Source organism: Pleurodeles waltl, chromosome 4_2 (genome assembly GCF_031143425.1).
Source record: "Pleurodeles waltl isolate 20211129_DDA chromosome 4_2, aPleWal1.hap1.20221129, whole genome shotgun sequence".
Taxonomy (NCBI): Eukaryota; Metazoa; Chordata; class Amphibia; order Caudata; family Salamandridae; genus Pleurodeles; species Pleurodeles waltl.
Genome location: NC_090443.1, coordinates 234119066 through 234191154, shown reverse-complemented (window position 1 = coordinate 234191154; position 72089 = coordinate 234119066).

The window sequence follows — 72089 nt, the reverse complement described above, 5'->3', positions numbered from 1 at the left end:
GCACCTAGGGAAACCTACCAAACCTGTGCATTTTTTTAAACTAGAGACCTAGGGGAATCCAAGATGGGGTGACTTGTGGGGCTCTGACCAGGTTCTATTACCCAGAATCCTTTGCAAACCTCAAAATTTGGCTAAAAAAACACATTTTCCTCACATTTTGGTGACAAAAAGTTCTGGAATCAGAGAGAAGCCACAAATTTCCTTTCACCCAGCATTCCTCCAAGTCTCCCGATAAAAATGATACCTCACTTGTGTGGGTAGGCCTAGCACCCGTGACACGAAATGCCCCAAAACGCAACGTGGACACATCACATTTTTTGAAAGAAAACAGAGGTGTTTTTTGCAAAGTGCCTACCTGTAGATTTTGGCCTCTAGCTCAGCCAGCACCTAGGAAAACCTACCAAACCTTTGCATTTCTGAAAACTAGAGAAGTAGGGGAATCCAAGATGGGGTGACTTGTGGGGCTCTGATCAGGTTCTGTTACCCAGAATCCTTTGCAAACCTCAAAATTTGGCTAAAAAAACACATTTTCCTCACATTTTGGTGACAGAAAGTTCTGGAATCAGAGAGGAGCCACAAATTTCCTTACACCCAGCGTTCCCCCAAGTCTCCTGATCAAAATGGTACCTCACTTGTGTGGGTAGGCCTAGCGCCCGCGACAGGAAATGCCCCAAAACGCAACATGCACACATCACATTTTTTTAAAGAAAACAGAGGTGTTTTTTGCAAAGTGCCTACCTGTATATTTTGGCCTCTAGCTCAGCCGGCACCTAGGGAATCCTACCAAACCTGTGCATTTCTGAAAACTAGAGAAGTAGGGGAATCCAAGATAGGGTGACTTGTGGGGCTCTGATCAGGTTCTGTTACCCAGAATCCTTTGCAAACCTCAAAATTTGGCTAAAAAAACACATTTTCCTCACATTTTGGTGACAGAAAGTTCTGGAATCGGAGAGGAGCCACAAATTTCCTTCAACCCAGCGTTCCTCCAAGTCTCCCGATAAAAATGATACCTCACTTGTGTGGGTAGGCCTAGCGCCCGGGGCAGGAAATGCCCCAAAACGCAACGTGGACACATCACATTTTTTGAAAGAAAACAGAGGTGTTTTTTGCAAAGTGCCTACCTGTAGATTTTGGCCTCTAGCTCAGCCGGCACCTAGGGAAACCTACCAAACCTGTGCATTTTTTTAAACTAGAGACCTAGGGGAATCCAAGATGGGGTGACTTGTGGGGCTCTGACCAGGTTCTGTTACCCAGAATCCTTTGCAAACCTCAAAATTTGGCTAAAAAAACACATTTTCCTCACATTTTGGTGACAAAAAGTTCTGGAATCAGAGAGAAGCCACAAATTTCCTTTCACCCAGCATTCCTCCAAGTCTCCCGATAAAAATGATACCTCACTTGTGTGGGTAGGCCTAGCACCCGTGACACGAAATGCCCCAAAACGCAACGTGGACACATCACATTTTTTGAAAGAAAACAGAGGTGTTTTTTGCAAAGTGCCTACCTGTAGATTTTGGCCTCTAGCTCAGCCAGCACCTAGGAAAACCTACCAAACCTGTGCATTTCTGAAAACTAGAGACCTAGGGGAATCCAAGATGGGGTGACTTGTGGGGCTCTGACCAGGTTCTGTTACCCAGAATCCTTTGCAAACCTCAAAATTTGGCTAAAAAAACACATTCTCCTCACATTTTGGTGACAGAAAGTTCTGGAATCAGAGAGGAGCCACAAATTTCCTTACACCCAGCGTTCCCCCAAGTCTCCTGATAAAAATGGTACCTCACTTGTGTGGGTAGGCCTAGCGCCCGCGACAGGAAATGCCCCAAAACCCAACATGCACACATCACATTTTTTTAAAGAAAACAGAGGTGTTTTTTGCAAAGTGCCTACCTGTATATTTTGGCCTCTAGCTCAGCCGGCACCTAGGGAATCCTACCAAACCTGTGCATTTCTGAAAACTAGAGAAGTAGGGGAATCCAAGATAGGGTGACTTGTGGGGCTCTGATTAGGTTCTGTTACCCAGAATCCTTTGCAAACCTCAAAATTTGGCTAAAAAAACACATTTTCCTCACATTTTGGTGACAGAAAGTTCTGGAATCGGAGAGGAGCCACAAATTTCCTTCAACCCAGCGTTCCTCCAAGTCTCCCGATAAAAATGATACCTCACTTGTGTGGGTAGGCCTAGCGCCCGGGGCAGGAAATGCCCCAAAACGCAACGTGGACACATCACATTTTTTGAAAGAAAACAGAGGTGTTTTTTGCAAAGTGCCTACCTGTAGATTTTGGCCTCTAGCTCAGCCAGCACCTAGGAAAACCTACCAAACCTGTGCATTTCTGAAAACTAGAGACCTAGGGGAATCCAAGATGGGGTGACTTGTGGGGCTCTGACCAGGTTCTGTTACCCAGAATCCTTTGCAAACCTCAAAATTTGGCTAAAAAAACACATTTTCCTCACATTTTGGTGACAAAAAGTTCTGGAATCAGAGAGAAGCCACAAATTTCCTTTCACCCAGCTTTCCTCCAAGTCTCCCGATAAAAATGATTCCTCACTTGTGTGGGTAGGCCTAGCACCCGTGACACGAAATGCCCCAAAACGCAACGTGGACACATCACATTTTTTGAAAGAAAACAGAGGTGTTTTTTGCAAAGTGCCTACCTGTAGATTTTGGCCTCTAGCTCAGCCAGCACCTAGGAAAACCTACCAAACCTGTGCATTTTTGAAAACTAGAGACCTAGGGGAATCCAAGATGGGGTGACTTGTGGGGCTCTGACCAGGTTCTGTTACCCAGAATCCTTTGCAAACCTCAAAATTTGGCTAAAAAAACACATTTTCCTCACATTTTGGTGACAGAAAGTTCTGGAATCGGAGAGGAGCCACAAATTTCCTTCAACCCAGCGTTCCTCCAAGTCTCCCGATAAAAATGATACCTCACTTGTGTGGGTAGGCCTAGCGCCCGGGGCAGGAAATGCCCCAAAACGCAACGTGGACACATCACATTTTTTGAAAGAAAACAGAGGTGTTTTTTGCAAAGTGCCTACCTGTAGATTTTGGCCTCTAGCTCAGCCGGCACCTAGGGAAACCTACCAAACCTGTGCATTTTTTTAAACTAGAGACCTAGGGGAATCCAAGATGGGGTGACTTGTGGGGCTCTGACCAGGTTCTGTTACCCAGAATCCTTTGCAAACCTCAAAATTTGGCTAAAAAAACACATTTTCCTCACATTTTGGTGACAAAAAGTTCTGGAATCAGAGAGAAGCCACAAATTTCCTTTCACCCAGCATTCCTCCAAGTCTCCCGATAAAAATGATACCTCACTTGTGTGGGTAGGCCTAGCACCCGTGACACGAAATGCCCCAAAACGCAACGTGGACACATCACATTTTTTGAAAGAAAACAGAGGTGTTTTTTGCAAAGTGCCTACCTGTAGATTTTGGCCTCTAGCTCAGCCAGCACCTAGGAAAACCTACCAAACCTGTGCATTTCTGAAAACTAGAGACCTAGGGGAATCCAAGATGGGGTGACTTGTGGGGCTCTGACCAGGTTCTGTTACCCAGAATCCTTTGCAAACCTCAAAATTTGGCTAAAAAAACACATTCTCCTCACATTTTGGTGACAGAAAGTTCTGGAATCAGAGAGGAGCCACAAATTTCCTTACACCCAGCGTTCCCCCAAGTCTCCTGATAAAAATGGTACCTCACTTGTGTGGGTAGGCCTAGCGCCCGCGACAGGAAATGCCCCAAAACCCAACATGCACACATCACATTTTTTTAAAGAAAACAGAGGTGTTTTTTGCAAAGTGCCTACCTGTATATTTTGGCCTCTAGCTCAGCCGGCACCTAGGGAATCCTACCAAACCTGTGCATTTCTGAAAACTAGAGAAGTAGGGGAATCCAAGATAGGGTGACTTGTGGGGCTCTGATTAGGTTCTGTTACCCAGAATCCTTTGCAAACCTCAAAATTTGGCTAAAAAAACACATTTTCCTCACATTTTGGTGACAGAAAGTTCTGGAATCGGAGAGGAGCCACAAATTTCCTTCAACCCAGCGTTCCTCCAAGTCTCCCGATAAAAATGATACCTCACTTGTGTGGGTAGGCCTAGCGCCCGGGGCAGGAAATGCCCCAAAACGCAACGTGGACACATCACATTTTTTGAAAGAAAACAGAGGTGTTTTTTGCAAAGTGCCTACCTGTAGATTTTGGCCTCTAGCTCAGCCGGCACCTAGGGAAACCTACCAAACCTGTGCATTTTTTTAAACTAGAGACCTAGGGGAATCCAAGATGGGGTGACTTGTGGGGCTCTGACCAGGTTCTGTTACCCAGAATCCTTTGCAAACCTCAAAATTTGGCTAAAAAAACACATTTTCCTCACATTTTGGTGACAAAAAGTTCTGGAATCAGAGAGAAGCCACAAATTTCCTTTCACCCAGCATTCCTCCAAGTCTCCCGATAAAAATGATACCTCACTTGTGTGGGTAGGCCTAGCACCCGTGACACGAAATGCCCCAAAACGCAACGTGGACACATCACATTTTTTGAAAGAAAACAGAGGTGTTTTTTGCAAAGTGCCTACCTGTAGATTTTGGCCTCTAGCTCAGCCAGCACCTAGGAAAACCTACCAAACCTGTGCATTTCTGAAAACTAGAGACCTAGGGGAATCCAAGATGGGGTGACTTGTGGGGCTCTGACCAGGTTCTGTTACCCAGAATCCTTTGCAAACCTCAAAATTTGGCTAAAAAAACACATTTTCCTCACATTTTGGTGACAAAAAGTTCTGGAATCAGAGAGAAGCCACAAATTTCCTTTCACCCAGCTTTCCTCCAAGTCTCCCGATAAAAATGATACCTCACTTGTGTGGGTAGGCCTAGCACCCGTGACACGAAATGCCCCAAAACGCAACGTGGACACATCACATTTTTTGAAAGAAAACAGAGGTGTTTTTTGCAAAGTGCCTACCTGTAGATTTTGGCCTCTAGCTCAGCCAGCACCTAGGAAAACCTACCAAACCTGTGCATTTTTGAAAACTAGAGACCTAGGGGAATCCAAGATGGGGTGACTTGTGGGGCTCTGACCAGGTTCTGTTACCCAGAATCCTTTGCAAACCTCAAAATTTGGCTAAAAAAACACATTTTCCTCACATTTTGGTGACAAAAAGTTCTGGAATCAGAGAGAAGCCACAAATTTCCTTTCACCCAGCTTTCCTCCAAGTCTCCCGATAAAAATGATACCTCACTTGTGTGGGTAGGCCTAGCACCCGTGACACGAAATGCCCCAAAACGCAACATGGACACATCACATTTTTTGAAAGAAAACAGAGGTGTTTTTTGCAAAGTGCCTACCTGTAGATTTTGGCCTCTAGCTCAGCCAGCACCTAGGAAAACCTACCAAACCTGTGCATTTTTGAAAACTAGAGACCTAGGGGAATCCAAGATGGGGTGACTTGTGGGGCTCTGACCAGGTTCTGTTACCCAGAATCCTTTGCAAACCTCAAAATTTGGCTTAAAAAAACACATTTTCCTCACATTTTGGTGACAGAAAGTTCTGGAATCAGAGAGGAGCCACAAATTTCCTACCACCCAACGTTCCCCCAAGTCTCCCAATAAAAATGATACCTCACTTGTGTGGGTAGGCCTAGCACCCGCGACAAAAAATGCCCCAAAACGCAACGTGCACACATCACATTTTTTTAAAGAAAACAGAAGTGTTTTTTGCAAAGTGCCTACCTGTAGATTTTGTCCTCTAGCTCATCCGGCACCTAGGGAAACCTACCAAACCTGTGCATTTCTGAAAACTAGAGAAGTAGGGGAATCCAAGATGGGGTGACTTGTGGGGCTCTGATCAGGTTCTGTTACCCAGAATCCTTTGCAAACCTCAAAATTTGGCTAAAAAAACACATTCTCCTCACATTTTGGTGACAGAAAGTTCTGGAATCAGAGAGGAGCCACAAATTTCCTTACACCCAGCGTTCCCCCAAGTCTCCTGATCAAAATGGTACCTCACTTGTGTGGGTAGGCCTAGCGCCCGCGACAGGAAATGCCCCAAAACCCAACATGCTCACATCACATTTTTTTAAAGAAAACAGAGGTGTTTTTTGCAAAGTGCCTACCTGTATATTTTGGCCTCTAGCTCAGCCGGCACCTAGGGAATCCTACCAAACCTGTGCATTTCTGAAAACTAGAGAAGTAGGGGAATCCAAGATAGGGTGACTTGTGGGGCTCTGATCAGGTTCTGTTACCCAGAATCCTTTGCAAACCTCAAAATTTGGCTAAAAAAACACATTTTCCTCACATTTTGGTGACAGAAAGTTCTGGAATCGGAGAGGAGCCACAAATTTCCTTCAACCCAGCGTTCCTCCAAGTCTCCCGATAAAAATGATACCTCACTTGTGTGGGTAGGCCTAGCGCCCGGGGCAGGAAATGCCCCAAAACGCAACGTGGACACATCACATTTTTTGAAAGAAAACAGAGGTGTTTTTTGCAAAGTGCCTACCTGTAGATTTTGGCCTCTAGCTCAGCCGGCACCTAGGGAAACCTACCAAACCTGTGCATTTTTTTAAACTAGAGACCTAGGGGAATCCAAGATGGGGTGACTTGTGGGGCTCTGACCTGGTTCTGTTACCCAGAATCCTTTGCAAACCTCAAAATTTGGCTAAAAAAACACATTTTCCTCACATTTTGGTGACAAAAAGTTCTGGAATCAGAGAGAAGCCACAAATTTCCTTTCACCCAGCTTTCCTCCAAGTCTCCCGATAAAAATGATACCTCACTTGTGTGGGTAGGCCTAGCACCCGTGACACGAAATGCCCCAAAACGCAACGTGGACACATCAAATTTTTTGAAAGAAAACAGAGGTGTTTTTTGCAAAGTGCCTACCTGTAGATTTTGGCCTCTAGCTCAGCCAGCACCTAGGAAAACCTACCAAACCTGTGCATTTCTGAAAACTAGAGACCTAGGGGAATCCAAGATGGGGTGACTTGTGGGGCTCTGACCAGGTTCTGTTACCCAGAATCCTTTGCAAACCTCAAAATTTGGCTAAAAAAACACATTTTCCTCACATTTTGGTGACAAAAAGTTCTGGAATCAGAGAGAAGCCACATATTTCCTTTCACCCAGCTTTCCTCCAAGTCTCCCGATAAAAATGATACCTCACTTGTGTGGGTAGGCCTAGCACCCGTGACACGAAATGCCCCAAAACGCAACGTGGACACATCACATTTTTTTAAAGAAAACAGAGGTGTTTTTTGCAAAGTGCCTACCTGTAGATTTTGGCCTCTAGCTCAGCCAGCACCTAGGAAAACCTACCAAACCTGTGCATTTTTGAAAACTAGAGACCTAGGGGAATCCAAGATGGGGTGACCTGTGGGGCTCTGACCAGGTTCTGTTACCCAGAATCCTTTGCAAACCTCAAAATTTGGCTTAAAAAAACACATTTTCCTCACATTTTGGTGACAGAAAGTTCTGGAATCAGAGAGGAGCCACATATTTCCTTCCACCCAGCGTTCCCCCAAGTCTCCCAATAAAAATGATACCTCACTTGTGTGGGTAGGCCTAGCACCCGCGACAAAAAATGCCCCAAAACGCAACGTGCACACATCACATTTTTTTAAAGAAAACAGAAGTGTTTTTTGCAAAGTGCCTACCTGTAGATTTTGTCCTCTAGCTCATCCGGCACCTAGGGAAACCTACCAAACCTGTGCATTTCTGAAAACTAGAGAAGTAGGGGAATCCAAGATGGGGTGACTTGTGGGGCTCTGATCAGGTTCTGTTACCCAGAATCCTTTGCAAACCTCAAAATTTGGCTAAAAAAACACATTCCCCTCACATTTTGGTGACAGAAAGTTCTGGAATCAGAGAGGAGCCACAAATTTCCTTACACCCAGCGTTCCCCCAAGTCTCCTGATAAAAATGGTACCTCACTTGTGTGGGTAGGCCTAGCGCCCGCGACAGGAAATGCCCCAAAACGCAACATGCACACATCACATTTTTTTAAAGAAAACAGAGGTGTTTTTTGCAAAGTGCCTACCTGTATATTTTGGCCTCTAGCTCAGCCGGCACCTAGGGAATCCTACCAAACCTGTGCATTTCTGAAAACTAGAGAAGTAGGGGAATCCAAGATAGGGTGACTTGTGGGGCTCTGGTCAGGTTCTGTTACCCAGAATCCTTTGCAAACCTCAAAATTTGGCTAAAAAAACACATTTTCCTCACATTTTGGTGACAGAAAGTTCTGGAATCGGAGAGGAGCCACAAATTTCCTTCAACCCAGCGTTCCTCCAAGTCTCCCGATAAAAATGATAGCTCACTTGTGTGGGTAGGCCTAGCGCCCGGGGCAGGAAATGCCCCAAAACGCAACGTGGACACATCACATTTTTTTAAAGAAAACAGAGGTGTTTTTTGCAAAGTGCCTACCTGTAGATTTTGGCCTCTAGCTCAGCCGGCACCTAGGGAAACCTACCAAACCTGTGCATTTTTTTAAACTAGAGACCTAGGGGAATCCAAGATGGGGTGACTTGTGGGGCTCTGACCAGGTTCTGTTACCCAGAATCCTTTGCAAACCTCAAAATTTGGCTAAAAAAACACATTTTCCTCACATTTTGGTGACAAAAAGTTCTGGAATCAGAGAGAAGCCACAAATTTCCTTTCACCCAGCATTCCTCCAAGTCTCCCGATAAAAATGATACCTCACTTGTGTGGGTAGGCCTAGCACCCGTGACACGAAATGCCCCAAAACGCAACGTGGACACATCACATTTTTTGAAAGAAAACAGAGGTGTTTTTTGCAAAGTGCCTACCTGTAGATTTTGGCCTCTAGCTCAGCCAGCACCTAGGAAAACCTACCAAACCTGTGCATTTTTGAAAACTAGAGACCTAGGGGAATCCAAGATGGGGTGACTTGTGGGGCTCTGACCAGGTTCTGTTACCCAGAATCCTTTGCAAACCTCAAAATTTGGCTAAAAAAACACATTTTCCTCACATTTTGGTGACAAAAAGTTCTGGAATCAGAGAGAAGCCACAAATTTCCTTTCACCCAGCTTTCCTCCAAGTCTCCCGATAAAAATGATACCTCACTTGTGTGGGTAGGCCTAGCACCCGTGACACGAAATGCCCCAAAACGCAACGTGGACACATCACATTTTTTTAAAGAAAACAGAGGTGTTTTTTGCAAAGTGCCTACCTGTAGATTTTGGCCTCTAGCTCAGCCAGCACCTAGGAAAACCTACCAAACCTGTGCATTTTTGAAAACTAGAGACCTAGGGGAATCCAAGATGGGGTGACTTGTGGGGCTCTGACCAGGTTCTGTTACCCAGAATCCTTTGCAAACCTCAAAATTTGGCTTAAAAAAACACATTTTCCTCACATTTTGGTGACAGAAAGTTCTGGAATCAGAGAGGAGCCACAAATTTCCTTCCACCCAGCGTTCCCCCAAGTCTCCCAATAAAAATGATACCTCACTTGTGTGGGTAGGCCTAGCACCCGCGACAAAAAATGCCCCAAAACGCAACGTGCACACATCACATTTTTTTAAAGAAAACAGAAGTGTTTTTTGCAAAGTGCCTACCTGTAGATTTTGTCCTCTAGCTCATCCGGCACCTAGGGAAACCTACCAAACCTGTGCATTTCTGAAAACTAGAGAAGTAGGGGAATCCAAGATGGGGTGACTTGTGGGGCTCTGATCAGGTTCTGTTACCCAGAATCCTTTGCAAACCTCAAAATTTGGCTAAAAAAACACATTCTCCTCACATTTTGGTGACAGAAAGTTCTGGAATCAGAGAGGAGCCACAAATTTCCTTACACCCAGCGTTCCCCCAAGTCTCCTGATAAAAATGGTACCTCACTTTTGTGGGTAGGCCTAGCGCCCGCGACAGGAAATGCCCCAAAACCCAACATGCTCACATCACATTTTTTTAAAGAAAACAGAGGTGTTTTTTGCAAAGTGCCTACCTGTATATTTTGGCCTCTAGCTCAGCCGGCACCTAGGGAATCCTAACAAACCTGTGCATTTCTGAAAACTAGAGAAGTAGGGGAATCCAAGATAGGGTGACTTGTGGGGCTCTGATCAGGTTCTGTTACCCAGAATCCTTTGCAAACCTCAAAATTTGGCTAAAAAAACACATTTTCCTCACATTTTGGTGACAGAAAGTTCTGGAATCGGAGAGGAGCCACAAATTTCCTTCAACCCAGCGTTCCTCCAAGTCTCCCGATAAAAATGATACCTCACTTGTGTGGGTAGGCCTAGCGCCCGGGGCAGGAAATGCCCCAAAACGCAACGTGGACACATCACATTTTTTGAAAGAAAACAGAGGTGTTTTTTGCAAAGTGCCTACCTGTAGATTTTGGCCTCTAGCTCAGCCGGCACCTAGGGAAACCTACCAAACCTGTGCATTTTTTTAAACTAGAGACCTAGGGGAATCCAAGATGGGGTGACTTGTGGGGCTCTGACCAGGTTCTGTTACCCAGAATCCTTTGCAAACCTCAAAATTTGGCTAAAAAAACACATTTTCCTCACATTTTGGTGACAAAAAGTTCTGGAATCAGAGAGAAGCCACAAATTTCCTTTCACCCAGCATTCCTCCAAGTCTCCCGATAAAAATGATACCTCACTTGTGTGGGTAGGCCTAGCACCCGTGACACGAAATGCCCCAAAACGCAACGTGGACACATCAAATTTTTTGAAAGAAAACAGAGGTGTTTTTTGCAAAGTGCCTACCTGTAGATTTTGGCCTCTAGCTCAGCCAGCACCTAGGAAAACCTACCAAACCTGTGCATTTCTGAAAACTAGAGACCTAGGGGAATACAAGATGGGGTGACTTGTGGGGCTCTGACCAGGTTCTGTTACCCAGAATCCTTTGCAAACCTCAAAATTTGGCTAAAAAAACACATTTTCCTCACATTTTGGTGACAAAAAGTTCTGGAATCAGAGAGAAGCCACAAATTTCCTTTCACCCAGCTTTCCTCCAAGTCTCCCGATAAAAATGATACCTCACTTGTGTGGGTAGGCCTAGCACCCGTGACACGAAATGCCCCAAAACGCAACGTGGACACATCACATTTTTTTAAAGAAAACAGAGGTGTTTTTTGCAAAGTGCCTACCTGTAGATTTTGGCCTCTAGCTCAGCCAGCACCTAGGAAAACCTACCAAACCTGTGCATTTTTGAAAACTAGAGACCTAGGGGAATCCAAGATGGGGTGACTTGTGGGGCTCTGACCAGGTTCTGTTACCCAGAATCCTTTGCAAACCTCAAAATTTGGCTTAAAAAAACACATTTTCCTCACATTTTGGTGACAGAAAGTTCTGGAATCAGAGAGGAGCCACATATTTCCTTCCACCCAGCGTTCCCCCAAGTCTCCCAATAAAAATGATACCTCACTTGTGTGGGTAGGCCTAGCACCCGCGACAAAAAATGCCCCAAAACGCAACGTGCACACATCACATTTTTTTAAAGAAAACAGAAGTGTTTTTTGCAAAGTGCCTACCTGTAGATTTTGTCCTCTAGCTCATCCGGCACCTAGGGAAACCTACCAAACCTGTGCATTTCTGAAAACTAGAGAAGTAGGGGAATCCAAGATGGGGTGACTTGTGGGGCTCTGATCAGGTTCTGTTACCCAGAATCCTTTGCAAACCTCAAAATTTGGCTAAAAAAACACATTCTCCTCACATTTTGGTGACAGAAAGTTCTGGAATCAGAGAGGAGCCACAAATTTCCTTACACCCAGCGTTCCCCCAAGTCTCCTGATAAAAATGGTACCTCACTTGTGTGGGTAGGCCTAGCGCCCGCGACAGGAAATACCCCAAAACGCAACATGCACACATCACATTTTTTTAAAGAAAACAGAGGTGTTTTTTGCAAAGTGCCTACCTGTATTTTTTGGCCTCTAGCTCAGCCGGCACCTAGGGAATCCTACCAAACCTGTGCATTTCTGAAAACTAGAGAAGTAGGGGAATCCAAGATAGGGTGACTTGTGGGGCTCTGATCAGGTTCTGTTACCCAGAATCCTTTGCAAACCTCAAAATTTGGCAAAAAAAAACACATTTTCCTCACATTTTGGTGACAGAAAGTTCTGGAATCGGAGAGGAGCCACAAATTTCCTTCAACCCAGCGTTCCTCCAAGTCTCCCGATAAAAATGATACCTCACTTGTGTGGGTAGGCCTAGCGCCCGGGGCAGGAAATGCCCCAAAACGCAACGTGGACACATCACATTTTTTTAAAGAAAACAGAGGTGTTTTTTGCAAAGTGCCTACCTGTAGATTTTGGCCTCTAGCTCAGCCGGCACCTAGGGAAACCTACCAAACCTGTGCATTTTTTTAAACTAGAGACCTAGGGGAATCCAAGATGGGGTGACTTGTGGGGCTCTGACCAGGTTCTGTTACCCAGAATCCTTTGCAAACCTCAAAATTTGGCTAAAAAAACACATTTTCCTCACATTTTGGTGACAAAAAGTTCTGGAATCAGAGAGAAGCCACAAATTTCCTTTCACCCAGCATTCCTCCAAGTCTCCCGATAAAAATGATACCTCACTTGTGTGGGTAGGCCTAGCACCCGTGACACGAAATGCCCCAAAACGCAACGTGGACACATCACATTTTTTGAAAGAAAACAGAGGTGTTTTTTGCAAAGTGCCTACCTGTAGATTTTGGCCTCTAGCTCAGCCAGCACCTAGGAAAACCTACCAAACCTGTGCATTTTTGAAAACTAGAGACCTAGGGGAATCCAAGATGGGGTGACTTGTGGGGCTCTGACCACGTTCTGTTACCCAGAATCCTTTGCAAACCTCAAAATTTGGCTAAAAAAACACATTTTCCTCACATTTTGGTGACAGAAAGTTCTGGAATCAGAGAGGAGCCACAAATTTCCTTCCACCCAGCGTTCCCCCAAGTCTCCCAATAAAAATGATACCTCACTTGTGTGGGTAGGCCTAGCACCCGCGACAAAAAATGCCCCAAAACGCAACGTGCACACATCACATTTTTTTAAAGAAAACAGAAGTGTTTTTTGCAAAGTGCCTACCTGTAGATTTTGTCCTCTAGCTCATCCGGCACCTAGGGAAACCTACCAAACCTTTGCATTTCTGAAAACTAGAGAAGTAGGGGAATCCAAGATGGGGTGACTTGTGGGGCTCTGATCAGGTTCTGTTACCCAGAATCCTTTGCAAACCTCAAAATTTGGCTAAAAAAACACATTTTCCTCACATTTTGGTGACAGAAAGTTCTGGAATCAGAGAGGAGCCACAAATTTCCTTACACCCAGCGTTCCCCCAAGTCTCCTGATCAAAATGGTACCTCACTTGTGTGGGTAGGCCTAGCGCCCGCGACAGGAAATGCCCCAAAACGCAACATGCACACATCACATTTTTTTAAAGAAAACAGAGGTGTTTTTTGCAAAGTGCCTACCTGTATATTTTGGCCTCTAGCTCAGCCGGCACCTAGGGAATCCTACCAAACCTGTGCATTTCTGAAAACTAGAGAAGTAGGGGAATCCAAGATAGGGTGACTTGTGGGGCTCTGATCAGGTTCTGTTACCCAGAATCCTTTGCAAACCTCAAAATTTGGCTAAAAAAACACATTTTCCTCACATTTTGGTGACAGAAAGTTCTGGAATCGGAGAGGAGCCACAAATTTCCTTCAACCCAGCGTTCCTCCAAGTCTCCCGATAAAAATGATACCTCACTTGTGTGGGTAGGCCTAGCGCCCGGGGCAGGAAATGCCCCAAAACGCAACGTGGACACATCACATTTTTTGAAAGAAAACAGAGGTGTTTTTTGCAAAGTGCCTACCTGTAGATTTTGGCCTCTAGCTCAACCGGCACCTAGGGAAACCTACCAAACCTGTGCATTTGTTTAAACTAGAGACCTAGGGGAATCCAAGATGGGGTGACTTGTGGGGCTCTGACCAGGTTCTGTTACCCAGAATCCTTTGCAAACCTCAAAATTTGGCTAAAAAAACACATTTTCCTCACATTTTGGTGACAAAAAGTTCTGGAATCAGAGAGAAGCCACAAATTTCCTTTCACCCAGCATTCCTCCAAGTCTCCCGATAAAAATGATACCTCACTTGTGTGGGTAGGCCTAGCACCCGTGACACGAAATGCCCCAAAACGCAACGTGGACACATCACATTTTTTGAAAGAAAACAGAGGTGTTTTTTGCAAAGTGCCTACCTGTAGATTTTGGCCTCTAGCTCAGCCAGCACCTAGGAAAACCTACCAAACCTGTGCATTTCTGAAAACTAGAGACCTAGGGGAATCCAAGATGGGGTGACTTGTGGGGCTCTGACCAGGTTCTGTTACCCAGAATCCTTTGCAAACCTCAAAATTTGGCTAAAAAAACACATTCTCCTCACATTTTGGTGACAGAAAGTTCTGGAATCAGAGAGGAGCCACAAATTTCCTTACACCCAGCGTTCCCCCAAGTCTCCTGATAAAAATGGTACCTCACTTGTGTGGGTAGGCCTAGCGCCCGCGACAGGAAATGCCCCAAAACCCAACATGCACACATCACATTTTTTTAAAGAAAACAGAGGTGTTTTTTGCAAAGTGCCTACCTGTATATTTTGGCCTCTAGCTCAGCCGGCACCTAGGGAATCCTACCAAACCTGTGCATTTCTGAAAACTAGAGAAGTAGGGGAATCCAAGATAGGGTGACTTGTGGGGCTCTGATCAGGTTCTGTTACCCAGAATCCTTTGCAAACCTCAAAATTTGGCTAAAAAAACACATTTTCCTCACATTTTGGTGACAGAAAGTTCTGGAATCGGAGAGGAGCCACAAATTTCCTTCAACCCAGCGTTCCTCCAAGTCTCCCGATAAAAATGATACCTCACTTGTGTGGGTAGGCCTAGCGCCCGGGGCAGGAAATGCCCCAAAACGCAACGTGGACACATCACATTTTTTGAAAGAAAACAGAGGTGTTTTTTGCAAAGTGCCTACCTGTAGATTTTGGCCTCTAGCTCAGCCGGCACCTAGGGAAACCTACCAAACCTGTGCATTTTTTTAAACTAGAGACCTAGGGGAATCCAAGATGGGGTGACTTGTGGGGCTCTGACCAGGTTCTGTTACCCAGAATCCTTTGCAAACCTCAAAATTTGGCTAAAAAAAACACATTTTCCTCACATTTTGGTGACAAAAAGTTCTGGAATCAGAGAGAAGCCACAAATTTCCTTTCACCCAGCATTCCTCCAAGTCTCCCGATAAAAATGATACCTCACTTGTGTGGGTAGGCCTAGCACCCGTGACACGAAATGCCCCAAAACGCAACGTGGACACATCACATTTTTTGAAAGAAAACAGAGGTGTTTTTTGCAAAGTGCCTACCTGTAGATTTTGGCCTCTAGCTCAGCCAGCACCTAGGAAAACCTACCAAACCTGTGCATTTCTGAAAACTAGAGACCTAGGGGAATCCAAGATGGGGTGACTTGTGGGGCTCTGACCAGGTTCTGTTACCCAGAATCCTTTGCAAACCTCAAAATTTGGCTAAAAAAACACATTTTCCTCACATTTTGGTGACAAAAAGTTCTGGAATCAGAGAGAAGCCACAAATTTCCTTTCACCCAGCTTTCCTCCAAGTCTCCCGATAAAAATGATACCTCACTTGTGTGGGTAGGCCTAGCACCCGTGACACGAAATGCCCCAAAACGCAACGTGGACACATCACATTTTTTTAAAGAAAACAGAGGTGTTTTTTGCAAAGTGCCTACCTGTAGATTTTGGCCTCTAGCTCAGCCAGCACCTAGGAAAACCTACCAAACCTGTGCATTTTTGAAAACTAGAGACCTAGGGGAATCCAAGATGGGGTGACTTGTGGGGCTCTGACCAGGTTCTGTTACCCAGAATCCTTTGCAAACCTCAAAATTTGGCTTAAAAAAACACATTTTCCACACATTTTGGTGACAGAAAGTTCTGGAATCAGAGAGGAGCCACAAATTTCCTTCCACCCAGCGTTCCCCCAAGTCTCCCAATAAAAATGATTCCTCACTTGTGTGGGTAGGCCTAGCACCCGCGACAAAAAATGCCCCAAAACGCAACGTGCACACATCACATTTTTTTAAAGAAAACAGAAGTGATTTTTGCAAAGTGCCTACCTGTAGATTTTGTCCTCTAGCTCATCCGGCACCTAAGGAAACCTACCAAACCTGTGCATTTCTGAAAACTAGAGAAGTAGGGGAATCCAAGATGGGGTGACTTGTGGGGCTCTGATCAGGTTCTGTTACCCAGAATCCTTTGCAAACCTCAAAATTTGGCTAAAAAAACACATTCTCCTCACATTTTGGTGACAGAAAGTTCTGGAATCAGAGAGGAGCCACAAATTTCCTTACACCCAGCGTTCCCCCAAGTCTCCTGATAAAAATGGTACCTCACTTGTGTGGGTAGGCCTAGCGCCCGCGACAGGAAATGCCCCAAAACCCAACATGCTCACATCACATTTTTTTAAAGAAAACAGAGGTGTTTTTTGCAAAGTGCCTACCTGTATATTTTGGCCTCTAGCTCAGCCGGCACCTAGGGAATCCTAACAAACCTGTGCATTTCTGAAAACTAGAGAAGTAGGGGAATCCAAGATAGGGTGACTTGTGGGGCTCTGATCAGGTTCTGTTACCCAGAATCCTTTGCAAACCTCAAAATTTGGCTAAAAAAACACATTTTCCTCACATTTTGGTGACAGAAAGTTCTGGAATCGGAGAGGAGCCACAAATTTCCTTCAACCCAGCGTTCCTCCAAGTCTCCCGATAAAAATGATACCTCACTTGTGTGGGTAGGCCTAGCGCCCGGGGCAGGAAATGCCCCAAAACGCAACGTGGACACATCACATTTTTTTAAAGAAAACAGAGGTGTTTTTTGCAAAGTGCCTACCTGTAGATTTTGGCCTCTAGCTCAGCCGGCACCTAGGGAAACCTACCAAACCTGTGCATTTTTTTAAACTAGAGACCTAGGGGAATCCAAGATGGGGTGACTTGTGGGGCTCTGACCAGGTTCTGTTACCCAGAATCCTTTGCAAACCTCAAAATTTGGCTAAAAAAACACATTTTCCTCACATTTTGGTGACAAAAAGTTCTGGAATCAGAGAGAAGCCACAAATTTCCTTTCACCCAGCATTCCTCCAAGTCTCCCGATAAAAATGATACCTCACTTGTGTGGGTAGGCCTAGCACCCGTGACACGAAATGCCCCAAAACGCAACGTGGACACATCAAATTTTTTGAAAGAAAACAGAGGTGTTTTTTGCAAAGTGCCTACCTGTAGATTTTGGCCTCTAGCTCAGCCAGCACCTAGGAAAACCTACCAAACCTGTGCATTTCTGAAAACTAGAGACCTAGGGGAATACAAGATGGGGTGACTTGTGGGGCTCTGACCAGGTTCTGTTACCCAGAATCCTTTGCAAACCTCAAAATTTGGCTAAAAAAACAAATTTTCCTCACATTTTGGTGACAAAAAGTTCTGGAATCAGAGAGAAGCCACAAATTTCCTTTCACCCAGCTTTCCTCCAAGTCTCCCGATAAAAATGATACCTCACTTGTGTGGGTAGGCCTAGCACCCGTGACACGAAATGCCCCAAAACGCAACGTGGACACATCACATTTTTTTAAAGAAAACAGAGGTGTTTTTTGCAAAGTGCCTACCTGTAGATTTTGGCCTCTAGCTCAGCCAGCACCTAGGAAAACCTACCAAACCTGTGCATTTTTGAAAACTAGAGACCTAGGGGAATCCAAGATGGGGTGACTTGTGGGGCTCTGACCAGGTTCTGTTACCCAGAATCCTTTGCAAACCTCAAAATTTGGCTTAAAAAAACACATTTTCCTCACATTTTGGTGACAGAAAGTTCTGGAATCAGAGAGGAGCCACATATTTCCTTCCACCCAGCGTTCCCCCAAGTCTCCCAATAAAAATGATACCTCACTTGTGTGGGTAGGCCTAGCACCCGCGACAAAAAATGCCCCAAAACGCAACGTGCACACATCACATTTTTTTAAAGAAAACAGAAGTGTTTTTTGCAAAGTGCCTACCTGTAGATTTTGTCCTCTAGCTCATCCGGCACCTAGGGAAACCTACCAAACCTGTGCATTTCTGAAAACTAGAGAAGTAGGGGAATCCAAGATGGGGTGACTTGTGGGGCTCTGATCAGGTTCTGTTACCCAGAATCCTTTGCAAACCTCAAAATTTGGCTAAAAAAACACATTCTCCTCACATTTTGGTGACAGAAAGTTCTGGAATCAGAGAGGAGCCACAAATTTCCTTACACCCAGCGTTCCCCCAAGTCTCCTGATAAAAATGGTACCTCACTTGTGTGGGTAGGCCTAGCGCCCGCGACAGGAAATACCCCAAAACGCAACATGCACACATCACATTTTTTTAAAGAAAACAGAGGTGTTTTTTGCAAAGTGCCTACCTGTATTTTTTGGCCTCTAGCTCAGCCGGCACCTAGGGAATCCTACCAAACCTGTGCATTTCTGAAAACTAGAGAAGTAGGGGAATCCAAGATAGGGTGACTTGTGGGGCTCTGATCAGGTTCTGTTACCCAGAATCCTTTGCAAACCTCAAAATTTGGCAAAAAAAAACACATTTTCCTCACATTTTGGTGACAGAAAGTTCTGGAATCGGAGAGGAGACACAAATTTCCTTCAACCCAGCGTTCCTCCAAGTCTCCCGATAAAAATGATACCTCACTTGTGTGGGTAGGCCTAGCGCCCGGGGCAGGAAATGCCCCAAAACGCAACGTGGACACATCACATTTTTTGAAAGAAAACAGAGGTGTTTTTTGCAAAGTGCCTACCTGTAGATTTTGGCCTCTAGCTCAGCCGGCACCTAGGGAAACCTACCAAACCTGTGCATTTTTTTAAACTAGAGACCTAGGGGAATCCAAGATGGGGTGACTTGTGGGGCTCTGACCAGGTTCTGTTACCCAGAATCCTTTGCAAACCTCAAAATTTGGCTAAAAAAACACATTTTCCTCACATTTTGGTGACAAAAAGTTCTGGAATCAGAGAGAAGCCACAAGTTTCCTTTCACCCAGCATTCCTCCAAGTCTCCCGATAAAAATGATACCTCACTTGTGTGGGTAGGCCTAGCACCCGTGACACGAAATGCCCCAAAACGCAACGTGGACACATCACATTTTTTGAAAGAAAACAGAGGTGTTTTTTGCAAAGTGCCTACCTGTAGATTTTGGCCTCTAGCTCAGCCAGCACCTAGGGAAACCTACCAAACCTGTGCATTTCTGAAAACTAGAGAAGTAGGGGAATCCAAGATGGGGTGACTTGTGGGGCTCTGATCAGGTTCTGTTACCCAGAATCCTTTGCAAACCTCAAAATTTGGCTAAAAAAACACATTCTCCTCACATTTTGGTGACAGAAAGTTCTGGAATCAGAGAGGAGCCACAAATTTCCTTACACCCAGCGTTCCCCCAAGTCTCCTGATAAAAATGGTACCTCACTTTTGTGGGTAGGCCTAGCGCCCGCGACAGGAAATGCCCCAAAACCCAACATGCTCACATCACATTTTTTTAAAGAAAACAGAGGTGTTTTTTGCAAAGTGCCTACCTGTATATTTTGGCCTCTAGCTCAGCCGGCACCTAGGGAATCCTAACAAACCTGTGCATTTCTGAAAACTAGAGAAGTAGGGGAATCCAAGATAGGGTGACTTGTGGGGCTCTGATCAGGTTCTGTTACCCAGAATCCTTTGCAAACCTCAAAATTTGGCTAAAAAAACACATTTTCCTCACATTTTGGTGACAGAAAGTTCTGGAATCGGAGAGGAGCCACAAATTTCCTTCAACCCAGCGTTCCTCCAAGTCTCCCGATAAAAATGATACCTCACTTGTGTGGGTAGGCCTAGCGCCCGGGGCAGGAAATGCCCCAAAACGCAACGTGGACACATCACATTTTTTGAAAGAAAACAGAGGTGTTTTTTGCAAAGTGCCTACCTGTAGATTTTGGCCTCTAGCTCAGCCGGCACCTAGGGAAACCTACCAAACCTGTGCATTTTTTTAAACTAGAGACCTAGGGGAATCCAAGATGGGGTGACTTGTGGGGCTCTGACCAGGTTCTGTTACCCAGAATCCTTTGCAAACCTCAAAATTTGGCTAAAAAAACACATTTTCCTCACATTTTGGTGACAAAAAGTTCTGGAATCAGAGAGAAGCCACAAATTTCCTTTCACCCAGCATTCCTCCAAGTCTCCCGATAAAAATGATACCTCACTTGTGTGGGTAGGCCTAGCACCCGTGACACGAAATGCCCCAAAACGCAACGTGGACACATCAAATTTATTGAAAGAAAACAGAGGTGTTTTTTGCAAAGTGCCTACCTGTAGATTTTGGCCTCTAGCTCAGCCAGCACCTAGGAAAACCTACCAAACCTGTGCATTTCTGAAAACTAGAGACCTAGGGGAATACAAGATGGGGTGACTTGTGGGGCTCTGACCAGGTTCTGTTACCCAGAATCCTTTGCAAACCTCAAAATTTGGCTAAAAAAACACATTTTCCTCACATTTTGGTGACAAAAAGTTCTGGAATCAGAGAGAAGCCACAAATTTCCTTTCACCCAGCTTTCCTCCAAGTCTCCCGATAAAAATGATACCTCACTTGTGTGGGTAGGCCTAGCACCCGTGACACGAAATGCCCCAAAACGCAACGTGGACACATCACATTTTTTTAAAGAAAACAGAGGTGTTTTTTGCAAAGTGCCTACCTGTAGATTTTGGCCTCTAGCTCAGCCAGCACCTAGGAAAACCTACCAAACCTGTGCATTTTTGAAAACTAGAGACCTAGGGGAATCCAAGATGGGGTGACTTGTGGGGCTCTGACCAGGTTCTGTTTCCCAGAATCCTTTGCAAACCTCAAAATTTGGCTTAAAAAAACACATTTTCCTCACATTTTGGTGACAGAAAGTTCTGGAATCAGAGAGGAGCCACATATTTCCTTCCACCCAGCGTTCCCCCAAGTCTCCCAATAAAAATGATACCTCACTTGTGTGGGTAGGCCTAGCACCCGCGACAAAAAATGCCCCAAAACGCAACGTGCACACATCACATTTTTTTAAAGAAAACAGAAGTGTTTTTTGCAAAGTGCCTACCTGTAGATTTTGTCCTCTAGCTCATCCGGCACCTAGGGAAACCTACCAAACCTGTGCATTTCTGAAAACTAGAGAAGTAGGGGAATCCAAGATGGGGTGACTTGTGGGGCTCTGATCAGGTTCTGTTACCCAGAATCCTTTGCAAACCTCAAAATTTGGCTAAAAAAACACATTCTCCTCACATTTTGGTGACAGAAAGTTCTGGAATCAGAGAGGAGCCACAAATTTCCTTACACCCAGCGTTCCCCCAAGTCTCCTGATAAAAATGGTACCTCACTTGTGTGGGTAGGCCTAGCGCCCGCGACAGGAAATACCCCAAAACGCAACATGCACACATCACATTTTTTTAAAGAAAACAGAGGTGTTTTTTGCAAAGTGCCTACCTGTATTTTTTGGCCTCTAGCTCAGCCGGCACCTAGGGAATCCTACCAAACCTGTGCATTTCTGAAAACTAGAGAAGTAGGGGAATCCAAGATAGGGTGACTTGTGGGGCTCTGATCAGGTTCTGTTACCCAGAATCCTTTGCAAACCTCAAAATTTGGCAAAAAAAAACACATTTTCCTCACATTTTGGTGACAGAAAGTTCTGGAATCGGAGAGGAGCCACAAATTTCCTTCAACCCAGCGTTCCTCCAAGTCTCCCGATAAAAATGATACCTCACTTGTGTGGGTAGGCCTAGCGCCCGGGGCAGGAAATGCCCCAAAACGCAACGTGGACACATCACATTTTTTTAAAGAAAACAGAGGTGTTTTTTGCAAAGTGCCTACCTGTAGATTTTGGCCTCTAGCTCAGCCGGCACCTAGGGAAACCTACCAAACCTGTGCATTTTTTTAAACTAGAGACCTAGGGGAATCCAAGATGGGGTGACTTGTGGGGCTCTGACCAGGTTCTGTTACCCAGAATCCTTTGCAAACCTCAAAATTTGGCTAAAAAAACACATTTTCCTCACATTTTGGTGACAAAAAGTTCTGGAATCAGAGAGAAGCCACAAATTTCCTTTCACCCAGCATTCCTCCAAGTCTCCCGATAAAAATGATACCTCACTTGTGTGGGTAGGCCTAGCACCCGTGACACGAAATGCCCCAAAACGCAACGTGGACACATCACATTTTTTGAAAGAAAACAGAGGTGTTTTTTGCAAAGTGCCTACCTGTAGATTTTGGCCTCTAGCTCAGCCAGCACCTAGGAAAACCTACCAAACCTGTGCATTTTTGAAAACTAGAGACCTAGGGGAATCCAAGATGGGGTGACTTGTGGGGCTCTGACCACGTTCTGTTACCCAGAATCCTTTGCAAACCTCAAAATTTGGCTAAAAAAACACATTTTCCTCACATTTTGGTGACAGAAAGTTCTGGAATCAGAGAGGAGCCACAAATTTCCTTCCACCCAGCGTTCCCCCAAGTCTCCCAATAAAAATGATACCTCACTTGTGTGGGTAGGCCTAGCACCCGCGACAAAAAATGCCCCAAAACGCAACGTGCACACATCACATTTTTTTAAAGAAAACAGAAGTGTTTTTTGCAAAGTGCCTACCTGTAGATTTTGTCCTCTAGCTCATCCGGCACCTAGGGAAACCTACCAAACCTTTGCATTTCTGAAAACTAGAGAAGTAGGGGAATCCAAGATGGGGTGACTTGTGGGGCTCTGATCAGGTTCTGTTACCCAGAATCCTTTGCAAACCTCAAAATTTGGCTAAAAAAACACATTTTCCTCACATTTTGGTGACAGAAAGTTCTGGAATCAGAGAGGAGCCACAAATTTCCTTACACCCAGCGTTCCCCCAAGTCTCCTGATCAAAATGGTACCTCACTTGTGTGGGTAGGCCTAGCGCCCGCGACAGGAAATGCCCCAAAACGCAACATGCACACATCACATTTTTTTAAAGAAAACAGAGGTGTTTTTTGCAAAGTGCCTACCTGTATATTTTGGCCTCTAGCTCAGCCGGCACCTAGGGAATCCTACCAAACCTGTGCATTTCTGAAAACTAGAGAAGTAGGGGAATCCAAGATAGGGTGACTTGTGGGGCTCTGATCAGGTTCTGTTACCCAGAATCCTTTGCAAACCTCAAAATTTGGCTAAAAAAACACATTTTCCTCACATTTTGGTGACAGAAAGTTCTGGAATCGGAGAGGAGCCACAAATTTCCTTCAACCCAGCGTTCCTCCAAGTCTCCCGATAAAAATGATACCTCACTTGTGTGGGTAGGCCTAGCGCCCGGGGCAGGAAATGCCCCAAAACGCAACGTGGACACATCACATTTTTTGAAAGAAAACAGAGGTGTTTTTTGCAAAGTGCCTACCTGTAGATTTTGGCCTCTAGCTCAACCGGCACCTAGGGAAACCTACCAAACCTGTGCATTTGTTTAAACTAGAGACCTAGGGGAATCCAAGATGGGGTGACTTGTGGGGCTCTGACCAGGTTCTGTTACCCAGAATCCTTTGCAAACCTCAAAATTTGGCTAAAAAAACACATTTTCCTCACATTTTGGTGACAAAAAGTTCTGGAATCAGAGAGAAGCCACAAATTTCCTTTCACCCAGCATTCCTCCAAGTCTCCCGATAAAAATGATACCTCACTTGTGTGGGTAGGCCTAGCACCCGTGACACGAAATGCCCCAAAACGCAACGTGGACACATCACATTTTTTGAAAGAAAACAGAGGTGTTTTTTGCAAAGTGCCTACCTGTAGATTTTGGCCTCTAGCTCAGCCAGCACCTAGGAAAACCTACCAAACCTGTGCATTTTTGAAAACTAGAGACCTAGGGGAATCCAAGATGGGGTGACTTGTGGGGCTCTGACCACGTTCTGTTACCCAGAATCCTTTGCAAACCTCAAAATTTGGCTAAAAAAACACATTTTCCTCACATTTTGGTGACAGAAAGTTCTGGAATCAGAGAGGAGCCACAAATTTCCTTCCACCCAGCGTTCCCCCAAGTCTCCCAATAAAAATGATACCTCACTTGTGTGGGTAGGCCTAGCACCCGCGACAAAAAATGCCCCAAAACGCAACGTGCACACATCACATTTTTTTAAAGAAAACAGAAGTGTTTTTTGCAAAGTGCCTACCTGTAGATTTTGTCCTCTAGCTCATCCGGCACCTAGGGAAACCTACCAAACCTTTGCATTTCTGAAAACTAGAGAAGTAGGGGAATCCAAGATGGGGTGACTTGTGGGGCTCTGATCAGGTTCTGTTACCCAGAATCCTTTGCAAACCTCAAAATTTGGCTAAAAAAACACATTTTCCTCACATTTTGGTGACAGAAAGTTCTGGAATCAGAGAGGAGCCACAAATTTCCTTACACCCAGCGTTCCCCCAAGTCTCCTGATCAAAATGGTACCTCACTTGTGTGGGTAGGCCTAGCGCCCGCGACAGGAAATGCCCCAAAACGCAACATGCACACATCACATTTTTTTAAAGAAAACAGAGGTGTTTTTTGCAAAGTGCCTACCTGTATATTTTGGCCTCTAGCTCAGCCGGCACCTAGGGAATCCTACCAAACCTGTGCATTTCTGAAAACTAGAGAAGTAGGGGAATCCAAGATAGGGTGACTTGTGGGGCTCTGATCAGGTTCTGTTACCCAGAATCCTTTGCAAACCTCAAAATTTGGCTAAAAAAACACATTTTCCTCACATTTTGGTGACAGAAAGTTCTGGAATCGGAGAGGAGCCACAAATTTCCTTCAACCCAGCGTTCCTCCAAGTCTCCCGATAAAAATGATACCTCACTTGTGTGGGTAGGCCTAGCGCCCGGGGCAGGAAATGCCCCAAAACGCAACGTGGACACATCACATTTTTTGAAAGAAAACAGAGGTGTTTTTTGCAAAGTGCCTACCTGTAGATTTTGGCCTCTAGCTCAACCGGCACCTAGGGAAACCTACCAAACCTGTGCATTTGTTTAAACTAGAGACCTAGGGGAATCCAAGATGGGGTGACTTGTGGGGCTCTGACCAGGTTCTGTTACCCAGAATCCTTTGCAAACCTCAAAATTTGGCTAAAAAAACACATTTTCCTCACATTTTGGTGACAAAAAGTTCTGGAATCAGAGAGAAGCCACAAATTTCCTTTCACCCAGCATTCCTCCAAGTCTCCCGATAAAAATGATACCTCACTTGTGTGGGTAGGCCTAGCACCCGTGACACGAAATGCCCCAAAACGCAACGTGGACACATCACATTTTTTGAAAGAAAACAGAGGTGTTTTTTGCAAAGTGCCTACCTGTAGATTTTGGCCTCTAGCTCAGCCAGCACCTAGGAAAACCTACCAAACCTGTGCATTTCTGAAAACTAGAGACCTAGGGGAATCCAAGATGGGGTGACTTGTGGGGCTCTGACCAGGTTCTGTTACCCAGAATCCTTTGCAAACCTCAAAATTTGGCTAAAAAAACACATTCTCCTCACATTTTGGTGACAGAAAGTTCTGGAATCAGAGAGGAGCCACAAATTTCCTTACACCCAGCGTTCCCCCAAGTCTCCTGATAAAAATGGTACCTCACTTGTGTGGGTAGGCCTAGCGCCCGCGACAGGAAATGCCCCAAAACCCAACATGCACACATCACATTTTTTTAAAGAAAACAGAGGTGTTTTTTGCAAAGTGCCTACCTGTATATTTTGGCCTCTAGCTCAGCCGGCACCTAGGGAATCCTACCAAACCTGTGCATTTCTGAAAACTAGAGAAGTAGGGGAATCCAAGATAGGGTGACTTGTGGGGCTCTGATCAGGTTCTGTTACCCAGAATCCTTTGCAAACCTCAAAATTTGGCTAAAAAAACACATTTTCCTCACATTTTGGTGACAGAAAGTTCTGGAATCGGAGAGGAGCCACAAATTTCCTTCAACCCAGCGTTCCTCCAAGTCTCCCGATAAAAATGATACCTCACTTGTGTGGGTAGGCCTAGCGCCCGGGGCAGGAAATGCCCCAAAACGCAACGTGGACACATCACATTTTTTGAAAGAAAACAGAGGTGTTTTTTGCAAAGTGCCTACCTGTAGATTTTGGCCTCTAGCTCAGCCGGCACCTAGGGAAACCTACCAAACCTGTGCATTTTTTTAAACTAGAGACCTAGGGGAATCCAAGATGGGGTGACTTGTGGGGCTCTGACCAGGTTCTGTTACCCAGAATCCTTTGCAAACCTCAAAATTTGGCTAAAAAAACACATTTTCCTCACATTTTGGTGACAAAAAGTTCTGGAATCAGAGAGAAGCCACAAATTTCCTTTCACCCAGCATTCCTCCAAGTCTCCCGATAAAAATGATACCTCACTTGTGTGGGTAGGCCTAGCACCCGTGACACGAAATGCCCCAAAACGCAACGTGGACACATCACATTTTTTGAAAGAAAACAGAGGTGTTTTTTGCAAAGTGCCTACCTGTAGATTTTGGCCTCTAGCTCAGCCAGCACCTAGGAAAACCTACCAAACCTGTGCATTTCTGAAAACTAGAGACCTAGGGGAATCCAAGATGGGGTGACTTGTGGGGCTCTGACCAGGTTCTGTTACCCAGAATCCTTTGCAAACCTCAAAATTTGGCTAAAAAAACACATTTTCCTCACATTTTGGTGACAAAAAGTTCTGGAATCAGAGAGAAGCCACAAATTTCCTTTCACCCAGCTTTCCTCCAAGTCTCCCGATAAAAATGATACCTCACTTGTGTGGGTAGGCCTAGCACCCGTGACACGAAATGCCCCAAAACGCAACGTGGACACATCACATTTTTTTAAAGAAAACAGAGGTGTTTTTTGCAAAGTGCCTACCTGTAGATTTTGGCCTCTAGCTCAGCCAGCACCTAGGAAAACCTACCAAACCTGTGCATTTTTGAAAACTAGAGACCTAGGGGAATCCAAGATGGGGTGACTTGTGGGGCTCTGACCAGGTTCTGTTACCCAGAATCCTTTGCAAACCTCAAAATTTGGCTTAAAAAAACACATTTTCCACACATTTTGGTGACAGAAAGTTCTGGAATCAGAGAGGAGCCACAAATTTCCTTCCACCCAGCGTTCCCCCAAGTCTCCCAATAAAAATGATACCTCACTTGTGTGGGTAGGCCTAGCACCCGCGACAAAAAATGCCCCAAAACGCAACGTGCACACATCACATTTTTTTCAAGAAAACAGAAGTGATTTTTGCAAAGTGCCTACCTGTAGATTTTGTCCTCTAGCTCATCCGGCACCTAAGGAAACCTACCAAACCTGTGCATTTCTGAAAACTAGAGAAGTAGGGGAATCCAAGATGGGGTGACTTGTGGGGCTCTGATCAGGTTCTGTTACCCAGAATCCTTTGCAAACCTCAAAATTTGGCTAAAAAAACACATTCTCCTCACATTTTGGTGACAGAAAGTTCTGGAATCAGAGAGGAGCCACAAATTTCCTTACACCCAGCGTTCCCCCAAGTCTCCTGATAAAAATGGTACCTCACTTGTGTGGGTAGGCCTAGCGCCCGCGACAGGAAATGCCCCAAAACCCAACATGCTCACATCACATTTTTTTAAAGAAAACAGAGGTGTTTTTTGCAAAGTGCCTACCTGTATATTTTGGCCTCTAGCTCAGCCGGCACCTAGGGAATCCTAACAAACCTGTGCATTTCTGAAAACTAGAGAAGTAGGGGAATCCAAGATAGGGTGACTTGTGGGGCTCTGATCAGGTTCTGTTACCCAGAATCCTTTGCAAACCTCAAAATTTGGCTAAAAAAACACATTTTCCTCACATTTTGGTGACAGAAAGTTCTGGAATCGGAGAGGAGCCACAAATTTCCTTCAACCCAGCGTTCCTCCAAGTCTCCCGATAAAAATGATACCTCACTTGTGTGGGTAGGCCTAGCGCCCGGGGCAGGAAATGCCCCAAAACGCAACGTGGACACATCACATTTTTTGAAAGAAAACAGAGGTGTTTTTTGCAAAGTGCCTACCTGTAGATTTTGGCCTCTAGCTCAGCCGGCACCTAGGGAAACCTACCAAACCTGTGCATTTTTTTAAACTAGAGACCTAGGGGAATCCAAGATGGGGTGACTTGTGGGGCTCTGACCAGGTTCTGTTACCCAGAATCCTTTGCAAACCTCAAAATTTGGCTAAAAAAACACATTTTCCTCACATTTTGGTGACAAAAAGTTCTGGAATCAGAGAGAAGCCACAAATTTCCTTTCACCCAGCATTCCTCCAAGTCTCCCGATAAAAATGATACCTCACTTGTGTGGGTAGGCCTAGCACCCGTGACACGAAATGCCCCAAAACGCAACGTGGACACATCAAATTTTTTGAAAGAAAACAGAGGTGTTTTTTGCAAAGTGCCTACCTGTAGATTTTGGCCTCTAGCTCAGCCAGCACCTAGGAAAACCTACCAAACCTGTGCATTTCTGAAAACTAGAGACCTAGGGGAATACAAGATGGGGTGACTTGTGGGGCTCTGACCAGGTTCTGTTACCCAGAATCCTTTGCAAACCTCAAAATTTGGCTAAAAAAACAAATTTTCCTCACATTTTGGTGACAAAAAGTTCTGGAATCAGAGAGAAGCCACAAATTTCCTTTCACCCAGCTTTCCTCCAAGTCTCCCGATAAAAATGATACCTCACTTGTGTGGGTAGGCCTAGCACCCGTGACACGAAATGCCCCAAAACGCAACGTGGACACATCACATTTTTTTAAAGAAAACAGAGGTGTTTTTTGCAAAGTGCCTACCTGTAGATTTTGGCCTCTAGCTCAGCCAGCACCTAGGAAAACCTACCAAACCTGTGCATTTTTGAAAACTAGAGACCTAGGGGAATCCAAGATGGGGTGACTTGTGGGGCTCTGACCAGGTTCTGTTACCCAGAATCCTTTGCAAACCTCAAAATTTGGCTTAAAAAAACACATTTTCCTCACATTTTGGTGACAGAAAGTTCTGGAATCAGAGAGGAGCCACATATTTCCTTCCACCCAGCGTTCCCCCAAGTCTCCCAATAAAAATGATACCTCACTTGTGTGGGTAGGCCTAGCACCCGCGACAAAAAATGCCCCAAAACGCAACGTGCACACATCACATTTTTTTAAAGAAAACAGAAGTGTTTTTTGCAAAGTGCCTACCTGTAGATTTTGTCCTCTAGCTCATCCGGCACCTAGGGAAACCTACCAAACCTGTGCATTTCTGAAAACTAGAGAAGTAGGGGAATCCAAGATGGGGTGACTTGTGGGGCTCTGATCAGGTTCTGTTACCCAGAATCCTTTGCAAACCTCAAAATTTGGCTAAAAAAACACATTCTCCTCACATTTTGGTGACAGAAAGTTCTGGAATCAGAGAGGAGCCACAAATTTCCTTACACCCAGCGTTCCCCCAAGTCTCCTGATAAAAATGGTACCTCACTTGTGTGGGTAGGCCTAGCGCCCGCGACAGGAAATACCCCAAAACGCAACATGCACACATCACATTTTTTTAAAGAAAACAGAGGTGTTTTTTGCAAAGTGCCTACCTGTATTTTTTGGCCTCTAGCTCAGCCGGCACCTAGGGAATCCTACCAAACCTGTGCATTTCTGAAAACTAGAGAAGTAGGGGAATCCAAGATAGGGTGACTTGTGGGGCTCTGATCAGGTTCTGTTACCCAGAATCCTTTGCAAACCTCAAAATTTGGCAAAAAAAAACACATTTTCCTCACATTTTGGTGACAGAAAGTTCTGGAATCGGAGAGGAGCCACAAATTTCCTTCAACCCAGCGTTCCTCCAAGTCTCCCGATAAAAATGATACCTCACTTGTGTGGGTAGGCCTAGCGCCCGGGGCAGGAAATGCCCCAAAACGCAACGTGGACACATCACATTTTTTGAAAGAAAACAGAGGTGTTTTTTGCAAAGTGCCTACCTGTAGATTTTGGCCTCTAGCTCAGCCGGCACCTAGGGAAACCTACCAAACCTGTGCATTTTTTTAAACTAGAGACCTAGGGGAATCCAAGATGGGGTGACTTGTGGGGCTCTGACCAGGTTCTGTTACCCAGAATCCTTTGCAAACCTCAAAATTTGGCTAAAAAAACACATTTTCCTCACATTTTGGTGACAAAAAGTTCTGGAATCAGAGAGAAGCCACAAGTTTCCTTTCACCCAGCATTCCTCCAAGTCTCCCGATAAAAATGATACCTCACTTGTGTGGGTAGGCCTAGCACCCGTGACACGAAATGCCCCAAAACGCAACGTGGACACATCACATTTTTTGAAAGAAAACAGAGGTGTTTATTGCAAAGTGCCTACCTGTAGATTTTGGCCTCTAGCTCAGCCAGCACCTAGGAAAACCTACCAAACCTGTGCATTTTTGAAAACTAGAGACCTAGGGGAATCCAAGATGGGGTGACTTGTGGGGCTCTGACCACGTTCTGTTACCCAGAATCCTTTGCAAACCTCAAAATTTGGCTAAAAAAACACATTTTCCTCACATTTTGGTGACAGAAAGTTCTGGAATCAGAGAGGAGCCACAAATTTCCTTCCACCCAGCGTTCCCCCAAGTCTCCCAATAAAAATGATACCTCACTTGTGTGGGTAGGCCTAGCACCCGCGACAAAAAATGCCCCAAAACGCAACGTGCACACATCACATTTTTTTAAAGAAAACAGAAGTGTTTTTTGCAAAGTGCCTACCTGTAGATTTTGTCCTCTAGCTCATCCGGCACCTAGGGAAACCTACCAAACCTTTGCATTTCTGAAAACTAGAGAAGTAGGGGAATCCAAGATGGGGTGACTTGTGGGGCTCTGATCCGGTTCTGTTACCCAGAATCCTTTGCAAACCTCAAAATTTGGCTAAAAAAACACATTTTCCTCACATTTTGGTGACAGAAAGTTCTGGAATCAGAGAGGAGCCACAAATTTCCTTACACCCAGCGTTCCCCCAAGTCTCCTGATCAAAATGGTACCTCACTTGTGTGGGTAGGCCTAGCGCCCGCGACAGGAAATGCCCCAAAACGCAACATGCACACATCACATTTTTTTAAAGAAAACAGAGGTGTTTTTTGCAAAGTGCCTACCTGTATATTTTGGCCTCTAGCTCAGCCGGCACCTAGGGAATCCTACCAAACCTGTGCATTTCTGAAAACTAGAGAAGTAGGGGAATCCAAGATAGGGTGACTTGTGGGGCTCTGATCAGGTTCTGTTACCCAGAATCCTTTGCAAACCTCAAAATTTGGCTAAAAAAACACATTTTCCTCACATTTTGGTGACAGAAAGTTCTGGAATCGGAGAGGAGCCACAAATTTCCTTCAACCCAGCGTTCCTCCAAGTCTCCCGATAAAAATGATACCTCACTTGTGTGGGTAGGCCTAGCGCCCGGGGCAGGAAATGCCCCAAAACGCAACGTGGACACATCACATTTTTTGAAAGAAAACAGAGGTGTTTTTTGCAAAGTGCCTACCTGTAGATTTTGGCCTCTAGCTCAGCCGGCACCTAGGGAAACCTACCAAACCTGTGCATTTTTTTAAACTAGAGACCTAGGGGAATCCAAGATGGGGTGACTTGTGGGGCTCTGACCAGGTTCTGTTACCCAGAATCCTTTGCAAACCTCAAAATTTGGCTAAAAAAACACATTTTCCTCACATTTTGGTGACAAAAAGTTCTGGAATCAGAGAGAAGCCACAAATTTCCTTTCACCCAGCATTCCTCCAAGTCTCCCGATAAAAATGATACCTCACTTGTGTGGGTAGGCCTAGCACCCGTGACACGAAATGCCCCAAAACGCAACGTGGACACATCACATTTTTTGAAAGAAAACAGAGGTGTTTTTTGCAAAGTGCCTACCTGTAGATTTTGGCCTCTAGCTCAGCCAGCACCTAGGAAAACCTACCAAACCTGTGCATTTCTGAAAACTAGAGACCTAGGGGAATCCAAGATGGGGTGACTTGTGGGGCTCTGACCAGGTTCTGTTACCCAGAATCCTTTGCAAACCTCAAAATTTGGCTAAAAAAACACATTCTCCTCACATTTTGGTGACAGAAAGTTCTGGAATCAGAGAGGAGCCACAAATTTCCTTACACCCAGCGTTCCCCCAAGTCTCCTGATAAAAATGGTACCTCACTTGTGTGGGTAGGCCTAGCGCCCGCGACAGGAAATGCCCCAAAACCCAACATGCACACATCACATTTTTTTAAAGAAAACAGAGGTGTTTTTTGCAAAGTGCCTACCTGTATATTTTGGCCTCTAGCTCAGCCGGCACCTAGGGAATCCTACCAAACCTGTGCATTTCTGAAAACTAGAGAAGTAGGGGAATCCAAGATAGGGTGACTTGTGGGGCTCTGATCAGGTTCTGTTACCCAGAATCCTTTGCAAACCTCAAAATTTGGCTAAAAAAACACATTTTCCTCACATTTTGGTGACAGAAAGTTCTGGAATCGGAGAGGAGCCACAAATTTCCTTCAACCCAGCGTTCCTCCAAGTCTCCCGATAAAAATGATACCTCACTTGTGTGGGTAGGCCTAGCGCCCGGGGCAGGAAATGCCCCAAAACGCAACGTGGACACATCACATTTTTTGAAAGAAAACAGAGGTGTTTTTTGCAAAGTGCCTACCTGTAGATTTTGGCCTCTAGCTCAGCCGGCACCTAGGGAAACCTACCAAACCTGTGCATTTTTTTAAACTAGAGACCTAGGGGAATCCAAGATGGGGTGACTTGTGGGGCTCTGACCAGGTTCTGTTACCCAGAATCCTTTGCAAACCTCAAAATTTGGCTAAAAAAACACATTTTCCTCACATTTTGGTGACAAAAAGTTCTGGAATCAGAGAGAAGCCACAAATTTCCTTTCACCCAGCATTCCTCCAAGTCTCCCGATAAAAATGATACCTCACTTGTGTGGGTAGGCCTAGCACCCGTGACACGAAATGCCCCAAAACGCAACGTGGACACATCACATTTTTTGAAAGAAAACAGAGGTGTTTTTTGCAAAGTGCCTACCTGTAGATTTTGGCCTCTAGCTCAGCCAGCACCTAGGAAAACCTACCAAACCTGTGCATTTCTGAAAACTAGAGACCTAGGGGAATCCAAGATGGGGTGACTTGTGGGGCTCTGACCAGGTTCTGTTACCCAGAATCCTTTGCAAACCTCAAAATTTGGCTAAAAAAACACATTTTCCTCACATTTTGGTGACAAAAAGTTCTGGAATCAGAGAGAAGCCACAAATTTCCTTTCACCCAGCTTTCCTCCAAGTCTCCCGATAAAAATGATACCTCACTTGTGTGGGTAGGCCTAGCACCCGTGACACGAAATGCCCCAAAACGCAACGTGGACACATCACATTTTTTTAAAGAAAACAGAGGTGTTTTTTGCAAAGTGCCTACCTGTAGATTTTGGCCTCTAGCTCAGCCAGCACATAGGAAAACCTACCAAACCTGTGCATTTTTGAAAACTAGAGACCTAGGGGAATCCAAGATGGGGTGACTTGTGGGGCTCTGACCAGGTTCTGTTACCCAGAATCCTTTGCAAACCTCAAAATTTGGCTTAAAAAAACACATTTTCCTCACATTTTGGTGACAGAAAGTTCTGGAATCAGAGAGGAGCCACAAATTTCCTTCCACCCAGCGTTCCCCCAAGTCTCCCAATAAAAATGATACCTCACTTGTGTGGGTAGGCCTAGCACCCGCGACAAAAAATGCCCCAAAACGCAACGTGCACACATCACATTTTTTTAAAGAAAACAGAAGTGATTTTTGCAAAGTGCCTACCTGTAGATTTTGTCCTCTAGCTCATCCGGCACCTAAGGAAACCTACCAAACCTGTGCATTTCTGAAAACTAGAGAAGTAGGGGAATCCAAGATGGGGTGACTTGTGGGGCTCTGATCAGGTTCTGTTACCCAGAATCCTTTGCAAACCTCAAAATTTGGCTAAAAAAACACATTCTCCTCACATTTTGGTGACAGAAAGTTCTGGAATCAGAGAGGAGCCACAAATTTCCTTACACCCAGCGTTCCCCCAAGTCTCCTGATAAAAATGGTACCTCACTTGTGTGGGTAGGCCTAGCGCCCGCGACAGGAAATGCCCCAAAACCCAACATGCTCACATCACATTTTTTTAAAGAAAACAGAGGTGTTTTTTGCAAAGTGCCTACCTGTATATTTTGGCCTCTAGCTCAGCCGGCACCTAGGGAATCCTACCAAACCTGTGCATTTCTGAAAACTAGAGAAGTAGGGGAATCCAAGATAGGGTGACTTGTGGGGCTCTGATCAGGTTCTGTTACCCAGAATCCTTTGCAAACCTCAAAATTTGGCTAAAAAAACACATTTTCCTCACATTTTGGTGACAGAAAGTTCTGGAATCGGAGAGGAGCCACAAATTTCCTTCAACCCAGCGTTCCTCCAGGTCTCCCGATAAAAATGATACCTCACTTGTGTGGGTAGGCCTAGCGCCCGGGGCAGGAAATGCCCCAAAACGCAACGTGGACACATCACATTTTTTGAAAGAAAACAGAGGTGTTTTTTGCAAAGTGCCTACCTGTAGATTTTGGCCTCTAGCTCAGCCGGCACCTAGGGAAACCTACCAAACCTGTGCATTTTTTTAAACTAGAGACCTAGGGGAATCCAAGATGGGGTGACTTGTGGGGCTCTGACCAGGTTCTGTTACCCAGAATCCTTTGCAAACCTCAAAATTTGGCTAAAAAAACACATTTTCCTCACATTTTGGTGACAAAAAGTTCTGGAATCAGAGAGAAGCCACAAATTTCCTTTCACCCAGCATTCCTCCAAGTCTCCCGATAAAAATGATACCTCACTTGTGTGGGTAGGCCTAGCACCCGTGACACGAAATGCCCCAAAACGCAACGTGGACACATCACATTTTTTGAAAGAAAACAGAGGTGTTTTTTGCAAAGTGCCTACCTGTAGATTTTGGCCTCTAGCTCAGCCAGCACCTAGGAAAACCTACCAAACCTGTGCATTTTTGAAAACTAGAGACCTAGGGGAATCCAAGATGGGGTGACTTGTGGGGCTCTGACCAGGTTCTGTTACCCAGAATCCTTTGCAAACCTCAAAATTTGGCTAAAAAAACACATTTTCCTCACATTTTGGTGACAAAAAGTTCTGGAATCAGAGAGAAGCCACAAATTTCCTTTCACCCAGCTTTCCTCCAAGTCTCCCGATAAAAATGATACCTCACTTGTGTGGGTAGGCCTAGCACCCGTGACACGAAATGCCCCAAAACGCAACGTGGACACATCATATTTTTTGAAAGAAAACAGAGGTGTTTTTTGCAAAGTGCCTACCTGTAGATTTTGGCCTCTAGCTCAGCCAGCACCTAGGAAAACCTACCAAACCTGTGCATTTTTGAAAACTAGAGACCTAGGGGAATCCAAGATGGGGTGACTTGTGGGGCTCTGACCAGGTTCTGTTACCCAGAATCCTTTGCAAACCTCAAAATTTGGCTTAAAATAACACATTTTCCTCACATTTTGGTGACAGAAAGTTCTGGAATCAGAGAGGAGCCACAAATTTCCTTCCACCCAACGTTCCCCCAAGTCTCCCAATAAAAATGATACCTCACTTGTGTGGGTAGGCCTAGCACCCGCGACAAAAAATGCCCCAAAACGCAACGTGCACACATCACATTTTTTTAAAGAAAACAGAAGTGTTTTTTGCAAAGTGCCTACCTGTAGATTTTGTCCTCTAGCTCATCCGGCACCTAGGGAAACCTACCAAACCTGTGCATTTCTGAAAACTAGAGAAGTAGGGGAATCCAAGATGGGGTGACTTGTGGGGCTCTGATCAGGTTCTGTTACCCAGAATCCTTTGCAAACCTCAAAATTTGGCTAACAAAACACATTCTCCTCACATTTTGGTGACAGAAAGTTCTGGAATCAGAGAGGAGCCACAAATTTCCTTACACCCAGCGTTCCCCCAAGTCTCCTGATAAAAATGGTACCTCACTTGTGTGGGTAGGCCTAGCGCCCGCGACAGGAAATGCCCCAAAACCCAACATGCTCACATCACATTTTTTTAAAGAAAACAGAGGTGTTTTTTGCAAAGTGCCTACCTGTATATTTTGGCCTCTAGCTCAGCCGGCACCTAGGGAATCCTACCAAACCTGTGCATTTCTGAAAACTAGAGAAGTAGGGGAATCCAAGATAGGGTGACTTGTGGGGCTCTGATCAGGTTCTGTTACCCAGAATCCTTTGCAAACCTCAAAATTTGGCTAAAAAAACACATTTTCCTCACATTTTGGTGACAGAAAGTTCTGGAATCGGAGAGGAGCCACAAATTTCCTTCAACCCAGCGTTCCTCCAAGTCTCCCGATAAAAATGATACCTCACTTGTGTGGGTAGGCCTAGCGCCCGGGGCAGGAAATGCCCCAAAACGCAACGTGGACACATCACATTTTTTGAAAGAAAACAGAGGTGTTTTTTGCAAAGTGCCTACCTGTAGATTTTGGCCTCTAGCTCAGCCGGCACCTAGGGAAACCTACCAAACCTGTGCATTTTTTTAAACTAGAGACCTAGGGGAATCCAAGATGGGGTGACTTGTGGGGCTCTGACCAGGTTCTGTTACCCAGAATCCTTTGCAAACCTCAAAATTTGGCTTAAAAAAACACATTTTCCTCACATTTTGGTGACAGAAAGTTCTGGAATCAGAGAGGAGCCACATATTTCCTTCCACCCAGCGTTCCCCCAAGTCTCCCAATAAAAATTATACCTCACTTGTGTGGGTAGGCCTAGCACCCGCGACAAAAAATGCCCCAAAACGCAACGTGCACACATCACATTTTTTTAAAGAAAACAGAAGTGTTTTTTGCAAAGTGCCTACCTGTAGATTTTGTCCTCTAGCTCATCCGGCACCTAGGGAAACCTACCAAACCTGTGCATTTCTGAAAACTAGAGAAGTAGGGGAATCCAAGATGGGGTGACTTGTGGGGCTCTGATCAGGTTCTGTTACCCAGAATCCTTTGCAAACCTCAAAATTTGGCTAAAAAAACACATTCTCCTCACATTTTGGTGACAGAAAGTTCTGGAATCAGAGAGGAGCCACAAATTTCCTTACACCCAGCGTTCCCCCAAGCCTCCTGATAAAAATGGTACCTCACTTGTGTGGGTAGGCCTAGCGACCGCGACAGGAAATACCCCAAAACGCAACATGCACACATCACATTTTTTTAAAGAAAACAGAGGTGTTTTTTGCAAAGTGCCTACCTGTATTTTTTGGCCTCTAGCTCAGCCGGCACCTAGGGAATCCTACCAAACCTGTGCATTTCTGAAAACTAGAGAAGTAGGGGAATCCAAGATAGGGTGACTTGTGGGGCTCTGATCAGGTTCTGTTACCCAGAATCCTTTGCAAACCTCAAAATTTGGCAAAAAAAAACACATTTTCCTCACATTTTGGTGACAGAAAGTTCTGGAATCGGAGAGGAGCCACAAATTTCCTTCAACCCAGCGTTCCTCCAAGTCTCCCGATAAAAATGATACCTCACTTGTGTGGGTAGGCCTAGCGCCCGGGGCAGGAAATGCCCCAAAACGCAACGTGGACACATCACATTTTTTGAAAGAAAACAGAGGTGTTTTTTGCAAAGTGCCTACCTGTAGATTTTGGCCTCTAGCTCAGCCGGCACCTAGGGAAACCTACCAAACCTGTGCATTTTTTTAAACTAGAGACCTAGGGGAATCCAAGATGGGGTGACTTGTGGGGCTCTGACCAGGTTCTGTTACCCAGAATCCTTTGCAAACCTCAAAATTTGGCTAAAAAAACACATTTTCCTCACATTTTGGTGACAAAAAGTTCAGGAATCAGAGAGAAGCCACAAATTTCCTTTCACCCAGCATTCCTCCAAGTCTCCCGATAAAAATGATACCTCACTTGTGTGGGTAGGCCTAGCACCCGTGACACGAAATGCCCCAAAACGCAACGTGGACACATCACATTTTTTTAAAGAAAACAGAGGTGTTTTTTGCAAAGTGCCTACCTGTAGATTTTGGCCTCTAGCTCAGCCAGCACCTAGGAAAACCTACCAAACCTGTGCATTTTTGAAAACTAGAGACCTAGGGGAATCCAAGATGGGGTGACTTGTGGGGCTCTGACCACGTTCTGTTACCCAGAATCCTTTGCAAACCTCAAAATTTGGCTAAAAAAACACATTTTCCTCACATTTTGGTGACAGAAAGTTCTGGAATCAGAGAGGAGCCACAAATTTCCTTCCACCCAGCGTTCCCCCAAGTCTCCTGATCAAAATGGTACCTCACTTGTGTGGGTAGGCCTAGCGCCCGCGACAGGAAATGCCCCAAAACGCAACATGCACACATCACATTTTTTTAAAGAAAACAGAGGTGTTTTTTGCAAAGTGCCTACCTGTATATTTTGGCCTCTAGCTCAGCCGGCACCTAGGGAAACCTACCAAACCTGTGCATTTCTGAAAACTAGAGAAGTAGGGGAATCCAAGATGTGGTGACTTGTGGGGCTCTGATCAGGTTCTGTTACCCAGAATCCTTTGCAAACCTCAAAATGTGGCTAAAAAAACACATTTTCCTCACATTTTGGTGACAGAAAGTTCTGGAATCGGAGAGGAGCCACAAATTTCCTTCCACCCAGCGTTCCTCCAAGTCTCCCGATAAAAATGATACCTCACTTGTGTGGGTAGGCCTAGCGCCCGCGGCACGAAATGCCCCAAAACGCAACGTGGACACATCACATTTTTTTAAAGAAAACAGAGGTGTTTTTTGCAAAGTGCCTACCTGTAGATTTTGGCCTCTAGCTCAGCCAGCACCTAGGAAAACCTACCAAACCTGTGCATTTTTGAAAACTAGAGACCTAGGGGAATCCAAGATGGGGTGACTTGTGGGGCTCTGACCACGTTCTGTTACCCAGAATCCTTTGCAAACCTCAAAATTTGGCTAAAAAAACACATTTTCCTCACATTTTGGTAACAGAAATTTCTGGAATCAGAGAGGAGCCACAAATTTCCTTCCACCCAGCGTTCCCCCAAGTCTCCCAATAAAAATGATACCTCACTTGTGTGGGTAGGCCTAGCACCCGCGACAAAAAATGCCCCAAAACGCAACGTGCACACATCACATTTTTTTAAAGAAAACAGAAGTGTTTTTTGCAAAGTGCCTACCTGTAGATTTTGTCCTCTAGCTCATCCGGCACCTAGGGAAACCTACCAAACCTTTGCATTTCTGAAAACTAGAGAAGTAGGGGAATCCAAGATGTGGTGACTTGTGGGGCTCTGATCAGGTTCTGTTACCCAGAATCCTTTGCAAACCTCAAAATGTGGCTAAAAAAACACATTTTCCTCACATTTTGGTGACAGAAAGTTCTGGAATCAGAGAGGAGCCACACATTTCCTTACACCCAGCGTTCCCCCAAGTCTCCTGATCAAAATGGTACCTCACTTGTGTGGGTAGGCCTAGCGCCCGCGACAGGAAATGCCCCAAAACGCAACATGCACACATCACATTTTTTTAAAGAAAACAGAGGTGTTTTTTGCAAAGTGCCTACCTGTATATTTTGGCCTCTAGCTCAGCCGGCACCTAGGGAAACCTACCAAACCTGTGCATTTCTGAAAACTAGAGAAGTAGGGGAATCCAAGATGTGGTGACTTGTGGGGCTCTGATCAGGTTCTGTTACCCAGAATCCTTTGCAAACCTCAAAATGTGGCTGAAAAAACACATTTTCCTCACATTTTGGTGACAGAAAGTTCTGGAATCGGAGAGGAGCCACAAATTTCCTTCCACCCAGCGTTCCTCCAAGTCTCCCGATAAAAATGATACCTCACTTGTGTGGGTAGGCCTAGCGCCCGCGGCACGAAATGCCCCAAAACGCAACGTGGACACATCACATTTTTTGAAAGAAAACAGAGGTGTTTTTTGCAAAGTGCCTACCTGTAGATTTTGGCCTCTAGCTCAGCCGGCACCTAGGGAAACCTACCAAACCTGTGCATTTTTTAAAACTAGAGACCTAGGGGAATCCAAGATGGGGTGACTTGTGGGGCTCTGACCAGGTTCTGTTACCCAGAATCCTTTGCAAACCTCAAAATTTGGCTTAAAAAAACACATTTTCCTCACATTTTGGTGACAAAAAGTTCTGGAATCAGAGTGGAGCCACAAATTTCCTTCCACCCAGCGTTCCCCCAAGTCTCCCAATAAAAATGATACCTCACTTGTGTGGGTAGGCCTAGCACCCGCGACAAAAAATGCCCCAAAACGCAACGTGCACACATCACATTTTTTTGAAGAAAACAGAAGTGTTTTTTGCAAAGTGCCTACCTGTAGATTTTGTCCTCTAGCTCATCCGGCACCTAGGGAAACCTACCAAACCTTTGCATTTCTGAAAACTAGAGAAGTAGGGGAATCCAAGATGTGGTGACTTGTGGGGCTCTGATCAGGTTCTGTTACCCAGAATCCTTTGCAAACCTCAAAATGTGGCTAAAAAAACACATTTTCCTCACATTTTGGTGACAGAAAGTTCTGGAATCAGAGAGGAGCCACACATTTCCTTACACCCAGCGTTCCCCCAAGTCTCCTGATCAAAATGGTACCTCACTTGTGTGGGTAGGCCTAGCGCCCGCGACAGGAAATGCCCCAAAACGCAACATGCACACATCACATTTTTTTAAAGAAAACAGAGGTGTTTTTTGCAAAGTGCCTACCTGTATATTTTGGCCTCTAGCTCAGCCGGCACCTAGGGAAACCTACCAAACCTGTGCATTTCTGAAAACTAGAGAAGTAGGGGAATCCAAGATGTGGTGACTTGTGGGGCTCTGATCAGGTTCTGTTACCCAGAATCCTTTGCAAACCTCAAAATGTGGCTGAAAAAACACATTTTCCTCACATTTTGGTGACAGAAAGTTCTGGAATCGGAGAGGAGCCACAAATTTCCTTCCACCCAGCGTTCCTCCAAGTCTCCCGATAAAAATGATACCTCACTTGTGTGGGTAGGCCTAGCGCCCGCGGCACGAAATGCCCCAAAACGCAACGTGGACACATCACATTTTTTGAAAGAAAACAGAGGTGTTTTTTGCAAAGTGCCTACCTGTAGATTTTGGCCTCTAGCTCAGCCGGCACCTAGGGAAACCTACCAAACCTGTGCATTTTTTAAAACTAGAGACCTAGGGGAATCCAAGATGGGGTGACTTGTGGGGCTCTGACCAGGTTCTGTTACCCAGAATCCTTTGCAAACCTCAAAATTTGGCTTAAAAAAACACATTTTCCTCACATTTTGGTGACAAAAAGTTCTGGAATCAGAGTGGAGCCACAAATTTCCTTCCACCCAGCATTCCCCCAAGTCTGCCGATAAAAATGATACCTCACTTGTGTGGGTAGGCCTAGCACCCGTGACACGAAATGCCCCAAAACGCAACGTGGACACATCACATTTTTTGAAAGAAAACAGAGGTGTTTTTTGCAAAGTGCCTACCTGTAGATTTTGGCCTCTAGCTCAGCCAGCACCTAGGAAAACCTACCAAACCTGTGCATTTTTGAAAACTAGAGACCTAGGGGAATCCAAGATGGGGTGACTTGTGGGGCTCTGACCAGGTTCTGTTACCCAGAATCCTTTGCAAACCTCAAAATTTGGCTAAAAAAACACGTTTTCCTCACATTTTGGTGACAGAAAGTTCTGGAATCAGAGAGGAGCCACAAATTTCCTTCCACCCAGCGTTCCCCCACGTCTCCCGATAAAAATGATACCCCACTTGTGTGGGTAGGCCTAGCGCCCGCAACAAGAAATGCCCCAAAACGCAACGTGCACACATCACATTTTTTTTAAAGAAAACAGAGGTGTTTTTTGCAAAGTGCCTACCTGTAGATTTTGTCCTCTAGCTCATCCGGCACCTAGGGAAACCTACCAAACCTTTGCATTTCTGAAAACTAGAGAAGTAGGGGAATCCAAGATGTGGTGACTTGTGGGGCTCTGATCAGGTTCTGTTACCCAGAATCCTTTGCAAACCTCAAAATGTGGCTAAAAAAACACATTTTCCTCACATTTTGGTGACAGAAAGTTCTGGAATCAGAGAGGAGCCACACATTTCCTTACACCCAGCGTTCCCCCAAGTCTCCTGATCAAAATGGTACCTCACTTGTGTGGGTAGGCCTAGCGCCCGCGACAGGAAATGCCCCAAAACGCAACATGCACACATCACATTTTTTTAAAGAAAGCAGAGGTGTTTTTTGCAAAGTGCCTACCTGTATATTTTGGCCTCTAGCTCAGCCGGCACCTAGGGAAACCTACCAAACCTGTGCATTTCTGAAAACTAGAGAAGTAGGGGAATCCAAGATGTGGTGACTTGTGGGGCTCTGATCAGGTTCTGTTACCCAGAATCCTTTGCAAACCTCAAAATGTGGCTGAAAAAACACATTTTCCTCACATTTTGGTGACAGAAAGTTCTGGAATCGGAGAGGAGCCACAAATTTCCTTCCACCCAGCGTTCGTCCAAGTCTCCCGATAAAAATGATACCTCACTTGTGTGGGTAGGCCTAGCGCCCGCGGCACGAAATGCCCCAAAACGCAACGTGGACACATCACATTTTTTTAAAGAAAACAGAGGTGTTTTTTGCAAAGTGCCTACCTGTAGATTTTGGCCTCTAGCTCAGCCAGCACCTAGGAAAACCTACCAAACCTGTGCATTTTTGAAAACTAGAGACCTAGGGGAATCCAAGATGGGGTGACTTGTGGGGCTCTGACCAGGTTCTGTTACCCAGAATCCTTTGCAAACCTCAAAATTTGGCTAAAAAAACACATTTTCCTCACATTTTGGTAACAGAAATTTCTGGAATCAGAGAGGAGCCACAAATTTCCTTCCACCCAGCGTTCCCCCAAGTCTCCCAATAAAAATGATACCTCACTTGTGTGGGTAGGCCTAGCACCCGCGACAAAAAATGCCCCAAAACGCAACGTGCACACATCACATTTTTTTAAAGAAAACAGAAGTGTTTTTTGCAAAGTGCCTACCTGTAGATTTTGTCCTCTAGCTCATCCGGCACCTAGGGAAACCTACCAAACCTTTGCATTTCTGAAAACTAGAGAAGTAGGGGAATCCAAGATGTGGTGACTTGTGGGGCTCTGATCAGGTTCTGTTACCCAGAATCCTTTGCAAACCTCAAAATGTGGCTAAAAAAACACATTTTCCTCACATTTTGGTGACAGAAAGTTCTGGAATCAGAGAGGAGCCACACATTTCCTTACACCCAGCGTTCCCCCAAGTCTCCTGATCAAAATGGTACCTCACTTGTGTGGGTAGGCCTAGCGCCCGCGACAGGAAATGCCCCAAAACGCAACATGCACACATCACATTTTTTTAAAGAAAACAGAGGTGTTTTTTGCAAAGTGCCTACCTGTATATTTTGGCCTCTAGCTCAGCCGGCACCTAGGGAAACCTACCAAACCTGTGCATTTCTGAAAACTAGAGAAGTAGGGGAATCCAAGATGTGGTGACTTGTGGGGCTCTGATCAGGTTCTGTTACCCAGAATCCTTTGCAAACCTCAAAATGTGGCTGAAAAAACACATTTTCCTCACATTTTGGTGACAGAAAGTTCTGGAATCGGAGAGGAGCCACAAATTTCCTTCCACCCAGCGTTCCTCCAAGTCTCCCGATAAAAATGATACCTCACTTGTGTGGGTAGGCCTAGCGCCCGCGGCACGAAATGCCCCAAAACGCAACGTGGACACATCACATTTTTTGAAAGAAAACAGAGGTGTTTTTTGCAAAGTGCCTACCTGTAGATTTTGGCCTCTAGCTCAGCCGGCACCTAGGGAAACCTACCAAACCTGTGCATTTTTTAAAACTAGAGACCTAGGGGAATCCAAGATGGGGTGACTTGTGGGGCTCTGACCAGGTTCTGTTACCCAGAATCCTTTGCAAACCTCAAAATTTGGCTTAAAAAAACACATTTTCCTCACATTTTGGTGACAAAAAGTTCTGGAATCAGAGTGGAGCCACAAATTTCCTTCCACCCAGCGTTCCCCCAAGTCTCCCAATAAAAATGATACCTCACTTGTGTGGGTAGGCCTAGCACCCGCGACAAAAAATGCCCCAAAACGCAACGTGCACACATCACATTTTTTTAAAGAAAACAGAAGTGTTTTTTGCAAAGTGCCTACCTGTAGATTTTGTCCTCTAGCTCATCCGGCACCTAGGGAAACCTACCAAACCTTTGCATTTCTGAAAACTAGAGAAGTAGGGGAATCCAAGATGTGGTGACTTGTGGGGCTCTGATCAGGTTCTGTTACCCAGAATCCTTTGCAAACCTCAAAATGTGGCTAAAAAAACACATTTTCCTCACATTTTGGTGACAGAAAGTTCTGGAATCAGAGAGGAGCCACACATTTCCTTACACCCAGCGTTCCCCCAAGTCTCCTGATCAAAATGGTACCTCACTTGTGTGGGTAGGCCTAGCGCCCGCGACAGGAAATGCCCCAAAACGCAACATGCACACATCACATTTTTTTAAAGAAAACAGAGGTGTTTTTTGCAAAGTGCCTACCTGTATATTTTGGCCTCTAGCTCAGCCGGCACCTAGGGAAACCTACCAAACCTGTGCATTTCTGAAAACTAGAGAAGTAGGGGAATCCAAGATGTGGTGACTTGTGGGGCTCTGATCAGGTTCTGTTACCCAGAATCCTTTGCAAACCTCAAAATGTGGCTGAAAAAACACATTTTCCTCACATTTTGGTGACAGAAAGTTCTGGAATCGGAGAGGAGCCACAAATTTCCTTCCACCCAGCGTTCCTCCAAGTCTCCCGATAAAAATGATACCTCACTTGTGTGGGTAGGCCTAGCGCCCGCGGCACGAAATGCCCCAAAACGCAACGTGGACACATCACATTTTTTGAAAGAAAACAGAGGTGTTTTTTGCAAAGTGCCTACCTGTAGATTTTGGCCTCTAGCTCAGCCGGCACCTAGGGAAACCTACCAAACCTGTGCATTTTTTAAAACTAGAGACCTAGGGGAATCCAAGATGGGGTGACTTGTGGGGCTCTGACCAGGTTCTGTTACCCAGAATCCTTTGCAAACCTCAAAATTTGGCTTAAAAAAACACATTTTCCTCACATTTTGGTGACAAAAAGTTCTGGAATCAGAGTGGAGCCACAAATTTCCTTCCACCCAGCATTCCCCCAAGTCTGCCGATAAAAATGATACCTCACTTGTGTGGGTAGGCCTAGCACCCGTGACACGAAATGCCCCAAAACGCAACGTGGACACATCACATTTTTTGAAAGAAAACAGAGGTGTTTTTTGCAAAGTGCCTACCTGTAGATTTTGGCCTCTAGCTCAGCCAGCACCTAGGAAAACCTACCAAACCTGTGCATTTTTGAAAACTAGAGACCTAGGGGAATCCAAGATGGGGTGACTTGTGGGGCTCTGACCAGGTTCTGTTACCCAGAATCCTTTGCAAACCTCAAAATTTGGCTAAAAAAACACGTTTTCCTCACATTTTGGTGACAGAAAGTTCTGGAATCAGAGAGGAGCCACAAATTTCCTTCCACCCAGCGTTCCCCCACGTCTCCCGATAAAAATGATACCCCACTTGTGTGGGTAGGCCTAGCGCCCGCAACAAGAAATGCCCCAAAACGCAACGTGCACACATCACATTTTTTTTAAAGAAAACAGAGGTGTTTTTTGCAAAGTGCCTACCTGTAGATTTTGTCCTCTAGCTCATCCGGCACCTAGGGAAACCTACCAAACCTTTGCATTTCTGAAAACTAGAGAAGTAGGGGAATCCAAGATGTGGTGACTTGTGGGGCTCTGATCAGGTTCTGTTACCCAGAATCCTTTGCAAACCTCAAAATGTGGCTAAAAAAACACATTTTCCTCACATTTTGGTGACAGAAAGTTCTGGAATCAGAGAGGAGCCACACATTTCCTTACACCCAGCGTTCCCCCAAGTCTCCTGATCAAAATGGTACCTCACTTGTGTGGGTAGGCCTAGCGCCCGCGACAGGAAATGCCCCAAAACGCAACATGCACACATCACATTTTTTTAAAGAAAACAGAGGTGTTTTTTGCAAAGTGCCTACCTGTATATTTTGGCCTCTAGCTCAGCCGGCACCTAGGGAAACCTACCAAACCTGTGCATTTCTGAAAACTAGAGAAGTAGGGGAATCCAAGATGTGGTGACTTGTGGGGCTCTGATCAGGTTCTGTTACCCAGAATCCTTTGCAAACCTCAAAATGTGGCTGAAAAAACACATTTTCCTCACATTTTGGTGACAGAAAGTTCTGGAATCGGAGAGGAGCCACAAATTTCCTTCCACCCAGCGTTCCTCCAAGTCTCCCGATAAAAATGATACCTCACTTGTGTGGGTAGGCCTAGCGCCCGCGGCACGAAATGCCCCAAAACGCAACGTGGACACATCACATTTTTTGAAAGAAAACAGAGGTGTTTTTTGCAAAGTGCCTACCTGTAGATTTTGGCCTCTAGCTCAGCCGGCACCTAGGGAAACCTACCAAACCTGTGCATTTTTTAAAACTAGAGACCTAGGGGAATCCAAGATGGGGTGACTTGTGGGGCTCTGACCAGGTTCTGTTACCCAGAATCCTTTGCAAACCTCAAAATTTGGCTTAAAAAAACACATTTTCCTCACATTTTGGTGACAAAAAGTTCTGGAATCAGAGTGGAGCCACAAATTTCCTTCCACCCAGCATTCCCCCAAGTCTGCCGATAAAAATGATACCTCACTTGTGTGGGTAGGCCTAGCACCCGTGACACGAAATGCCCCAAAACGCAACGTGGACACATCACATTTTTTGAAAGAAAACAGAGGTGTTTTTTGCAAAGTGCCTACCTGTAGATTTTGGCCTCTAGCTCAGCCAGCACCTAGGAAAACCTACCAAACCTGTGCATTTTTGAAAACTAGAGACCTAGGGGAATCCAAGATGGGGTGACTTGTGGGGCTCTGACCAGGTTCTGTTACCCAGAATCCTTTGCAAACCTCAAAATTTGGCTAAAAAAACACGTTTTCCTCACATTTTGGTGACAGAAAGTTCTGGAATCAGAGAGGAGCCACAAATTTCCTTCCACCCAGCGTTCCCCCACGTCTCCCGATAAAAATGATACCCCACTTGTGTGGGTAGGCCTAGCGCCCGCAACAAGAAATGCCCCAAAACGCAACGTGCACACATCACATTTTTTTTAAAGAAAACAGAGGTGTTTTTTGCAAAGTGCCTACCTGTAGATTTTGTCCTCTAGCTCATCCGGCACCTAGGGAAACCTACCAAACCTGTGTATTTCTGAAAACTAGAGAAGTAGGGGAATCCCAGATGGGGTGACTTGTGGGCTCTGACCAGGTTCTGTTACCCAGAATCCTTTGCAAACCTCAAAATTTGGCTAAAAAAACACATTTTCCTCACATTTTGGTGACAGAAAGTTCTGGAATCAGAGAGGAGCCACAAATTTCCTTCAACCCAGCGTTCCCCCAAGTCTCCCGATAAAAATGATACCTCACTTGTGTGGGTAGGCCTAGCGCCCGCAGCAGGAAATGCCCCAAAACGCAACATGGACACATCACATTTTTTTAAAGAAAACAGAGGTGTTTTTTGCAAAGTGTCTACCTGTAGATTTTGGCCTCTAGCTCAGCCGGCACCTAGGGTAACCTACCAAACCTATGCATTTTTGAAAACTAGAGACTAGGGGAATCCAAGATGGGGTGACTTGTGGGGCTCTGACCAGGTTTTGTTATCCAGAATCCTTTGCAAACCTCATAATTTGGCTAATAAAACACATTTTCCTCACATTTTGGTGACAGAAAGTTCTGGAATCAGAGAGGAGCCACAAATTTCCTTCCACCCAGCGTTCCCCCAAAACTCCCGATAAAAATGATACCTCACTTGTGTGGGTAGGACTAGTGCCCACAAAAGGAAATGGCCCAAAACACAAAGTGGACACATCACATTTTTTCATAGAAAACAGTGCCTACCTGTGGATTTTGGCCTGTAGCTCAGCCGGCACCTGGGGAAACCTAGCAAACCAGCACATTTTTGAAAACTAGAAACCCTGGGGAATCCAAGATAGGGTGACCTGCGGGGCTCTGACCAGGTTCTGTTACCCAGAATCCTTTGCAAACATCAAAATTTGGCCCAAAAACACTTCTTCCTCTCATTTCGGTGACAGAAAGTTCTGGAATTTGAAAGGAGCCACAAATTTCCTTCCACCCTGCGTTCCCCTCAGTCTCTCTATAAAAATGGTACCTCACTTCTGTGGGTAGGCCTAGTGCCCACAAAAGGAAACGGCCCAAAAAACAACGTGGACACAACATAATTTTTCACAGAAAACAGAGGTGTTTTTTGCAAAGTTCCTACATGTGGATTTTGGCCTCTAGCTCAGCCGGCCCCGGGGGGGGCAGGAATGGCCTAAAATAAATTTGAGCCCCCCCAAAAACCCCCCTGCCCGGGAGCGAACCTTGCCTACGGGGTCGCTCCCCCTGCATGACATTGCCGCCAAAAAAAAAAATCCCCAGTGACTGGTGGTTTCTGCCCCCTTGGGGGCAGATTGACCTAAATTCGGCCAATCTGCCCCCAACGGGGGCAGAAATGGTCTCAATACAATTTGCCCCCCAGGGGAGCGACCCTTGCCTAATGGGTCGCTCCCCATCTCTAAAAAAACAAACAAACAAAAAGAAAACACACAAAAAAAAAAATCCCTGGCGCCTAGAGGTTTCTGACCCCCCGGGGGGCAGAAATGACCTAAAATAAATTTGCTCCCAACCCCCTCATCCCCCCCCCCCCGGGAGCGACCCTTTCCTACGGGGTCGCTCCCCCTGCGTGACATTGGCGCCAAAAAACAAATCCCCGGTGCCTAGTGGTTTCTGCCCCCTTGGGGGCAGATTGACCTAAAATCGGCCAATCTGACCCCAAGGGGGGCAGAAATGGTCTAAATACAATTTGCCCCCCAGGGGAGCAACCCTTGCCTAATTGGTCGCTCCCCATCTCTAAAAAAAACAAAAAAAAAATTGCCCTGGCGCCTAGAGGTTTCTGACCCCCCTGGGGGCAGAAATGGCCTAAAATAAATTTGCCCCCCAACCCCCACCCCTCCCCGGGAGCGACCCTTGCCTACGAGGTCACTGCCCCTGCGTGACATTGGCGACAAAAATAAAATCCCCGGCGCCTCGTGGTTTCTGCCCCCCCTGGGGGCAGATTAGCGTAGCAAAAAATGGCCGATCTGCCCCAAAGGGGGCAGAAATGGCCTAAATACAATTTTCCCCTCCAGGGGAGCGACCCTTCTCCAAGGGGTCGCTCCCCATCTGTAAAACAAAACAAAAAAAATATCCCCGGTGCTTAGTGGTTTCTGCCCCCCTTGGGGGAAGATCGGCCTAATCAAAATAGGCTGATCTACCCCCAAGGGGGGCAGAAATGGCCTAAAATAATTCGCCCAACATTGCCTAAGGGGTCGCTCCCCTTGCTTGAAATTCACAATAACAAAAAAATCTCCCTGGTGTCTAGTGGTTTCTGCCCCCCTTGGGGGCAGATTGGCCTCATCAAAATAGGCCAATCTGCCCCCAAGGGGGGCAGAAATGGCCTAAATATAATTTGCCCCCTAGGGGAGCGTCCCTTGCCTAAGGGGTCGCTCCAAACCTAAAAAAAAAAATCCCTGGTGCTCTAGAGGTTTCTGCCTCCCCTGGGGGCAGATCGGCCTAATAATAGGCCGATCTGCCCCCAGGGGGGGCAGAAAAGGCCTTCCCAAAAAAAGGCTTCCCCTGGGCAAGGGTCGCTCCCTTATGACAATTTCAGAAAAAAAACCAAATCCCTGGTGTCTAGTGGGGTTTCAAAAGCCGGATTGCAAGCAATCCGGCTTTTGGAACCCTGGGATAGACTTCAAAGGGAAGGAAATACATATCCTTCCCTTTGAAGCCCCTCCGGGCCTCCCCCAGTGATTGAAAGAGAAATGCTTTGCATTTCTCTTTCAATCGTGCTGGAAGCTGAGCTTCCAGCGCGATGGGGGAGGCCCCTGTGACAAATCAGCGGGCGCTCTTGCGTTGACGTCACAGGGGGGTGGGGGGGTCAGGGGTGGAAGGGGAAGGGCTTCCCCTTCCATCCCCGCCTTGGGGGGGTGGGGGGGTGCACAGGTGGGGCGGTAGTGCTCCCCCCAGTTCCTGTGCCTTGGACGAGGTCACCTCGTCCAAGGCACACTGGAACTTTAGCCTTGGACGAGGTCACCTCGTCCAAGGCACAGAACAGGTTAAAGGCAGAAAGAGGAATAAGTAGTGGACCTAAAACCCCAGACTTTAGATTTCTTCAAGATCACTTCTGGAGCCAAGAGGAACCTCTTCCAAGGAGAAGAGCTGAAAAGCTGAGGGGAAGTGCTGCCCCTGCCCGTGACTGTGCTTTCTTGGGCTATTCTGCAGATGTTGCTTCTGCCTGTGAAAGGGGACAAAGACTGGACTTATTTGTGCATTCCTGCTTGAAGAAGAATCTCCAAGGGCTTGTACTGAGCTTGCCTCCTGTTTTGATGTCTCAGGGCCATGAAAGTCTTCCTTTGCCAGCACCTGGACTCTCTACTGAGACTCCTGCCCTGCCAGGTGGTGCCCTTTCCAGTCCTTTGGCCCTTGAAAGGTGAAGTTGGCAGATCAAGAGCTGAAATCCACACACAGAATGCCATGTGGGTAAATTTTTGACGCACCATCTGCAACACAGCTGATAATTGATGTGCCACATGCTTCGCAGCTGAACTCAATAATCCACCTGCATCTTAGCTGGGAGATCGATGCGTCGCGGCTGGAGAAAAGACGCAACACCCACTTCTATCTGTTCATAATGATGCGAACCACACGCAGCACGGTTCACAAACACCATGCGACCAGATTTCTCACACATCGTCCCTGGACAGCAAAGTCATTGTGAATCGACGGAGATCCGAGGAGACTTCATCAGAAATCAATGCATCACTGTCTTGCGAGTTATAATAATGATGCATCGCCTACCTGAACCGAGAAGAAATGACGCACGGCCTCACTTGCGAGTAAGTAATCAATGCATTGATGACTTTTGTGATCCACACACGCCCGTGCAGCTTTATTTTTAACGCAAACCAGGTACCTTGTACCGTTGTATCAACGTTTCTATTGTTTTCTATGGAGTAAGACTCCTAGGGGGTCATTATAAACATGGTGGTAATCACCGTTCCCCGCCGTGGCGACGCTGAACAGAATACCGCCATTGGCGGTGAACAGAAACCCACCATGTAAAGATGCAAAAATCAGAATCTGACAAAAATTTCCCCTCCACCATTCAACGCCAGGACCTTGTCGGTGGAAATGCTGGATATCCCACCCTGCCATCTCCAAGCACACAAACTCCCCGCCCTCCAAATAATGATGCACAAATCACCGCGGCGGTCAGAGGAAGTCGAACAGCCATTGGTGGTACAGACCGCCACGGCCAACAATTGGACCCAACAGTAAGAATTGCACACATTGGCAAGTTTGAAACCCACACACCTGACACACATCCACAACACTAGAAAACACATACAGACACACCTCACAATCCTTTGCACTGCCAATAGGACAACCGAGATTGAGAACTCCACAAGCAGACACTGAACGCCACAACACATAAATCACACACCCAACCACACAACAGCACCTTCACCTAGATCCACACAACACACCACTCACAACACACACCATGGCACCCCTCAAGTACCCACGCTTCACAGAAAGGGAGCTAAGGACCCTGGTGGACGAGATACTGAAGGTCGAGCTACAATTATTCAGGGCACAGGTCCAGCACACACCCATAGCCAGGAAGATGGAGTTATGGCAGACCATTGTCAACAAGGTCAACGCAGTGGAACACCATCCACGCATGAGGGAAAACATCTGCAAGAGATGGAAGGATTTGTGCGGAAAGGTGAGGTCCATGGCATCCCAGCACAACATTGCAGTCCAGAAGACTGGGGAGGACCTCCACCAACACCACCCTACTACACTGACTGGGAGGAAAAGGTACTGGCCATCCTGCACCGTGAGGGCCTCACTGGACTCACAGAAGGAATGGACTCAGGTAAGTTGTCTCCAATTACCTCATATCCATCATACCTGTAATGCATGCACCACCCCACCCCTCCAACAGCCACCAGGACCACTACCCCACCCAGGGCACAATCACAAAATCCAGTCACCCTGCATGCCCACAATTCCACCAACAGGCCCACATACATCCCCTGTTCTCAGCCGCCTACCCCTGCAAGTAATCACAAAGGCACTACACCACTCACAATGCACCTCCTCATCCTAAGCAAATTGCAATGGCAACCTCACAAAGGCACCCTGCATGGCCCAAAAGGGAAAAAGCTGCACAAAACAGCCCAGCCCTGTGCACCCCATCCGATTATGCAATTGTAACAGACATGTCCATTCCCCCCAACAGGCACCACCACTGATGTCACCCTGAAGGACAGGACAAGGAGTGGCAGTGTCCCACATGGAGACACAGGCACCACCCAGGACACTGGAGAGGGAACCCTGGACAGTGAGGAAAACCCTGGCCCCTCACACAGTCCTGGACTGTCGCCATCCAGCAGCCCCACATAGGACACCACTAACTCCCCTACTACACACCCACCCACTTCAGCCCAGGGCAACCGATCCCACACCTGTGTATCCAGGCCACAGACTGGTAGAACACAAGGACAGAGGCTACAGTCACTGCCTACCAACAGGCAGGAAGATGATGGCCCCAGTACAAGTGGTACCCCCAGAGCTGTGCAGGAGACACAGGCACTGGGGGCTAGGCCCAGTGGGAGGGCATCAGTGGCTCACGGGAGAGGACACAGGGTGGATGCTGCAGCCCAGGACGTGATCTCTGAGGTCATGGGAGCATACCACCATACCCAGGACAGGATGGGCCAGATTGTGGCCACCCTGGAGCAGAGTCAAAGGCTGCAGATAGCCTAACACCAAGAGACCATGGAGCAGTGGAAACTGCACGATACCACCATGGCCACCATAGCGGGTGGGCTGCTGCACCTTGTCCCAAACCAGCCTGAGACCCCCACAGACCAGGAAGCCCCTGCTACACACCAAGATACAGACCAGCCAACAACAGCAGCAGCAGCAACTGGACTTGTGCCACCATCTAAGGACACACAGGAGACCAGCACCTCAACCCGTACCGGTCAACACCCAAACGGTCCCTCAGGCCCAGATATAGGCACTGGAACACCTGCTAAGACCACGGCCTCCTCTAAGCAGTGACTCTGACAAGAACTGTTCCACAAGCGTGCCACTGAACCACCATACACACCGTGCAAAAACAACCCCAAAACATGTAAATAACAGATGGATATATAACCACAATCGCTGAGACCATGTAGCCAATATGGACATCCAACAGTAGCCCACTCCCATCACTATAGAGAGCACCATAGCATCCCTGACACCAAATAAAACTCCTCTTCACCAATGTAAATGTCCCCTGTCATTATGTTAAATCAAATCGTGTGCATGCAATTGTCATTGAAATCATTTATTCATATCTTTATAGCAGGAATGGCATCCCTCACATAACATGGGGTGGTGCCAACCGAAATGTCTAACAAGTTGTCCATAATGTCACATGTCCCATGCAAACCTGGTCACAGTGACAATGTCTATCGACCCAACACCCCCATAGAGGATAAGGCATACCAACAGTATGCAGCACAGACAACCACAGCATCAAACAGTACCACTTAGTTACTGGAAGTACAGTTGAATCAGTTAGTTCCTGGAGTGTACATCTTCCCCCTCCTCATCATCACCATCACTCTCATCCCCTTTCTGAGGAAGCTGGTTTGGATATACATCTCCCTCCTCCAACAGGGGAATAGATTTCCTCACAGCCACGTTGTGCAGCATGCAGCAGGCCACCAATATTCTACACACCTTGTCAGGCTTATAGGCCAGGGATCCCCCAGAGATATGGAGACAACAGAATCTAGCCTTCAGGAGACCTATGTGCGCTCTATCACCCTCCTAATACGTTCATGGGCCTCATTGTAATTCCTCTCTGCATCTGTCCTAGGATTCCTCACTGGTGTCAGGAGCCAACACATGTTGGGGTAGCCAGAATCACCTTCAAAAGGGGACAAAACAGGACTGTCACAGACAACCCTCAATTGCAGACAGCCTGGCTGTCTGCTATGTGCCAAAAAGTGTCATACACACTTACCTATGATTCATCCTCTGTCCCCTTGTAGTTGTTCCATCATGTTTGCCACACTGCTGTTCCTCAGCACAAAGGAATCATGGACTGATCCAGGGAACACAGCATTCACATGTGAGATGCACTGGTCTGCAGTACACACCAATTGAATGTTCATGGAGTGAAAGTTCTTCCTGTTTCTGTACACCTGTTCACTTACTCTTGGAGGGATGAGAGCTATGTGGGTTCCATCGATGGCACCTATCACATGTGGAATGTTGTCAAAGGCATAGAAGTCTCACTTGATGGCAGGGAGGCCAGCACTTTGGGGAAACCTCACATAGGACTGCAGGTGTTGTACAAATGCATTCAGGAATCTGGACAGTATAATGCTAAACATTGGCTGTGAAAAACCTGCACCCATGCCCACATTCACCTGAAATGAGCCTGTGGCCAGGAAATGGAGTGCAGAGAGCACTTGCACTTCAGTAGGGATGGCATGCTGATTCTGATTAGCCGGGTTCAGTGTTGGATCCAGTTATGCACAAAGTTCATGAATTGCAGCACGGTTGAGTCTGTAATTGGTAACGATGTGACGCTCCACCATGGTCCCCAAATCATCAAGTGGTCTGTACACCAATGGGGCCCTCCCTCGCCACATGGGTCTGTACCTAGGAGGAGTTGAGAACACATGTGAGGAACACACCTACATCTGCCAAACATGTGAACTATTTAGCACTGCTGGCATACAAGCTGATGACACATATGCATAGTGGGATGTTAAACTAGAGTGACATGACCTTACTGATACATCAGGACTGTTGTGGTGAGTAAATGTATATTTGTTCATGCCTATGGGGGTTGGGGAGAATAAGGCCTCCATGGGGCAAATGAGAAATTAATAACTGCGTAGCAATGTCCAAAATGTCTGCCCCTGTAATCCAGAATTGTTGTAGTGGAAGTGACCTCATCCCGCTAGCAGTTGTAATAGTGTAAGGTGGTGTTCACCACCGTGCGACCATTCATTGGTTAACATGGTTGTCAATGGGGAATATGAGCGTATCATGATCGCCGCGGCGGTGACAGTGCACACCGCCGTGGAGCGTATGCCATCTCATCACCCCAGCTTCACTTGACTCCCGGATTACATGCATGCAGGTACTCCACTGAATGTGCTGTTGTGTCCTGACTCTGGTCCTGGAAATGGCACGAGTGGCAGGGGAAAGGGGCCCCAGCCTTCACCACGGAGAAACTGGACTACCCTTGTACGCCAAGCTCTGTGGTCGACCAGAGGTACAGGTGAGTAGGTGGGTTGGGGGGCATGGATATGTGTAATGGTGGTAGATGTCTGTAAACATGTGTGCACGTTTGACGCTGTACAGTTGTGGGATTCATGACATGCTGCATATGTGAGGTCCTGTTATGCTGTTGTGAGTGTCCGTCCCATAGGGGACGTATAGCCAGCTGTATCTAATGGGCATTGTCTGACCTCTGTGTTACTTTTTCTGTGTGTCCGATGTAGGTCAGTGCCCAGAAGAGGGGACTTTGGCATGCCATTGACAGGAAGGTGCGGACCCTGGGGGTCTACAACTGGCGGAGCACCCACTGTAGGAAGTGGTGGGAGGACCTGCGGAGCAGGGCGAGGAAGACCTGCAAGGCCCAGCTGTGGAAGTCCTCCGAACGAGGAAGGGGTGTCCATCGGGCCCTGACCCCCCAATGCACCGCATTCTGGTGGTGGCGTATCCGGACCTGGATGGGTGCTTGAAGGCTGCACAGCAGACACAAGGGGGAGAGTACAGAAACCATTGTATGCCTCCTTGATGGATGTGTGAGGATGCTGTAGTATGTATGATGTGTATTGGCAGGGACTCTGACTGATGTCATTTTATATAATGGCCCCCATGGGAAGTTAGGTTGTAAGGGACATGTCTGCAGAACTTCAGGTCCTTCTGTTATGTAGGAGATGGCTGAAGAGCAGGGTTGTGGCCACTAGTCAGGGGGAAAGCCTTGTTTATAGCGGTAGGTGCTGCATGGTGGAATATTTGCAGGTTGGGAGTATCTGTGAACCAGTTATGTACCTCCATTCAGCTATTTACAAGTGTCTCTCCTGTTTTGTCTCCCCAAACCTGCTCTCTTGTGTTGTCTGTGTACATCAGCATAATCTGGTGAGGGAGCAGTGGCACCGGTGAGTGGGGATGCTCAGCCCATGGTTCCACGGAGGAAGAGTTGAGTGACCCAAAGGGACCAGTGGGTTGGAGGGCGAGAGGAGTACCACGGGGGAGGCAACTACCACAGGAGGTAGTGACTCTGATACCTCCTCCGATTGGAGCTCCCTGGTGGTGGCGGACCATGGTGGGCCTACCCATTCTGTGTCATCTTCCGCCACCCCCATACCATCACCACCCTCCCATTTGCTCCCCACTGATTTGCCCATGCCCACTCACCCAGAAGTGTTGGTGTCTCCTTTGCCGCAGCCCTGCTGCCATCAAAGAGGAGGCTATTGACCTCCTGGGAACCATCTCTGTATGGCAGACAACCATTGTCAATGCCATCCAGGGACTAGCATGAGAGATGCAGCAGACCAATGCCTACCTGGATGGCATTCAAGGTGCTGTGTCTAGCCTACAGAGATCTTTTCAGGCTCTGGCCTCCTCTTTGACAGCAGCCAGTGTCCCTGGTCATTCCGTCCCCCCTCCAACCACCTCTACCCTTTCTAGCACCCCACTCTCTTCACCCGTCCCAAGCTCACATTCTGACAGCCATGCACACACCTCAACACACAAGAAGCACACTGAAAAACACAAGCACCACACTTCCTACCACAGGCATACACACAACCAACATACAAAGCCACACACACCAACATCCACTTCCCCCAGTGTGTCCACCTCTTCCGCCTCCCTGTCTGTCACCTCTACATGCACACTCAGAGGCACTGTACCCTCATTCACTGTTGCTGACCCCATTCTGGCAGTCACCACAAAATCAGACATCCATTCATGCACCCCGGACACCACACCCGCACTCACCACAACGACTTTGGTTAACACATGCAGCACAATCACCAAACTTGCAGACACACAGAGAACATACATTTACACTGGCATCCCGTCTTGTCCCACTGTGTCCACCCCCCCTCCTTCCAAGACACTCAAACGTTTCAAGACACCCACCCAACACACATCCACCACACCTCAGCATACTGTTCAGTCACCTGCACCCATGTCACGTACACCTACACCTGTCACAACCACTCTCTCTACCTCCACTCCCACACCTTCCTCCAGGTCCACCCCAATTGCCCCTAAAAAACTTTTCTTATCCCATGTAGACCTATTCGAACCCACTGTCCCACCCATCTCATCCCTAAACGTGCCCACCTCCTTGCCCTGTCCACTCCTCCCACCTCACAGTCCGCCCCTGTCTGCCCTTCCCATTCTCGTGCTACCTCCCCCATGAGCCAGAGACCCCGTGCTGACCCAGGTACATTTGCCGCTCTCCAGTCCAAGGCGGCTCCACCAGCTTTAAAGGCCGGACCCAAGATCCTCCACCTCCCAAACATAAAGTCAAGCCCCCCCTCCCACTTGTAAGTCACCACCCCACCATCCCCTGGCCCTGTTCCCTGAGGTGCCTGGATGCCCCATTGTTGCCCCTTTAAGGTGGAGTACCAATTGCACTTGTGGGAGTCAAGTTGGGGTCATTTGGACCCATCGAACTTTGGACTATGGACTGGCCATTGGCCTTCTGTTGGACTTCTGTTGCTCCTAGAGCTTAATAAAAAGTTTGTGTGGCCAGTGTTTGTTTTGGCACACTCTGGATCCGTGGTTCATCGTTTCTTTGTGGGGGGATGTTGTGCTCATGTGTGTACTTTGGGCAGGTTGTGTTGGCCTTGTGTCTGGTAAGTACCTCTTGTATGGAGTGTGTGGCTTGTGCTGTGGTGATCGGATGTGGGTGCTTTGCAGGGTGGGTAGAGTGGGTGGGTATGTAACTGTGCCCTTTCTTCCCTTTTTTAGTAGGTTCTGGTACTTGCAGTCGTCGTCTTCGTCGATGGTCTTGGAGGTATATGGCAAGGAGCAGGGCTGGTATGATTTGCAACTCTCTATCCATGTCTGCTTCGCCATGTTGTGTGAGACTCCAGTGAGTGTAACCTTATATTCGGTTTGTTTCCGCCTGGCTTTGCATGGCGGTCATTTCCGCCACGGAACTTACTGCGGTCTAGTGCTTCATTATTTGATGGGCGGCTAGGGCCTTTCCGGCGGCCTGTTGGTGGCCTCTGCCGTCATTGTTGGCACTCCTCTGCTGGCGGTGAATGGTTTTCAGGCTGCCTGTTTTTCAGGTGGTTAATAATTTGGCGGCCCAGACCGCCTGACTGTTGGCGGTAGTTACCGCCACCGCCGGCGGAGCTGTGTTTACCGCCATGTTCATAATGAGGGCCTTAATCTTTTCAAAATTCATATTTTGACTTGTATATGTTGGATGTTTGTCATTTTGGTCTTGTTTGATTTAGATAAATATGTCCTATTATTCTAAACTGGTGTGGTGTCCATTTTGTTGTTGTGTTTTCACTGTATTACTGTATGTATTGGTACAAATACCTGACACAATGGCCCTCATTCTGACCCTGGCGGTCAAAGACCGCCAGGGCGGAGGACCGCGGGAGCACCGCCGACAGGCCGGCGGTGCTCCAATGGGGATTCCGACCGCGGCGGTAAAGCCGCGGTCGGACCGGCACCACTGGCGGGCTCCCGCCAGTGTACCGCCGCCCCATTGAATCCTCCACGGCGGCGCAGCTTGCTGCACCGCCGCGGGGATTCCGACCCCCCCTACCGCCATCCAGATCCCGGCGGTCCGACCGCTGGGATCCGGATGGCGGTAGGGGGGGTCGCGGGGCCCCTGGGGGCCCCTGCAGTGCCCATGCCACTGGCATGGGCATTGCAGGGGCCCCCGTAAGAGGGCCCCTACATGTATTTCACTGTCTGCTGCGCAGACAGTGAAATACGCGACGGGTGCAACTGCACCCATCGCACAGCTTCCACTCCGCCGGCTCGATTCCGAGCCGGCTTCATCGTGGAAGCCTCTTTCCCGCTGGGCTGGCGGGCGGTCTGAAGGCGACCGCCCGCCAGCCGAGCGGGAAAGTCAGAATTACCGCCGCGGTCTTTCGACCGCGGAACGGTAATCTGACGGCGGGACTTTGGCGGGCGGCCTCCGCCGCCCGCCAAGGTCAGAATGAGGGCCAATGTTTCTTAGATAAGCCTGACTTCTTGTGCAAAGCTACAAAGGAGGTAAGCAGGGGTTATCTAAGTGTGTTTCTCCATTGCCCTGACTAGAGTGAGGGTCCCTGCTTGGACAGAGTGCAAACTGACTGCCAACCAGAGACCCCATTTCTACCAGAGTTTTTTCTTTTCTTTTTAAAGTGATGGGGCACATCACTCACTCCACCAATTTCAAAGAGTACCAGCCACCCCTGCTGCTAGAAGTAGCTACTAGACGTAGCACAGCACAGGAAATCAGTGTCATTGTCCTCAAATTGACAAATGAATTTCAAGTCCGTGTGACACCCATTTTCCTCCTCAAATACATCCTAAGCTTAATTGTCTATGTATACAGATTACGCAATGACAGGGAAATGGACCTGGTCCAATTGACAAAGGAAGGCAGGCAGAGTGGAAGATGACTAGCAAGAAAAAGGTGGTGCTACAGGGTGTATGAGGATAAGGCTGAGGTCATTGATTAATTTTATTGACGAGATTTTATATATTAGGGAACATTTGTGATGGTCATCTCCTTTAAATGCTTGAGATCAGTTAAAGCTATCCAGCCCTAGTTCTGTCTGACATTTTTCTGCCTTATAACCTCATTAAAATAACCATTTCACTGCATAGGCATTCTGCAGATCATACACATTTAATGAATGCCCTGCAGGCCCATGACGGATGGTAGCTTTAGAGAAACAGATTAGAAAATGACGTGTTATCTTACATCAATCTTTACATCATTTTATCCTTCTTGCTTATGTTGACAATAGTTAATGAGCTCGATTAAGTGCATGCACCAGTGAAATTCATACAACTGACAAGCTTGCAAATGGAAATTTAAATAAATAATATTTATCAAATTCTGACATATGAATTACATGAGTAAATGTATCTTTTCAAAATGCAAATGTATTAAATGCTTAATCATGATATTTGCATTCTCTCCGTGTAAATTACATTTATTTATGTGCAAGGATGAGGTATTATCTTTTTATTTAAGGATTTTTTAAGCCTTTTCTCCAGCAGTACTGTCACTTTTTTCTCATTAATTTGTCCCTGATGTTTTATGTTCTACATTTCGTTCTCCTCAAACAACTGCTGGACAGTTTTGAATGCAGCACGTGATTTATTGAGGTGTATATGAAGATTTGTCATTGCATGGAAATTTGGAAAACTTCACATTTCAAAGTGAGCAAAGTTGCTTTTTGTGGCCCGTAATAAATTATAACACGACCAGTCACAAATCCTCCTGCCCAGCCGCCAATCCTGAAGCTGCAAATTGCCTGTGGGTGGAATACTGTGTGGCTGAAAACTGGCTGAAATCAACCCCACACATAGGGCCTCATTATGACCCGGATGGTCACTAGACTGCCAGGGTCATGGTCATGGTTGGACCACCGCCAAAGTGGCGGTCCAACCGCGACATTATGACTCTGGCGGAGCTGCCACGGTCCAAACGCCGACATCGCCAGGCCGATGCCAGTGGTTGTAATCCGCCAGCGCAGTGCTGCAAGCATTGCTACCCTAGGGGTTACGAGTCCACATCCGATAACTTTTCCATGGCGGTATACACCGCCATGGAAAGGCTGGCGGAATGGGGGACTCGGGAGGGCCCCCATGCACAGTCCCATCGCGCATTCTTCTGCACAAATTATGGCGAGTGGAATGCGCAATGGTTGCTGCTGCACCTACCACACCGCCACATTGCAGCCAGCTCCATTAAGAGCCGGCTGCAATTTTAAGGCCCTGTTCACTGCAGGGCCAGTAGGCGGAAAGTCTGTTCCTGCCCGCTGGCCCTCCAGTGAACTCCTAATAGGGCTGGCGGGGTTCAGGCTGCACAGGTGGCCTGATGGCGGGAAGAGTTTGGCGGACAGCCTCTGCCACCCGCCAAACTCATAATGAGGATGATACTCTCTGAAGGCACAGGGAAGGTCCTCTGGAAAATAGACTTTTGGACTGTGAGTGGTTAAGCTACTCTTGGTAGTGGTCAGTGCAAAGAGTTAGAGTCAAGAGTTTGGGAAGAGGGCTTGTCAGGAGGAAACAGACGTGAACTATGAGTTTGACATGTTGCTATCAGGTGGCACTTTGAGCATCAGACAGTCCACCCACCGCACCGAGTGGCATGATGGAACGTTTGGGATCTTCACAATTCAAGAAGCGTGCAATATTTTAAAAAATAAGTTACATTCGGGAGCCAAGCAGTTTCAAACCTTTGTGGGTCCCCATTAAGTAAGGGGGGTTCAAAGTCCCTCTGAAAGGTGGTATGCTTGATCTATACAGCTTAACATTAATGAACTTGGTCACCAAGAGTTGTATAACAAGAATCTCCCTGAATATCTGTGAATTACTGTTTCCAAATTTGCATTTGATCCATCTCTTTTCAAGAACACAGTTTGAGAATGTTTTCAGCACTCAGCAGGCAATCTGTGAGTAACAAGTCAATCTACTATTCTCCTACCTGCTCTATGTGGTTTGACACATTGCACATCTTTATGTCTAATGGCATATCATGCTGGGATGTTCCAGACAGTCGTGATCCAGCACAACTTCCTATGATTTGTGATGCAAAGACATTTCGACTAATATTTGTTGGCAGGGCTTTGCATGCATAAAATACACCTCCTTGAGGCAGGCACAACATAGGAGAAAGGTTATATTTTCTCCAAACCTTTCCCAGTTTGCCTGTGTGCTGCAGTGTACAGCGCACAAAGTGTGAACAGTTTTTAAAGTTAGTCTAACCATAGTTCTTTTTATTGCAGTTTTATATAGTGGTAACTTACCCCAAGGGAATTAGAGTAACTTATGTGATGAGGCATGAGGAATTTAAGTGATTGCAGAGAATCACAGAATGTTGAACCAAGGCCAAAATTTGAACCATTTTTCCCAATTCCAAATTGGTAGCTCTGTCAACTAAGACACATCTCCAAGGATGCCTTTCACCACAAAATCTATGCTATGCTAGACTCACAGACACACCTTTGAACTATAGTCTGTGTGGCGCAAGGCAGCAAATTGTGTACTAGTTCTTAAAAAGAAAGCAGCGGGCCATGTCTTACAAAAACGGAGCACAACAACCTTAGTTGCTCCACTGAACTTCACGAAATAATAGTAAACTTGCCCCACGATATGCTTGTCCCATTAGTGTCAGCAACTTTGTGGCTAAAGGTATAGATACTATGTGCTTCAAAGGCTTATAAAAGGGAAGTGTTTGGCAGCAGCAGTCCTCCATTGTTAGTGTCAGACAGGCCCTTCAGCTTGCACTAGTTGTGACAGCCAGGCTGAGTCTTTGTGGTGTCTGGAGGCAAGTGCAGCCTCTAGGCTGGTTTGGAGCTTCCCGCTTCAGTGGAAATTTGATCTTCTTCTCGTCTGCAGCAGCAGTACCCATCATCCATCCCAAAAGAGGCTGCCACAAGACCCAAAATGACAGTCTCTGGTATAGTCATATTTACATCCCATCATTATACTCTGTGGTCCCTTCACATCATGGGACTCACTTGGATTACTCTTGTGAGATCAGCAGCGTCAACTCCAGGACAGTCCATACTCCTGCTGGGTCAAACATCCTCCATCCTTCTCTCAGCCGGTGTTTCAGAAAGAAATCAGCCCTGGTTGCAGAGCAGCTCTTTGTGTACTCTGCAGAGAACTCCCTTTCTTGGCCAAGAAGAATCTTTGGTTGGAACCAAATGGAAAGTTTTGACTCCCACTTTTGTAATAACTTTCAAGATAGGGGGGGTAGAGAAGCCGTCTCACTCTTCAGAACTGAAATGCTTTGATTCCTTTTCAGGTATCATTCTTAGACTACTTTCTGGACTCTTTTGTAAAGGGTTACTTCTCACAGAAGCTAACACTGGTGTGGATTCTGAGAAAGAATACCCGCAACAAGAGCAGGGGCACAATAAAGTAGAAATATATTTGAACCAGTTGATCATTACCCTTTCTGAAGAAGTAATCTGAGACAAACAAAAAAGTAGACCCTGTTTAGACATCTACTCACCTTGAACAACTAAATCTACAATCCCACACCTAACCCCTACCGTCTACCAGATAGCAGGGTTGAGGAAGAGCTAATCAGCATCCCCTTACCTACAAAATCTACATGGAATTTATAAAACAAACCCAACAACAATCCAGTAAGTAGAATTCAAGATATGAATTTAACAAAAATAAACTGCAATGTAGTACTTAAAAGTCAATAGCACTGAAAGGTTACTTGAGGTCGCACTAGAGTGGGGTCAATCCAAAGTTCACTGTGATGGAGAGCACATCAGCTAAAGGACTCACTGAAAAAAGTACCTTGGATGGCGCATGCATCGCCGTTGAAGACTCAATGCATCAGTTCCAAACCATATAGCTGGGTAGATGCATCGTCGCTGAGCCTTGCAGGCAGGTCCTGCATTTGTGTCAAACCTTTTTCTATGCAGGTGATGTGTCATCATTGAGCCACGTGGCGATGTCCTCGGATCGGCGCTGCATCATCGTCGAACCTCGCAGTTGGGTCCTGTGTCATCATGGAATCAGCACTGCGTCAGCAGAAAAGGGCACTGCAGCAGTTCTGAGTGGCATAATGGGTGTGACGCATGAATTCTTGAGGAAAAACATCTGCAGAGTCCTCTCTCAAGGCCCACGTCTGCATTGACACCTCTTGGTAGGGCAGGACTCACAGTGGCAGAACCCAACGGCTGAAGCAGAGTTGAGGGACGTTTTTGATGGTCCTGGGACTTCCAGAACAGGAGGCAAGCCAGCATGCCCTTGTAGTAACTTGGTTATGCAGAGGATGTAGAATGCAAAGTCCAGTCCTTCTCACTCCCAAGCAAGAAGAAGCAGGCAGCAGGCCAACAGAGCAATGCAGCTGAGCAAAGTGGCAGTCCCTCCTGGCAGCACATCAGTCCTCTTTCTTGGTGGAATATCCTCAGATTCAGAAGTGTACTGATTTGAGGGGTAGGTCAGAGTTCATTACTTATACCCAGCTGAGCCTTTGAAGTGGGGGAGACTTCAAATAGAGGCCTTTGAAGTGAACAAAGTCCCTCCCTGGCTTCAGGGAGTTATGCAGATCTTTGTGTGAAGACAGACACAGCCCTATTCAGGTGTGTTACCTTTTCCTTCCCATCTAGCCAGGGAATGCCCATCTGCCTGGTGATCGGCCATCATGATGTAGATGTCACACCCTCTCCCTTTGTGTGTGACTGTCTATAGAGAATGCACAAAGCCCAAGTGTCACTCACACCAGACGTGTAGTCAGAGACAGGCCGAGGCACAAAATGGAAGAAGTAAGAAAATGCCAACTTTCTAAAAATTGAATTTTCAGACTTACAATTTAGAATCCGACTTCACCATAAATTGTAATTTTAAATTGTGAGTCCAGAGACCCCAAACTCCAAAGTTCTATCCTTTCCAAATTGGAAAATACACTTAAAGGCTGCTTAAAGATAACCCCAATGTTAACCTATGGGTTAGATAAGCCATGCAGCAGTGAAAAACAAATATAATACTGTTTTTCTATCAGGACATGTTAAATTGAAAAGTACAGGTCCAACTTTTCAAATTCATTGCACCCTGCCCCTGGGGTTAACTAGAGCCTATCTTTGGGGTGACATATATAATAAAAAAGGATGTTTGGGCCTGACAAGAGGGTAGAAACTAGAGTTGAAAACTGCACCTACATGCTCTGCAGTGGCTGGCTTGAAAAGTGTTTAGCAGGCTATAGTAGTGGGTGGCGCAATCAGGCTACATGCTCACTAGTAGCATTAGGTTACAGGCACTGGGCACATATAGTGCAATTTATTAGGGACTTACAAGTGAAATAAAATATGCCAATTGTGGTTAAGCCAATGTGAACATGTTTTAGAGTACAGAGCACCTGAACTTTAGCACTGGTTAGCAATGGTACAGTGCACAGAATCCTAAAGCCAGCAAAAACGAAGCCAGCAAAAAAAGGAAGGAAAAGGCAAAACATCGGGGGTGACCCTGCAGAAAGGTCCAGGTCCAATACGAGGGAAATTTGCCAGTTACATATAACTGACTTTAGTATAATTAGGGGTCCCAGTTTTATGGTATTTAGTTTTTGAGCATCGGCATCTGTATTTATCCTTGTGTATTGTTTGGCCATCTTCTTAGTATTTATCCATATTTATTTTGTGTTTGAGAATAAATGGAGTCATAAAATGCTACATTTCCACACTTATTTAACTTATAAATGTGCACTCATACTTTGCTTCCTATTGCCTTTCAGCAAATTAAGCAGCCAAATATGGCAAAGCACTAGGCCAGCCTAGACGACAATGAAGGCACACAGACACCAGCTACTTCTTACACCCGACAGTGACTAATGTAGCCACACCTGCACTCTTTTTATTACCCCTCCAATATACACTGAAGGGATCCAACAAGTTACAAATACACAGGGGACTACCAGAGGACCACCCTGCAAGAACAACAACATGGCGTAGAACATTCCTTCCTAACTTTAAAAAACTTTAACAAACAAAACAAAAGTATATACAACAGACAGTGATGTTCATGTCAATGCACATTGTTACCATCTTGGCTGCAGCTTCTCATCATACCTTGGTAGTGTTCATATCAGAAAGCCTGCCAGCCTAGAGGACGGAGCCAGATTACGCCTCAGGTGACATCTGGGGTGTGCGTTTCAGAGGTTGCTATCTCTCTCAGGCTGAGTCAACTCATTCTCCCGGTCCTGATGAAGAGACTCCCGGAGGTGTCCCTGGGAGGATGGATTTGCAGTCAATGTTCCTGTCCATGAAGCTTCCAGTGAGTTTGTCCAGCTGGAATTCTCAAACAAAGAGTCCTGGCCTTCATGAGGATTGAGTTGTTTCCTGAGTCACCCCTAACTTTTCTGAAGGATGACACATTTCTCGTAACGGTTTCTTCCCCCTGACTTGCGGGAATGAGTGTACCTAGTCTTTTGACTACTTTCCCTGGATATCTGTCGTTAGCAAAGACCCAGTCTGCAGGCTGAATAAAACTGGGACGAGCTTTCCACACCCTGCTGGCTTGGTGATTGGTAGTCTTTTTTTGGTGTAAGACTTCGGAGTCATTGATTGATGGTGGCAACCACATGGGGTGATGGGGAATCGTGTCTATGACTATTCGTCCTATACTGGCTTGTCCTGAGGCTCAACCAGTAGTGAAGTGAGGGGTCTGGCAGTATTCATGCCAGAAGCTGTATATAGCTCTTTCGACTGACTGGCTGTCTGCACGGGCAATGTGGATCATTTATTTCAAGTTCTCCTGAAACATTGCACCTCCCCGCTGGCTTGATCCAATTTTCTTATCACTATCTTCTGGTGGTGAATGCCCCAGGAAGTGAGGCACTCTGCAAATTCTTGTCCCTGGAATGGGGGTCCATTGTAGGTCTTCACACTCTTCATTGTGCCATGTGTGGAGAGTACCTTTTCCAGTTTTGTGATCAGTTCAGGGGCTGACTGTGAGCTCACAATTTCTACTTCTTTATATTTTGTGTAGTCATCTACAATGACTAGAGCATGCCTTCCTAATGTGAGGTGGCCAAAGTTGAGACTGGTGGATTCCCATGGCCGTCGGGGCCTTCTTCAGTGATGACCAGGGGGGTGGCTCAGGGATGGCAGGATTTTTCAGTGTTTTCCACATTGGTATTGATGCCTGGTAACCAGACATTGGTGCAGAGTTGGTTCTTTGGGAATCCCTTGATGTCCATGGTGGGCTAGCTGGACTGCCTTTTGATTTAGACTGCCAGGAATGACCAGGTAAGGCCCTTTCAGTAGACACCCTCCATTATCTGCTGACTGTTCTTGATGAACATGTAGTAATGACTCTAGTATCTTTCTTGTCTCCAGAGTTTCTTTGCTGCAGTTGTGCTTTGATGGTTCACCAGCTATTCGTTTGAATCACAGTTCTGTGATGAAGTACACATAGGCTTCTGTCACCTCTGCCTGTGGCTCCTTCTTCAGGGGTTGCTGCTCGAGGGTGATGGGAGAGATTTCTACCCGAAAATCATTTATCTGGAGCTGCAACATCTGTTTCTCAGTGCAAGGAGGTGGTTTGGACACTGACCCTTGGAACAGGGGTACTAGCAGCTTGTGAACAGTAGTGCCGATGAAAGGATGACAGTGAACATATAAGTGGAAGTGCCTGCAGGCTCATTATACATGTAATAATCCTCCTCTCTATTTGCTAGTGTCTCTGTTGTGTTTCAGTGTGTGATCAGCGTGCATACGCAACTGGGGCCCAGTGCCATTAAATTGTTGTAGGGTAAGCACCACCCTCAGTCCCTTGGGGATGGCATCTACTGCAATTTTTATCAGTTTGGTTAGGTTGAAATAGGATAAGGTGGTGCTTGGTGACAATGTTTGTTTGGTCCATTGAAAAGCCTCCTCCTCTTTTGGGCTTTACGTCCAGGGGGGCAGTGGCCTTGGTGAGCTCTCTTAATGGTTGTGTGAGGCCAGTAAGGTCTGGAATAAAGTGACCACAGAAGTTGACCATTCCTAGGAAACTCCTGGTTTCTGATATGAAAGTAGGAGCTGGGGCTTCTTGGACATCTCCCACTTTGTCAGGTTCTGGGGTAATGACTTCAGATGAGAAAGTTTATCCAAAGAAGCTTATCTTCTGCTTGAGAAATTCACATTTTTCTTTATGTAGCATGAGACCGGTGTCCCGTATTCACCGGAGAATCCCACGTTGATGATCATGATGTTCTTGCATCAACTTGGCTTGGATGAGGATGTCATCACTGACATTGATGACTCCCAGGAGACCACTGAGTCCTTCATAAATCGTATTTTAGAAGATTTATGCCACACTGAAGATGTTAAAATTATGGCAGCGGTATCATCGTAAAACCCAAGTAGGTTGAGAAGGTTGTGATGTAGGGAGACTCGCTATGTAGAGGTAGTTGATGATACCCAGATCGAAGGCCAATTTTGGAGAACCATTGAGCTCCAGCCAGGTCACTGATGATGTCATCCACAGTTTGAAGGCCACATTGAGTAGACTCATATCCATGCAAAGGTGGACTTCTCCTGGCTGTTTGAGTTTTCTGGTGATGACAATTGGTGAAACCCATGATGTGGGTCCTGACACCTTCTTAATAATACCAGCTTTCTGTAGTTTAAACAATTCCTATTCAACCTTGGTTCTGAGATGGAATGTTATGCCCCTGTGTCTCAGGGCAAAATGATTGGATTGACCGGTCGATGTGAAGCTTGACTTCACTTCCCTTAAAGCAGCCAATGCCTTTGAAAACATCTGCATATTTTTCTAAGATGTCCGCTATTTCTTCTTCCTGTACCCCCAAGGCAAATTATACAAATCCCAGTGCCTCTGCTGTCTGCCAGCTGATCAGCATTCCCTGCCCTCCAGTGGTCACACAGATTGATGTTTCCGCACTAAGGTTTCCATGGGATATTGATGTCAGAAAACATCCCAAAAGCAGTATAGGTTTTGTCTGGCTATACATGAACACTCGGATCTTCACTTTGGTTAATGAAGAAGTTATTTAAGGGAACAATGGAGGCTCCAGTATTGATGGTTGCTGTGAGCTGCTGGCTCCCTATTTTGACTTGACACTTCAGGAGAGGACGACGAGCTTTTGATGTAGCACCCATGGCAAAAACAGTGTTGACTACATAGTTTTCCACTTCATCGTCCATATCTTCTAACCCATCGAGGTTTCCGGAGAGCACTTGAACAATTTCTTCCAAGGTCTTAGGCTTGGAGGATCAGCAAACTTTCACAAAATGGTTATATTTCCCACATGTGGCACAACACTGACCTTTCGATGGGCAGTCATTAGGTTGGCGGGGAGATCCTCCACAGTATCAACATTCTTTGCATTTGTCTTGTGGTCCTCTCTGAGCCAGTGGGTGTGAGCAGGCTCGGACGACGTTGACTTGTTTCTTTTTGACTGGTCCCTGAAGAGTGCCTTCCAGGTGAGGGACTCACTTTCGATAGTTCATTTGACCTCCCTAAGGTCAGGATGCTCTGTAGTGATTTCCCCGGTTCCTGGAGGATTGCCTCTCTTATCTTTGTAGAAAATCATCCTTGTATCAGTTGTCTGTGGATCGCTTCTTGTTCATCCGTGAAACCACAGTTGTGGGCCAGCTCTATTAGTCTGCTGTGAAATGTGTCCAGAGAATGGTTCTTGACGGGCTTGACAGAATACAAATCTCTTTTAGTCTCTGTTTGCCATTAGTTCAAAATGGCTGTTCAAGGCTCGCAGAAGGGTGGTGTATGATTTTGGCGTTCCCTCTGTCAACATTTTGCATATTTTGTGAATGTCTATCCTGCATAAATGCAGTGGGAGGGCCCTCTGTCTCTCTCCGGGGATGTCTGCTCCTTCAAAGAAGAACTGAAGATGGTCCACCCAGTCCTTCCATTTTGGCACAAGTGGGGAATATAGCCTATCAAAAACGAAAGGTACAAGGGCTGGGATGGATGCCATCTTGGTATGGTTGAGGCTGTGTCATGGCCGTGGCTGGGCATTTGATAGTTCTGATGTGCTCTTTTCGCTCGTGGTACAAGCACTGTCTTAGACTTAGACAGTCGCCAGAGGAAGACTTTTCATTCTTGCCTCACAATGCTTGTGGCATGTGGTGAGGGCATAATGTGTATTTTTCAAAAGGGTGCAGTGCATGCATGCAGGATGATATTGAATACCTGTTTGCTCAGTGTTTTCCCCCTCTGTTTCTCTCTCTCCTTTTGCGTGTCACTGTGGTTGTTTGGGGCTGGATTAACCACCTTGTAACAGGGTCAGCTTGCAGTGCGGCATTCCTCCATGTAACCATGGGTTGTGGTATGACTGTTGTCTTCTGACTGGAGGAAGAAGTCTGATGTGGTTCTATAACAGTGCATGTGTAGGGTTGGGCCAATTGGGCCTTATCGGGCGTTCTCAAGTTGTGGCCTTAAGTCCTTCTGCTGTTTCCAGGGTGCATGGCAAAAGTGCAACCATGCGCCAAACCATTGTGCATGGGGCAGGCGGAGTCTGCATACCCCCATTGTCGCCAATGTACTATTGTCGGCTTTCTCCAACATGCAGCCCTGGGCCATTACTGTTGTCCTAGATGGCAATGAAGGCACACAGACACCTTCTGCTTCTTACTGCCGATCATTACTAACGTAGCCATGGCCGCAATCTCTTTATTAAGCCTCCAACGTATGCTGGAAGGAACCAACAGGTTACACGTAGGCAGGGGGACCACAGGTGGACCACCCTACGACAACAACAAGATGATATATTTTTTTCTATTATTATTTCATTTTTTACGGCTTTCAGCTATTGCCTAAAGTAATCATGTGACACAAAACAATTATGTATTCGAATTTAGCTAGCTGTGACATTTTTAGGAGAGGCAGTTCAGACTCTTAGGAGAATGGGAAATTACATCACACAATTTCAAATCCCAGATGACATACGACAAATGGTAATATATTTTAAGGATCATTGTAGGTTCTACAATTGTCTTTGTTTAAAATACCTCATGGTAATACACACCATACGTGAAAAAGCAAAAAGGAATCAGTTGTGAACACAAGCGAAATCTAAGTGGATAATTACTTTTAAGAAGTCAGATGGGTTAGTGAAGGCGTTTATAAAGCATTTACATTGTGGAAAGTTTTGCGACCCTTCAGAATCTTGTGTTTTTGGACTGAGTGTATTGACTGCCTAAACAATAATGACACCAACTCTAACCTCTAAACTCCTTTATATTACTCTAGTGAGTAAACGTTTCCTTTTGTGAGGGTTTTGCAATTTTAGTGCGCAGTTGGCAGCGCCCGAATTATATTTTTTGAACGTTTAGAAGCACTGCATTTATTATCTGCTGTATTGTGTGATTCTGTAATACCTTCCAAACCAATAAAGTGAAGATACGACATTCACCAATATCTGTTTCTAGTTCTGCCTTTTCTTGTTAGTGGTTTGCGCCCCTGAACAAATGAAGCTTGAATTCTTCTAATGCTGAACACTGCTCTCCCATCCCTCAGCGGACATAATTATTATTTCTTTTCTTGTGGCACATTCATCATATCTTGATAAATGGCGGGAAAAGCATAACCTCAATTTCCTCTTCTTGCTCTCTGTGGCCTCTTTGACGGGAAAGATTTGTGAGGTTCTCCAGCATAATACCGGTCTTCGAAACTGTGAGAACACATCCTGCCATGTTCGGCTGAAGTAACACATGAGCATACAGAGAAAGGGGCACTGCTAGGCATTTCTTTTAATCACCGTACATAGCATGGCCTGAAGGCAACATTTCATCGCCATGTAAACCCCGTAAAGAATGCATTTTATCGGTGCTGTTTCCTTATTAAAATTAAAGATTTCTTCCAACTACTTTGGAGTCCCTGAATTGCGTGTAGATTTAGTTGACTGTATTCACTGGACGATCACCTTATATTAAAATAGTGCGAGAGGACTTTATTAAAGCTGCTGTTGGCCTAATTTTGCTGGGAAAATAAAAATAATTTTCAAAGTCAAATGTCACACAAGAATAAACTACACAATGACACTTTACATCATTTGCAATAACAGGAAAGAAATACCATACCTGTTCATTGGCGTGTGTCAATTCATAACTCCTTGCCAAACAATAAAATGTATGCACTGGGTTCACATTCTGTAATGTATTGCAGACAAAGTTAAACTTATGAGTGCAGTTCAAGCCTAATGCACATATAAATGTTCACTGCACTATATTGTGGAACATGTCACAGCAAGAGTTGAGTACACACAACTCAGGGTCTTATTTACAAGACCCTTACTAAGTACACAGTCCAATGGACT